Source organism: Physcomitrium patens, chromosome 14 (genome assembly GCF_059467195.1).
Source record: "Physcomitrium patens ecotype Gransden chromosome 14, ASM5946719v1, whole genome shotgun sequence".
NCBI lineage: Eukaryota > Viridiplantae > Streptophyta > Bryopsida > Funariales > Funariaceae > Physcomitrium > Physcomitrium patens.
The window spans coordinates 7553731-7624544 of record NC_143423.1 but is presented as its reverse complement, the minus strand read 5'-3'; the positions used below and the strand labels follow the sequence as shown (position 1 = coordinate 7624544).

The following is a 70814-nucleotide window of genomic DNA, read 5'->3' as shown; positions in this document are numbered from 1 at the left end:
TACTTATTTTTTATTTTTTTATGTGTATATATTATCAAGATTAAAAGATGCATTGATCTTGCTTCTATATTTATTTGTTAACAAAAAGCTTTGTAAAAACTTCCTACAAATCATTTAGCATGTTCAAGCTTGTTTGTTGTATCATACTTCTATAATAATTTTTTAAATATATAAATCTTCTAGAAGTTTGTATAACCATGTGATATATTTAATAGTTTTAATCTATATTTAAGAATCATCTTTGATGATTCTTGAAAGAATATATTATCTACTTATTGCAATTTTAATTATTTCAACTTACTTTAATAATATAGGTATCTATTAGATTATTTATTTTTTATAGATAAGTTCTATTAAAAAAAATTAATTTATTTAGTAAGTTGATGAAGTTGATTAATTTTTTTTAATATTATTTGTTACAAATTATTATATATGCTCTACATAAAAGTAATTAATAGGTCTTTTGGAATATTGATAATATATTATATTCAAGTAAAAATAATATTTAATTATTTATTTGAAAGAAGTATTTTATAATTATCTTTAACTATATATATATATATATATATATATATATATTTTATCAATTTAATTATCTAACACCAATTTTATGACAAAGAGCTAAGAGTTTCTTCTAGGATTGTGGTATATCAAGTATTAAAATTTTCTATCTATATAAGCAAAGGCTTATTTTCTTTTAAAATCTTTATATCAATTTTGATGTCATATAGGTTTAAATAATATAAGTAATTTATTAGGTAGTTATGTAAATAATAGTCTTTAACATACTTCTATTGGTTATTATTTATCTATTCTATTATAATAAGATTTGTAAAAAAATTAAAACTAAATTTACGAAAGAATTAGTTTTTAAGTTTTGTTTGTTTTCTATGCTTTATATGATCTTGTTACCATTTTTTTTTAATAATTTTTTAATAATAAATAAATAATAATAATTGATGCATTTGCAAAAAAATTGGAAGGATTTTATAATGCCCAATAATATTATTATAATGGTATATAAGATACTTTAATTCATTTTAGAGCTATATAAAATCTAGGATAAATATTATAAATACTAATAAAATATGTTGAAATATTAAAAATATTCATGTATTCTTGATAATAGCAAATCTATCTCTCCTTTTGTTAAGATAATATGATAAGATATAACAATCATCCATTTTTTTTAGTTGCATCTAGGCCCAAATTGCATGTTGCATAGATTTTGGCATGATATTTTTTTACACATTTCAGATACAAGCAAAATTTGTTTTTGTTTTTTTGTTTTTTTGTTTTTTTCATCAAAATACTTTGTTTTTTAGTAAGACATATGATATTCTTTGCCTTCAATATTTGATCTACATTTATTTGGGTTAGTTGTGCATTGTATAAGAGACTAGATATGCTGACCAAGCGTTGTTCATTGCAGGCATGGATGTAGGGTGCTTGCCATAAGATTTTGAAGTATATTGATGTTTGTACTTTGTGAAAACTTCATTACTCTCAGAAGGACTATATAGATGTTTGGTTTATCAAAATGCAATCAACAATTATTTGTGTTAAATTCTTGATCTTATAATTTTCAATAACACTTTTTATTTTTTATTTTAAAATTTTATATTGACATTTTTAGTCACATTTAAGTGCTCTAGAGCTTAAAGGCTTGTTAACTTGATAAACAGATTTGATGGAACATAATTGTGATTACAACTAACTTCCAATTCTTTAAATGTAACACAAATAATTTAATTTAATATTACTTCTTTTTATTGTGAAATGTACAATGTTTGTTACTTATAATCAAGCACTAATTGTGTTGTGGTAAGTTAACAAATGAAGCTTGTATCACGTGTAAATGTGCATGGAATTACAGGTTTTGTTTTGATTTATTAACTGTTGCTTAATATCAAGTCAAATACATAAAATTTTGGTTCTTAAGTTCAAGATTTTGAATTTTGCCAAATTATGACAATTATATGGCACTGGCTTCACATTTTTGTCAATGAAACCATTTAAAAGCATGAAATTTGTATTACTTGTCACTGACTTAATCTGTTATTTGAGAGGTCTAAGATCTGTATTCTAGACAGCTTTCATATCCATTTGGAAATTGGACCTTTCAACTTATTATATCATATTATGAGCACACTTTGGCTTTGCATCAACCTTGATCTGCTTGTGCTTGAAATGTGCAAAAATGTGCCATACCAAAATCAGCACGGCATGTGATTTAGGCCTTAAATGCAATTAAAAAATGGAAGATGATTATAACTTATTACATTTGAAGATAAATTTGTAATTATTACAAAAGTGAAAGATAGATTTTCTATTATGAAGAATACAAGGATATTCTTTATATTTTAATATATTTTAGGGATATTTATAATATTTTTTCTAAAATAAATGTATTCTAAATTTAACTCTAAAATGTACATATACATCTAAAATTTATTCTTATTTAATTAAATGATTGTAATTTATTTTAATATAATTTTATATTTTTATTTATTTAATAATTTAATAAAATTTAATAAATAAAATATATCTTTATTTATACTGGCAATAAAAAATAATTCCTAATTAAATTGATACGTTTCAGTTAAAAAACATGCTTTGATAATCTAATTAGTTACAAGATTAATTGGTCTTGATATTATAATTCAATAATTATATTATATTTTAAATTTTAATATAAGATTTTAAAAAATAAAATTAATTACATTAATATTTTATATTTATTTATTTTATATTATATTTTTATTATTATATAATATTCTAATAATAGTCATTAATATTAACATTGATAATTAGGAGGATAAGAGAAGTTAATTAAAAGTATGTAAAAGTAAATTAATTTGATAATATCTTAGTGAGAAGCTTCTTAAAAGCTTCATTGATACAAATTTAATTTAACATGTATTTATAGGTGATTGGTAGGTTACAAACTTAGCCATATATTGTACATATTGACAACTTATTTTACAAATTAGATACAAATTACATATGTTGATTATTTTTGGTACAAGTTGGTTGCATGGTATACTTGTGAAAACTTATCTTGCAATTGAGACATGTATTCTATACATTTGATACATATTAGATGACATATAGAACCTTGCCACATAACTTCTTAATTAGATAGTATATATGGAGGTAAAAATTAGGCCTTCTTTACTATTGTCAACACATTTCTTGCATCCAATTTAACTTTAAGAATCTCTAGTTTTTTTGCTTTTAATAATAGTCATTTCAATTCTTTTTTAAATATATATTTTATTTATTTATTTATTTATTTATTATCTTTCTTTAATATATATTTTATTTTATTTTATTTATTATCTTACTTTAATATATATTTCATTTCATTTTATTTATTATGTTTCTTTAATATAAATCTTATTTTATTTATTTATATTATCCTTTTTTCTTGATAAGATATAAATGGATTAAAAGTTATTGATTGCTTATTTTTAAATTAATATTGTTTACAGAGTTTTTTTTATTTTTTGATTCTTTTCTATTATTTTTTTAAAGTAAAATTAGGTAGTTTTTTTTCCATCATATTATTAAAATAATGGATGTAATAGTATAAATGCAAGATCTAATGAGGAAATTAATGCTTGAAATACATCAATTCAATTTACTACCATATGAAACAACAAGATTAATTAAAAGTAAAGATTTGGAGATGATTGGAGCTATTTCAATATTTGCTTCAAATCATATTACTTTTCTTATATTAAAACATTTTTTAAGTGCTATCACAAGTATTAGAGAATCATAAGTTACCTTATATAAAAAGCTTGATGGTACTAAATCAAAGTTTCAAAGTTTAATTAATAAATAAAACTAGTGATTGAGCTTCAAACTTAAAGTTATTCAATTAAAAATTTATAAGTCAAGTTTATTGAAGAATTTCTTTTAATTTTTTTTATTATGGTTTTATTTTTTTTTAAATAATGTAATTCAATATTAAACATTTTGATTTTTTTTTTGGTTAAATTTCATACTATGTATTTAAAATATAATATGACTTGTGTTATAATCAATAAGATTTTTATTTTGCATCAAAGCAATTATTCAATATTATTATATGCTACACAATTTTAACACCTTGCAAGTGATATTAAGTAGAATGATGCTAAAATTATCAACTAACATATCTATAGATTGCAATACGATGTAAAGAAATTAATATCAAACTTTTTGATTCTTAAATGATAAGTAAAGAAATTTATTTTATTATAATGTGTGACAATTGGCTTTTTAAATTTTCATCTAAAAATTGCAAAAATGTACCTTAATATCTTTATAATTCAATGGCAACACCAACAACTTCTCAACACATATCTTTAGAAGTGAAAGACAAGTAAATTGATGCAATATATTTTAAATCTATTACTAAGTAAAATAAATCTTAATATTATCAAGGAGAATTATGCTTGTATTGTAGAAAATCTAAATACATTGCTAAACATTTTTTAAAGAAGTGATGCAATTATAGAATAAAGAATGTAGTTATTAAAAAAGATATTGTATCAAAAAACAAGTTTGTTTAGCTACAACAAGGACTGTGTGGCTAGAATCTTATGCAACATATACTAAAAGTCTTATTCTCTCTTCAAAACCTTCTTCTTGTTTTATAATAAATGCTTATTGAGGATCTAAAAATTATAAAGCCTTTGCCTTGTTTAATTCAAAAGCATCAACTTATTCTTTAGAAAAAACTTTATTAGAAGATATAAAATATTCTTGGTAAAAAAAACCTAAGCTATGTAGAAGCTATGGATGGTTGTATTTTATCTTTTGGGATGTTACTTATAAAGTTATTCCTATAGATATAACAAAAAATAGTTATAATTTCTAAAAAATATCTAATATTATTAGATTTCTTTTTAATCTAGTTATTTTAGGTTTATTATAGCTAAAAAAATATATAATACTCAAATAGAATGGATTTCTTACAATATTAGTTTTTTTTTCATAATATTATCAAAACCTTTGCTAATTAAGAGGTGAATTGTAAACTTAGTATAATTAAATTTTTATTTGTAAGAGCAAATTTGTTTTGTATGCTACAAAAGAAAGAACTTTATTTTTTTATATATGCCATAATCACTTTTGATAATAAAATGATACTAAGCAGCATTTCAATCCAATATAAAAATTATTCAAATATATTTGAAAAGAAAAATGAAAATATTCTTCAAAAACCATTGATTTTTAATTACTTAATTGATTTTTAAGAAATACTTCAATTGCCATTTGGATCAATCTTTAGTTTATTAAAAAATAGATTGGCTTTATTCAATACACATATTAATAAAAATTGGTCAAGAAATTTTTTAAGCCACTCAAAAGTTCTAGCAAGAGCTCCTATCTTATTTGTAAATAAAAAAGATAGATCACTATAGATATATATTGATTATAATAAAATTAATAACATTATCATCAATAATAGATACCTTATACTTTTGATATTAGAATCTTTTGATCAATTTAATTAAGTCAAGATCTATATCAAAATAGATCAATAAAAAATATAAAATATAATTTTTAATAAATAAATAAATAAATAAATAAATAAAAGATTACATTTTAAATCAAGTATGGATATTTTGAATACAATGTCATGCCTTTTGAACTTATAAATATTCATGCTCTTTTTTAATATTCAAGAAATGATATTTTTTAATAACTTTTAAATAAATATATTTTTATTTAAATAAAAATTTAATCTATTTTTATAAATTTAAAAGAATATAAATATCATATTTATTATATTTTACAAAAATTTAGAGAAGTAAAACTACACATGAAGATAAAAAATGTATGTGTTTCAAAACTTAAGTTGATTTTTTAAAATATATTATTTTAAATAATAGCCATATAATAGATCGCAAAAAAGTTCAAACTATTATTAATTGAAGAATTCAAAGAATAATAAGAAATTTTAATATTTTTTGAGATTTTTCAATGAATATTGAATTTTTATTATTTTTTTTAAAACTCCAACTTTATTTACACATTTGACTTGAAAAGACAAGCTTAAGTAGAATAAAGAAATTGAAGCAAAATTTAAAGATTTAAAGATGGTTTTTATACTAGCACTAATTTTTTATCATTTATATTTTTTATATCATTTTATTTTAAAAAAATAAATATACCAAACTTTACTTTAAGTATAATATTATTATACACAAAAATTAATTAATTTTTTTTTTTTAGCTTTTTATTTAAAATCGTGCAATTATAAATTTATTTCAAGAATGATGTTATTATCTAATTGGCAGTTTTAGTCTAATAATTTTTTATACAAATTACAATAACTTCAAGTATTATATGTGAGCACATGTACTGAATTGTTGTAAAGATCATTTGACCATGTCTTTGTTAAGATTTAAATTCAATGTTACTTATTAGCTAAGAAAATAATAAGGTTTGTTATATATCCTTTTTAGATATTCTTATTTTATACCAAAAGAATGAAATGCAACTTATAATTAATAAAAAAAAAATCTTTTGAAATTAAAGCAATTTTATCTTTTAGCAATAAAATCAACAAAAAAATAATGACTCAATCTTCTCTATTAAGTTTATTCAAGTATATCCTCAAATCTTCTTATATATGATATAAAAAATATTTCTTCTAAATATCATGATACTTCCAAGTTTGAATTTGAATACAATTTTTACTATTTTAAAGGATATTTATATTTTCAAGAAGAAAAAGTGTACTTATGTGTTATTCAAGCTTGTCATAATTTTCTATCAATAGGACATTTAGTATATAAAAGACATTGGAGTTACTCTTGGTAAATATATGATGGCTTCAAAAGTTAAAAAAAATCTAAAAATCAATAAAAGTATACGATTTTATTTTAAGATTAAAAATTCTTCATTATCAATTTGATTGATTTTTTTAGCCATTATTTTTAATAAAGCAATGATATATATATATATATATATATATATATTTTTTTTTACTTTTATAGATTTTATCATAAATCTTCTGATCTTATGCTCTTATAGTTTCATCTTTGTAATAGTAATTTTTTTTCACTAAAATAATATATTTTGTATCATATATAAAAGATATTATAAGCATAAAACAACTAGACTTATTTTAAACAATATCTATTGCTATCATAGATTGTCAATGATATTATATTAGATAAAAGGATTTAATTTATATCTAGGTTTTAGAAAATCTTTTTCAACATATTTAAGATAGAAATAAAATTATTTTTGATCTTCTATCCTTAAACTCATAGATAAACAAAGAAAATGAATTAAGTGTTAAAAAAATTGTTAGAGATATACATACGTACTCTAGTAAATACTTGAATGATTAGATAGAAATAGATAAAAATAGATAAAAGTAAGTTAATTTCATAATATCTTCTAAAAAAGCTTCCTAGAAGCTTTATAGATGTTGGTTTGACTTTACATGTGTTTGTAGTTCATTAGTAGGTTAGAAACTTGCTAAATAAGTTAACTATATGGAACATACATAGAAAACTTGTCTTACAAGTTAATATACATGTCTTGCAAAGTCAACATGTTTTGAAGGTCCTGTAGGACATTGCCATGCAGCTTTTAGTTAAGAGTATATATAGAGGCAAGAGTGAAGCCTTCTTCACTCTTGTCAATGCCTTTCTAGTCTTTAGTCTTGTTTCAAGTCTTTTTAGTATTCTTGTTTTTGGCAATGATCATTCTAATTCAATATTATATCATCTTTGAGTCATACATGAGTGTATTGAGAGTTTCTTTCTTCAAGATTCATATCCTTGACAGTTTGGTAAAAGTGCTAACTTATTCTTTCTATCTTAATTTTGAAGTGAGTGGATTATCTCACTTCTATTGTTGTGTTTTGAAGGTTGCAGACTATCCACTTTTAAACAAAAAATCTTATTTTTTAATACTGATCTTTTTTTTAAAGGAAGTGGATTATCTTTTTTTGTAGAAATTTTCATTTGGTATTAGAGGTTGTAGATTATCTTCCCCTAATTTAACTTTTTGAACTTGTTTGAATTGTCTATGGAAAGAAAGATTATAGATGCTACTCTTAGCAAAAATGAGAATAGATTTGCAACTATTGCAAATCTTTCTGGGCTTGTCAATACTCTAAGAGTAGAAATTTCATGTCTTTTCAATGTAAATTATAGAGGTACTATTCCTACACTGATAGAAGAAGTTTAAAGTCTCCAACAAGAAATTATGCAGTTGAAGGAAGTAAGTAGATTGACTTCATAATCAAATCTAGAGAATTCTACTTTTATTAGTATGATGGGAACAAGGATTAGTATACTTGAAAAGTTTGATGGAATAAGATTAAAATTTTTAGGATTTTTGCAACAAATCAAGTTCTATTTAAGGTTGCATCCCTTTCAATATCCCAATGGATTTACTCAAGTTAGATTCATAGATGCACTTCTATTAGGAAGTATTTTCTTTTGGTTTCTATCTTAAATGGAAAAAGATTTGCGACTCCTTTAAAATTTAAATTCATTCTTAGAAGTATTTATGGCCATATTTGAAGAAAGTGATTGAGAAAGAGTAGCAGAGATTAAGCTCTTATCTTTATGACAAAGATCACAATTAACCACTATATATGTTGTTGAATATCTAAACCTGGCTTGGAATATGGAATAGAATGACAAAGCCCTTATCAACCAATTTCGATATGAGTTGAAGGATAATATCGAAGATTTATTATTCACAATGCTAAAGAAAAAATCTTTGGAATAATTTATTACTCAAACCATTGCATGCAACAATCGATCATTCAAAAGATGACAAGAACAAAGATTTGATTGCACAAGGAGAAATCAAATAATAATGGTAGATTTTATTTTTAGAAACTCAATTATCAAGTCCAAAATCAATACAAATTAATATAATACATTATAAATTCTTCACAAAGTAAGAAAAGATTCAACAACATCAAGAAGGCTTATGCTTATATTATGGAGAAGCTAAACACATTGCTCAACATTGTCCAAAGAAACATTACAACCACAAAATAAGAAGCATGGTTGCCAAAAAAGACAATGTATCAAAAAATAAATTTTTTCAACTACAATAGAGATCATGCGGCTAGAATCTTGTATAACTCTTAATAAAGATCCTATTCTCTTTTCAAATTCCTCACCTTGTTTTATGATAGAAGTTTATTTAGGAACAAAAAATCACAAAGTCTTATCTTTGTTAGATTCAAGAGCCCTAGCTTGTTTTACAGATGAAGATTTTATCAAATAATAAGAGATATTGTTAGTCAAAAAAATTAAACCTATACATATAGAAGTCATAAATGGTTGTTTGCTATCTTCCAGAGATGCTACGCATAAGATTGTTCATTTAGATGTAGCAATTAAAGATCATAATAGAATAGTGTGAGCTCTCAATTATACTCTAAAATTAAATTTTTTTTGTTATTTTCCCATTTGATGATAATTGAACATGTTAGATTAAGATTTATATATGTGGAGTTTAGTTTTATAGAATTTTTAGGATTACGACCCTTGATAGTATAAATTATAGCCTAATTCCTTGAATTAAATTAATTATGACTAAAATGATAAGAGTTAGAAAATTAGAATAGCAACTTAGTTAGTTTAATAATTTAGAGGTTGTTAGTCATTACTATGAGAGGTAACTAAAAGCCTATGAGTGCACCTATAACCATTCAAATGACTTAGGAGTTAGAATTATAATTCTCTAAAAGATTTAGTGAAGTTAGTAATGATAATTTTGAGTTTCGTCCCAAATTCAACAAATTCAAGCGGTATGGTGGTTCTTCTAATTAATAGGAGTCTTTTTAATGTAATGGTGGCACTGGATTTATCCCATGGAGTGAAGAAAATAAGATCAGTACCCTCTCCTTCAAAATACAAATGAAGTAATGAAATTCTCATTATGAAGAATTTTACAAAAAAATTGCTAAGATCCTTGTAAGTAAAAACTTCCATGAAAATTATGATTGAGCATGGATTGAGACATGTGAGTAGTCGATCTTGGCTTAAAAAGATGTTTTGAATACAATGGTGAAGTTAGATTTACCAAAAAATTGCTTTCTTGACTACTAACAAGAGCTATCAGCCTTGGTAATAAGATTGGCTCTTGGATGAATGAAGGCCATAGATCTAGATTAGGGATCTTAAAAATCAAGGGTGGAGATGAAGCCACCCTTCTACGAGCCTCCACACAATTGTACAAGAGAGGCTTGGTTTTCCAAGCCCTCTCTCTCTCCTCTTTTGGATGAAGGGCGAAGCCATGCCAAAATTTGGCCAAAATCCTAATCTTAATTTTGTTTAGAATTAAAATCTCATTGTAAACCTTGTGATTGTGTGTGTATGGATTTTGAATTTTGAAGGATGGTCATTAAGTTTTAAAAGATGCTTCATTGAGGTAGATAGCTCCCTCGGCCTTTCCAAATACCCCAAGGGTTACAAGGGCCTCGGATTTTCCTCAATCGGTCACTCAATTTTTATTTTTTTGATGTGAAATTCTAAATGATTGTAGATTTTATAGTTATCTTTTCAAAAAGATAGTACTCGCTTAATTTGGAATGATAAAGAATTTTTGGTGAATTTTTGAGTGTGAGGGAGTCGATTGCCTTTGTAGTTTGGATCAATCAAGTTTGGAAAGGCATTTCTCAGTGCCTGATAATTGGCTTCATTTAAAATTTTTGAAGCATTAAGCTTTATAAGTTAAGCTCTGAATGGCATAAGTTTTATTGGATTTAAAGACAATTTGAATTTTTAGTGAATTTCTAAGTAAAGAGGGTTGGTCGCCATGGCAGTTTAGATCACTCAACTTCAAGGGAGGAATTTCTACGATTGGATCATTAGATTGCAACAATATTTATTAGATCAGGAGCATCTTTAAGTTAGCATTGCAACAAGCTAAGAATCATTCAAATTAAAGCTGATTACAAATTTTGGCAAATTTTGGAGTAGAAGGGGGTCACTGCCTTCAATCCTTGTATGTTATAAAGGTATCTTTGCTTCCATCTCTCTTATTTTATTTTTACTATTACCTTCATAGTGAATTATAATCTTCACATTTCACCTTTTGGCTAATAATTTTAAACTTTTAACCTTTAATATTTTCACTTTAATTTTTAACTTTAAGTTTTAAACTTAATTTTTAATTTTTATTTTTTAACTTTATTTTTTTAATTTTTAATTTTAACTTATCTCTTTTAATTTTAACTTTTGACTTTATTTTTCTAATTTGACTTTCAACTTTTAACTTTAATTTTAAATTTAAACTTGAGTTTTTATTCTTATTGTTAATTAATAGTAACAACTTATTTTAAAAAAAAATTACAATGTTTGCATAGTAAATTTCATTTAATATTTTAACTTAATATCGGTAACCAATGATTGGAAGGCATTAATTTGAATTGAACTACAAACATCCACATTTAAAGTAATTCAACAATTTCACAATTGAAAGTCCTTCCATTCCACCTCGTGAACCTGTTATGTAGCATCAAATTAATGAGTGGTGAATTTGGAGCTCACAAATAATAATATTTAATTTGATAAGATCTTTGTTAAATCTTATTATTTTAGAATTATCTTCATCAAAAGTTATAATCTTCAAATATATTAGATTTTTTATAATCTTAATTTTTTTGATAGTTTAATTAAAAATACTATTAGTCAAATAAGAATATATAAATCTAGTACATCCAAACTTTTACTGAAAGGTACAAGAACTTTTATGCATGCCACAAAAGAAAGGTTATTCTTTATTTTATATGCCATGCCCATTTTTTATGGCAAATAGACGTTAAGTAATATTCTTGGCTAGTATCAAGATTTTTAGGACGTTTTAGAAAAGAAGAACGCAAATATTCTTCCAAAGCATTGTCTTTATGATTGTTCCATTGATCTTCATGATAGAGCTCAACCACCATTTGGACTAATCTATAGCCTATCACGAAACAAGTTGGCTACACTTAAAGAATACATTAATAAAAACTTGACTAAAAATTTTATATATCATTCTCAAACTCAAGTCAAGACTCTTACTTCATTTGTGAAAAAAAAATATGAATCTCTATAGATATGTATTGATTATCAAAGACTCAATAAGATCACCATCAAGAATAGGTATCTTTTATTTTTAATTTTAAGACTTTTAGATCAATTCAATCAAGCAAAGATCTATACAAAAATAGATCTACAAGAAGCTTATAATCTAGTATGCATTAAAGAAGAAAATGAATGGAAAATTACATTTTGAATTAGATATATGCATTTTGAACATAATATCATGCCTTTTGGACTCACGAGTGCATCAACTATTTTTTAACATTTAATGAATGATGTCTTTTGTGAGTTTCTTGATAATTTTGCCATCTATTATTTGAACAACATCTTAATCTACTCTAAGAATACAGCAGAATGTAGAGTTCATATTTGTCGTGTATTACAAAAACTTAGAGATTCAAGATTATATACCAAGATAGAAAAGTTTACATTCCACACTACTCAAGTTGACTTCTTAGAATACATCATTTCTAACAAAGGACTAATAATGGATCCAACATAGATCCAAACTATCATGGATTGAAAGATTTCAAGAATAATAAGAGATGTGCAATATTTTTTGAGCTTTACCAATCAATATTGGATTTTCATGAAGATTTTTTTTCAAGTTGTAATTCCACCTACATGATTGATTTGTAAAGATAAATTTGAATAGAATAAAGAAGCTAAAGCATTATTTGATGTTTTAAAAATAAATTTTATTTTTGCACCAATCTTATATTATGGTAATTTTTTCAAAGCATTTTTTATGGAAACAAATGCATCATACTTTGTTTTGGATATAGTATTATCACAAATTGGAATAGATGACAAACTCCATATAGTAGCTTTTTATTTCAAAAACATTTCAGCACTTGAGGTTAATTATGAAATCTACAACAATAAATTCTTTGCAATTATAGATTCATTTTGAGAATAGCATCATTATTTAGAAGGCACTTGAAGTGCAATCATTGTGTATATAAATTATAAGAACCTCAAGTATTTCATATCAACACATATTTTAAATTGTTGTTATGCTTGTTGAAGCATATCTTTAATAAGATTTGATTTCAAGTTCGCTTATCAATCCAAAAAACAACAAAGTTTATCAAACATTCTTTTTAGATATTTTTATCTTACACCAAAAGAAAAAAATACATCTTTTGATCAACAAAGCATAATTCTCTTGAAGCCAAAGTATTTTCACCTTCAAGCAATAAAATCAATATTGATTGTTGATTCAACCTTTTTCGAGCAAATTTAATGAAGTATGTTCTCTAATCCTCTTGTCCATGATATGAAGAATAATTCTTTTAAGTCTCATGATACTTCTAAGTTTGACCTCAAAAACAACCTACTCTATTTTGAAGGATGATTATATATTCCAAAAATTCAAAGATGATTACATATTCTTCAAACTTTTCATGACTTTCTAGTAGCTGGACATTTTGGATACAATAAGATTTTAGAGCTAATATTGAGAGATTTTTGGTGGCTTCAAATTTAGAAGGTAGTTAAAGACTTTGTACAATAATGTGAAATTTGTTCAAGATTCAAAACTCCTAGCCATCAACTTTAGGAACTTCTTCAGCCATTCCTTATTCCAAAACAACTATGATCTTTTATTTCTATGGATTTTATCATAGATCTTCTAATCTCAATTTTACATGATTCTATATTTGTAGTAGATCATTTTACTAAAATGATACATTTTGTATCATATACAAAATCTATCACATGTGAATAAATGATATCAAGAAGTAAAATGGCTAATAAGTGAAAGGGTGAAAAAAATATCATATTTTTGAAGATCTTATTTCAAATATATTGTAACAAATTATCTTAGAAAAATAGATAATAGTCAAGGGGTCGAAAAATTAAAGGTGGTAATACTGCCTTTTTACAAAATAGGCTTCTACTCACTTTGTAGGACCACAAATAGAGCAAAATAAGGTAGATTAAAAAAGTGAACAATATAAACACCTTTGGAAAGAACTTAAGAGTAGTTTTCAGCAAAAATTATCTAAAAAAACTAGATATTGATTCCCAAAGAAGATTAGTTATGAACCAAGGTCGAAATCAGACCCCAAGACACAAAATCGAGCTCTGATGACAATTTTGGAGTTCTTTTGAAGATTGGAGAATATAATTTGAGAGTTGACTTGATAATTTTTCTTAAAATGTTAATTTGAAGTGATTTGAGTGTGTATTGACTTTGTAAGAGCTTTGCAAAGTCAGAGTTTGTTTTGGGTGACTCTGGATTTGTAAAATAAAGCGGGTGATAAATTTTGAAAAATTACATAAGTTTGGCAATAGATCTACAAGTGAAATTTTGAGGATTTGTGGATATATATGTGTTCGATATATGTTGTGAGTTTTAGCTTAATCGAAGAGTTAGATCAAGGGTTATTGAGGTTTAAGTGGGTTGGAGTCTTGAGAAGTAGAGTTTTAGGTCTAGTGAGGATTTCTAAGATTTCTTGCAATCTATCAATTGGATTGGAGTAAAAATTATGTATGTGTTTTGTAGACTTATTTTCCTATATATATGAGAAATTTAAAATCAATAAAATACTTGGATAAGAAGATATTGACACTGGAAATTCAACATTGAGATTGAAGGAGGCCAGCCAATACTCGAGCAAATATTAGGATTGATCTTCTTTTTGGTGAGTTTGATCTTCTTCAAAAACTTTGTGCTTATTGTCAACTTAATTTTGAAGAGGTGTGCATAAATTTGAGTTAAAATCAATAGTTCATTCATTAGTTATTGAGGTTTAAATTTGCTATAGGAATTAATTGGAGTATTTAAGATTTGATTAGGATTTAATTAAGATTTAATTAGGATATATTTAGGATTGATTAGGATTTGGTTAGGATTTGATTAGATTTTGGTTAAGATTTGGTTAGATTTTATTCAGGTTTTGATTAAGATTTGATTAGGATTTGTTTAGGATTTGACTAGGATTTGATTATGGTTTATTTAGGATTTGATTAGGATTTTTTAGGATTTGACTATGGTTTATTTAGAATTGATTAGAATTTGATTAGGATTTAGTTAGGATTTGGTTAGGATTTGATTATAATTTTTTTAAAATTTGGTTAGGATTTGATTAAGATATGTTTAAGATTTGATTAGGATTTGATTAGGATTTGATTAGGATTTGTGAGGATTTGATTTAGGATTGATTAGGATTTTATTAGGATTTGACTAGAGTTTGGTTAGAATTTGATTAGGATTTGGTTAAGATTTGACTAAGATTTGGTTAGAGTTTGATTAGAATTTGATTAGGATTTGATAAAGATTTGATTAGAATTTGTTTAAGATTTTACTAGAGTTTGTTAGAATTTGATTAGGATTTAAATAGATTTTGGTTAGGATTTGATTAAATTTTGTTTAAAATTTAGTTAGAGTTTGATTATGATTTGTTACAATTTGACTAGGATTTATTTAAGATTGATTAGGATTTGACTAAGGTTTTTTTAGAATTTGGTTAGGATTTGATTAGGATTTAATTAAGATTTCTATTTTAGTATATTTTGAATTCTTATATTATTTCTTTATGATTTTTTTAAATAGTCTTAAGGAATACTTTGTGTTTCTTATATAACTCTTTTACAATTTTGATTGAATTTGATTGATGTTTGATTATACTTACTAATCTTTAATTGTAATTTTTTAAAGAATCTATTAGGATTATTAGGACTTGTTACAATTTTTGTAGCAATTTCGTAAAATATCTCTAAAAAATTACATTTTAACTTCTTCATCTTCATTGCTTCCTATTGCCTTTGAACCTTATGCATTTGATATCATAGTATCACCAATAGATTGTTGTTTTCTTGTTATTGTATCAGTAATAACTTCACAAAACTCTTGTTTTGCAATTCCTAGAATTTTATCAATTGTGAATTCAACCTTTCCACTTAAAATCTATTCCTCCAATACCTTCTTCAAATCTATAGCAGCTTCTATATCTGATTGTAATTTATAAGCAAGAACCTTTTTTTTTTCCTTCACAATCTCTTTTTTCTTTGTAGAAATATTTTCTATTGTCTCTTCATGCATACGATTCTTCTATTGTCATGTTTTTTTTTCTCCTTGTAATTCTTTTTGATGGCCCTTCAAGATTTCCATCTCTCCTTTGTTTTTTTTCTATTAATGCTTTATGTTGACTCTTTGCAATATGAGCATGAACTGATAATCTATCTACCGGATCATCCCACCTAATAATTTATCAAATATTATTGCCAACATTTTTAAAATCATCTCTAATAAATTTTTCTTTTTTAGCATAATTCATTGCAGTTGACCACAAAGAATTAGATTTTCTTTGATACTCAAGATTTATACTTAAACATTTTCTTGGATTTACCCCCATTCAAAATATTGATGCTTCATTGCTTGAAATTGTATGCACTTTAAAAGCATCTCCCACAAATACCTTCATTCGTCCATTACCAAAATTTGTCTTCAATTTTTTTCCACTATCTTTTAGGTATCATATTATCTTTAAAAAAACAAATGCTTTCTGTAGCGCCTTTGAAAATTCTTCACACTCCCTTCTTGAATGATCTATACTATCATACCACATACTGTCATCGACATATGCATATAAGCCAATAATTACATATATAAATAGATAGAAGTAAATAGAAGTAGATAAAAATAAGTTAATTCTATAATATCTTCTATGGAAGCTTCCTAAAAGCTTCATAGATACTGCTTTGACTTTATAGGTGTCTTTAATTGACTTTTTGGATAAGAAACGTAATCAACAAGTTGGTCATGTACCACACATGTTGTTAGCTTCAAAACCAAGCTAAGTATGTAGCCTTCACGTAGAAAAACTTGCCTTCTAAGTCAAGGCATGTATCCCAAAAAGTCAATAGTAAGTGGACATCCTATAGAACATCACCACATAGGCCCTAGTTACATAGTATATATAGAGATAAGAGTGAAGCTTTCTTCACTCTTGTCAACTTTTTTTTTTCTTGTAGCCTAGTTTCAAGAGTCTCAAGTTTTCTTAACTTTTGGCAATAAGCCTTTTCAGTTTCTTTTAATATACATACTTTCTTATTTCTATTTTTTTATTCTTTCTTTGACATGTATTTCATTGGTTTATGCATCATCTTTTAGTTCATCTCCTTGAAACATGCATCTATGCACTATACCTTCTATTAGTTCCGATTTTTATCTTGTTGATATTCTTAATGTTTGGCCCTTCTTCTCAAGTTTTACAAATTTAATTTATAAATCTCTCATTCCATGTATGATTTCATCTATGCTTCTTTCTTCTTTCTTTGATATAGACATTGAAGGTAGAGTCATAGATGTAGGATGAGTAGAAGGTATTTTTGCCTTCGATGCTTGCAATGATTTTTGAATACCCACCTTGTCTTTTCTTCTTTCTCTTTTTGTAAGTACTCCTATTGCTTCTTCTACTTTTTTCTAACTTGGTGTCAATCCTTCTTCTTCTTCTTTATCTTCAAGCAAAATTTCCAACTTGTCTTATAATTCACCATCAGTTGCTTAAAAAATAACTCCACTTTGCTTAGATCTAATAATTAACTTTTCTTTTTTGATAAAGATGAATATTACCTTTCAAACTCCCTCAATAATTATGTTGCTTAGAGACCCTTCTTAGATCTTTTAATCCACTTAAAACATAGTTTTTTTGTAACTCTGTCACTATCTCGTAAAAAATACTCATCTTTTAATGCTTGAGATAAATTTTTCCATGAACCTCCAAATTATCCTATAATGGACTTCACATGACTTCTTATTTTTGGTGCAATAGCCAGTTCAATTAATTGAACCATCTTCCTTTCATAAACATGCTTCAATTCCATTTCTTTTACATAACACCTTAGATAATTTGTTATATCCTTCCCTTCAAATTGATCGAATTTGTCTACAACCACTTGTAATGTTTTTTTTGCCATATCCTCTTTGCGATCTTTAACCTATTGTTGTTGCATGAATAAAGCAAATGCCTAAAACATGCTTGCAAAGTTGAGATCAAAATACATACCTTGTCCTCTAGTTGAAGCTCCTCTTCCAACTTCACTTGAAGCACCACTTCCAACCCTACTTGAAGCACCATCAAAAACTCTTCCTTCCATCTTCTTGTCTTTTTTCTCTATAATTCAAATAAATCAATAAAAATTTCCAAATACCTTCTACCTCAAGCTTTTCACATCAGGTTTACCAAAATATGTCGTATTATATGGGGTTTGGCTTAAAAATGCACTGGGCTCTTGGTTGTGGAAGATAAAAAGAAAATTGCAACAACAAGTCTTAACAGCTCTAATAGATTTTTAAACAAATTAAAATTAAAGATTAGTAAGCATAATCAAACATCAATCAAATTCAATCAAAATTACAAAGAAATTATGTAAGAAATACAAAGTATTCCTAAAGACCCTTTAAAAAACTTATAAAGAAATAATATAGGAATCCAAAAATATACTAAAATAAATATCTTAATAAAATATTAAAATAGAAACCTTAATTAAATCCTAATCAAATCTTAATCAAATCTTAAGCAAATTTTAATCAAATCCTAACCAAACCCTAAACAAATCCCAACTAATATCTAACCAATCCTAAATAAACCATAGTCAAATTCTAACAATCATAATCAAATCTTAAACAAATCTTAATCAAATCCTAGTCAAATCATAAGCAAATCCTAATCAAATCCTAATCAAATCCTAATCAAATCCTAACCAAATCCTAACTAAATCTTAGTCAAACCTTAATCATATCTTAATCAATCCTAAATAAATCCTAACTAAATCCTAATTAAATCCTAAATAAACCTTAATCAAATCCTAATCAAATCTTAAATACTCCAATTAATTCCTATAGCAAATTTAAACCTCAATAACTAATGAATGAACTATTGATTTTAACTCAAATTTATGCACACCTCTTCAAAATTAAGTTGACAATAAGCACAAAGTTTTTGAAGAAGATCAAACTCACCAAAAAGAAGATCAATCCTAATATTTGCTCGAGTATTGGCTGGCCTCCTTCAATCTCAATGTTGAATTTCCAGTGTCAATATCTTCTTATCCAAGTATTTTATTGATTTTAAATTTCTCATATATATAGGAAAATAAGTCTACAAAACACATACATAATTTTTACTCCAATCCAATTGATAGATTGCAAGAAATCTTAGAAATCCTCACTAGACCTAAAACTCTACTTCTCAAGACTCCAACCCACTTAAACCTCAATAACCCTTGATCTAACTCTTCGATTAAGCTAAAACTCACAACATATATCGAACACATATATATCCACAAATCCTCAAAATTTCACTTGTAGATCTATTGCCAAACTTATGTAATTTTTCAAAATTTATCACCCGCTTTATTTTACAAATCCAGAGTCACCCAAAACAAACTCTGACTTTGCAAAGCTCTTACAAAGTCAATACACACTCAAATCACTTCAAATTAACATTTTAAGAAAAATTATCAAGTCAACTCTCAAATTATATTCTCCAATCTTCAAAAGAACTCCAAAATTGTCATCAGAGCTCGATTTTGTGTCTTGGGGTCTGATTTCGACCTTGGTTCATAACTAATCTTCTTTGGGAATCAATATCTAGTTTTTTTAGATAATTTTTGCTGAAAACTACTCTTAAGTTCTTTCCAAAGGTGTTTATATTGTTCACTTTTTTAATCTACCTTATTTTGCTCTATTTGTGGTCCTACAAAGTGAGTAGAAGCCTATTTTGTAAAAAGGCAGTATTACCACCTTTAATTTTTCGACCCCTTGACTATTATCTATTTTTCTAAGATAATTTGTTACAATATATTTGAAATAAGATCTTCAAAAATATGATATTTTTTTCACCCTTTCACCTATTAGTTTTTTTATATCATGACACCATGATCCTTGTTGTAAAGATAAGAGCTTAATCTCTACTACTCTTTTTCAATCACTTTCTTCAAATGTGGCCATAAACTTTTTTGTGAATGAATTTAATTTATAAAGGAGTCGAAAAACCTTTTCCATTAAAGTTAGAAACCAAAAGAAAGTACTTCCTAATAGAAGTGCACCTATGAATCTAACTTGAGTAAATCCATTGGGATATTGGAAAGGATGCAACCTTAGATAGAACTTGATTTGCTATAAAAATCCTAAAATTTTAATCTTATTCCATCAAAGTTATCAAGCATATTAATCTTTATCCCTATTATACTTATAATAGTAAATATTTCTGAATTTGATCATGAGATCGATCTATTTATTTTATTCAACTGCATAATTTCTTGTTGTAAACTTTAAACTTCTTCTATTCGTGTAGGAATAGTACTTCTATGATTTACATTGAAAATACACGAGATTTTTACTCTTAGAGTATTGACAAGCTCATAAAGATCTACAATAGTTGTAAATCTATTCTTACTTTTGCTAAAAATAGCATCTATAATCTTTCCTTCTATAGACAATTCAAACAAGTTCAAAAAGTAAAATTAAGAAAAGACAATTTACAACTTCTAATATCAAATAAAAATTTCTACAAAGAAAGATAATCCACTTTCTTTAAAAGAAAATAAGTATTAAAAAATAAGATTGTTTATTTAAAAGTGGATAGTCTGTAACTTCAAAATACAACAATAGAAGTGAGATAATCTACTCACCTCAAAATTAAGACAGAAACAATAAGTTAGTACTTTTGTCAAACTGTCAAGGACATGAATCTTGAAGAAAAAAAAAACTCAATACATTCTTGTATCATTGGAAGGAACTAAAAAATCACTTAAAGATGATATAATATTGAATTAAAATGATTTTTACCAAAAACAAGTAAAATACAAAGTCTTGAAAGAAAAATAAGGATTAGAAAGGCATTGACAAGAATGAAGAAGGTTTCACTAGTGCTGCCATATATACTCTTAACTAAAAGCTATGTAGTGATGTCCTATAGAACCACCAAAACGTATTGACTTTGCAAGATATATATCTTAACTTGCAAGAAAAAAAATTATATGTATTCTACATTATTAACTTGTTTGATAAGTTGTCAATACATGGTTAACTTGTTGGCTAAGTTTCTAACCTACCAATTAACTACAAACACATGCAAAGTCCAATTAGCATCTATGAAGCTTTTTAGAAGCTTATTTAAAAGGTACTATAAAATTAACTTATTTTTATCTATTTTTATTTACTTCTATTTAATCATATAGGTATTTACTAAAATATCTATGTATATCTGTGACAAGTATGGGATATTATCGATGGTTGAGAGGACCTAACACCCATCTTTGAAGAGAACAAAGGTCAAAATATTGGGCAAATATAATTTATTGTATCTTGAATTTCATCAATACATGATAATTTCTCCTTGTCAAACTTGTGTCTAGAAGAGAGGTAATATCACGTATATACATATATATTCTAGTAAATACCTATATAATTAGGTAGAAATAGATATAACTAAATAAAAGTTTGTTAATTTCATAATACCTTCTAGAGAAGCTTCCTAAAAGCTTCATAGATGCAACTTTAACTTTATATATGTTTGTAGTTGATTAGTAAGTTAGAAACTTGGTCAATAAGTTAATCACATGTTGATAGCTTGCAAAATAAGTTCACTATGTCGTGCACATATAAAAAACTTGCCTTGCAAGTTAAAATACATGTTTTGCAAAGTCAACACGTTTTGGAGGTCCTATAACACATTGTTATACAATTTCTAGTTAAGAGTATATATGGAGGTAAGAATGAAGCCTTCTTCACTCTTATCAACACCTTTCTAGTTCTTAGTCTTGTTTCATGACTTTCTCATCTTCTCATTTTTGGCAATAGCCATTTTAGTTTAATATTATATCATTTTTGAGTGATTTTTAGTTCTTTTCAATGACACAAGAATGTATTGAAGATTTTTTTTCTTTGAAATTCATGTCCTTGAAAACGATATTTAAGTTATACCAACAACTATTATTAAGATGATTAGACAAATTTTTGCCTTTATCTAAGTTTATTTATAATAAGATAATATATTTTTTTATTTAACAATTACTTGTCTATGCTAATTATGATTATCTTCCATGATTTGATACTTTTGATTTTTTTAAAGTTGATAATCTTATAATTGGAGCTTTTAGAAATTAAATATTTAAATTACATATAGCAATGAATATATTATTAAAGAAATCTTAAGAACAACAAAAAAAAATGCATATGTTTATTATAAAGAGCAATAAGATATGATAATGTTGTTTTTATATAAAGGCTATTTAATTTTGTGATAAGTTAGATTATTGTAGAATTAGATCATTTCATATTTATAAATAAATGAATTCAAATGCATATTAATTATATTTACTAAAATCTATGAAAATCCATTATATTTTTATATATCCCTTTTAAAGCCATATAAAAAAATGGATATACTAAAAAGAAGATAATTGCTACTTCTTCCTATAGAAGTGAACAAAATTAAAGAATTTAAAGTAAAAAAAGACTTAAACTTAATGTAGAACTAAAATAAGTAAAAATATCTTATACATTGGTATAGATATGATATTAGTGAACACATATGGTAGCTATATAAAAATCTTAGAAATATACTAGAGATAGTTGATGCTTTTCATCAATGACATCTGTTAAAATCAAGATCACATATGAAGATGTCTTTTTTTATAAGTAAAAAAAAGATTCTATAATTTTTTTTTGTGACTTTTTTGTATTTTTAATTATAAATAAATAACTAAAAAAATTAATTTAAGAGCTATTATATTCTTAATTATCAAATAAGCTATTAAATTTTTTATAGCCTTGAAGACAATATAATAGAAATAAAGATCTTTAAGAACAACATATTTTTCTTCAACTAGATAGCAAGATACAATGCATTTGGTATTGCAATTATAGAAAAGAATCTTAAAACTTGGTAATATTATTGAAAGTATATATCATTCTTAATAGCATTTTTAATATTTTATTTAAAGTTATTATAAAAGCCTAAACAACAATCAAATAATAAGATGGTCTTCTTGACACAATATGAACTATTATTGATGGTTAAGAGAACCTATCAATTATTTTCAATAAAAACAAAGATTAAAATATGTGGCACCTATAACTTTCTATATCTTAAATTTTTTTAATGTGTAATCATATTTTTTTGTAGAAATTATCTCTATAAGTAGTAATGTTGTCATGAATATTAATATCAATATTAGTAGTCAGAAAGATAGGATGATTTACATAAAAGTAAGTCAATTTGATAATATCTTAATAGAAAGCCTTCTAAAAGCTTTATAGATGTAGATTTGATTTTACAAGTATTTAAAGGTAATTGATAGATTAAAAACTTATCAAAAAGTTGGCCATGTACAATACATATTGATTACTTATTTTACAAGTTGGTCACATGTTGCACATATTGGCTATGTACGGTACAAGTTGGTTATATAGTATACAAGTAGAAAACTTGTCTTATAAGTTAGATGTATATTAGATGATTTATAAAACATTGCCATATATCTCTTTAGTTAGATAATATATGTAGAAGTAAGAATAAGGCATTTTTTACTTTAAATAATTCATTTCTTGTAATTAGTTTAGTTTTAAGAATTTTTAATATTCTTTTCATGTATTGATTCTTGGTTCTACTTATTAAATCTTTAATTTTTCAATTATAAAAATTTGAGAAGTTAAATCTATTAAACTATGGAATAACCATAATAAATAAAAATAGTATTATTTATGATAAAAGAATATAATTATATTATTATTTTTTATTCGTATTAAGATTGTATTTAATGGTGTATTGTAAAATATATTCAAATACTTAATTTGTATATTTTATTTGGTTATTCATTTAAAGATAAAAAATAAATAAAATAAACTCAACATTTCTTCTTACACAATAGAGATTATCTTTTAAAACCTTAATACAAATTAGGATTATTTTTAAACTTTTTTGTATAAGTAATAGTTTTAATATTATATAAAATAAAAAAATTTAATTAGACAAAAAATTAAATCCATAAAAATTTGAAATTTAAAATAAAATACATTAAATTGATTTATTTACTTATTTTAAGATAAATAAATGTTAAAATAAGTCTATAATGTAGACTTTTGGCTATATATATATATATATATATATATATATATATATATATATATATATATATATATGTATGTATACTTTTACATATTATAGATTTTTTTATTTTTTTATTTAAAGATAAGATCCACAAATAGTATTATTAGAAGTAATTAATAAAATTTATAATAATCTAATAATATTTATTATTTTAAAATTCCTAATAAACTTTATAATTTTAAATATATTATGTCAAAAAATTATATAACATTTAGATGGATTTGATACTTTTAAATTAAACTTTCTTCTTGATTTGTTTAAAAAACTTTACAACTATGTAAAGTAAAATCATTCTTTAATCCAAATTAGTAACATAGACTCACTTAATGATTGCTTTAAGTATATAATAAAATTAAAAATTCTAAAGAGTAAAGGTTTAAAATTTTTAAAAATAAAATAAATAATAGAAATAATATTATTATTATGAAACAAGATATATTTTATTTTGGATTTGTAATGATAAATGATAAAAATTGAAATAAAACAAAAAACCTCTTAATTAGAATTTTTCCTATTTCATGACATTTAAAACATGTAAAATTGATTTGGAATTAAATATTTATGACACACTAAAACATATGAAATAAAATATGTAAGAATAAATATTAATTTAACATTTATATTATAAGTAATCTTATTTAGAAAGTTAAGAATTAGAGTTCTATCAAGATTCATATTAGTGTAGAAGAGTGTCTTTGAAGGGCCTTAAGGCACTAATCTTATCTTCTTATCAACACCTAAAGCTAATATAATCCATATACAATTAATGCACCAAAATCAATATTGGTTGTTGTCATATTATGTTCTTTTACTAATAATCATATTCATTTCAGGGTAGTATAGGAACTTTATTCTTAAACATGATTTGTAAAAATATATTAGTTTAAATACTTTATAAGGCCTTCAAAATTTGCTCCAATACTTCAAATTGGCTGTCAAAAGTTAATAATATATTCTTAGACAAATCTCTTAAAACATATTCTTAAAATTACTAAAAAAATATATCACTAAATCATAAATAGTCTATAAATGATTCTTTAAAGATTAAATCAAGAATAAGCTATCTTAACTTATCTTAATAATTTTTAATATTAAAAAATATAAATGTAATCAACTAATTTTCACATCAAGTGCATAAATTACAAACAAGTCATGGCATCTTTTTTAATGCATCTTCTACCTAGTAATTATTATATGTATATTTTTAAAAAAAATATCATGAATATAATAGATAATTTTGGACACTATTTTTTAAAAATTAGGAAGTAAATAAATAAATAAATAAATAAATAAATTCTAAACAAATTAAAGATTGTTTCTACCAAGACTTAATAAAGACTTTGTTTCTAAATTATATTAATCTATAAAGTACTTGTGGTTATAAAATTATTTTAAAGCTGTGGAATTATATAATAGTTTTTAAATTATTCTAAAATATTATGTATTATTAAATTTATCAATTATTATTTACCAAAATAATATGTAAGATTTTTTTATACCTAAATTTTCATATAACTATTAAAAAAATTATAAAAAACTTTAAAAAAAATTTAAAAAAAAAAAAAAAAAAAAAAAAAAAAAAGAGAGATCACTACCAAAAGACTATTTAAAATTTTTACAAGCCATATTTTTTGGAGAGATGGCATTTTTAAAAGATACAAAAAAAATTTTGATTTTTTTAAATTTTTTATAATATCTAGTCATTATTTGAATAGTATTACAATAAATTCTAAATAATAAAAAAAATGTAAAGATGTATATGAAAAGAAGAATATTAATATTTTATCTAAATACTAAATTTATAATTATATAATTTTCTTTCATAAAGAATTTAATTGGTATTTGAATTAGTTTATAGTTTGTTATTAAATGGATTACCAATCATTAAGAAATCTATTGATAAAAGTCTTGTAACTATTTTTTTTAGTATTTAATTTTTTCATGCAAGTATACTTTTAAATTGTAATTTTATTTGTTATGTTAAGTTTCTTAATCAATTAAGTGAAGTTAAGATCTACAATAAAATATATCAATACTAATCATATAATATTATATGTATAATAAAATAAAGTGAATTAAATATTATATTTAACATAAATGAGACCAATTTATACATAATTTTATGATTTTTAGACTTCAAATGCTCCAGTTTCTTATATATATATATATATATATATATATATATCATTGGAATGTGTATCTCCAATGATAGTTTGTAGATAGATTTTAAATAAGTAGTAACCATCATGAATTTTAAAAATCTAAAAACTATATGAAATATTTAACAATTTTTAGAATTTGTAAAATTTTATAGAGCATTTAAAAAAATGATATCATATATTTATTTTTTAAAATGGTCTTACTAATTTAATTGTAATTTAAATCAGCTATAGTTATAATTATATGAAGAACCTCAAATATTTCATTTAACATGTATCTTAAATTATTTTCCAAACTAAGATCAAATACTGACAATAAGATCTTGTGAAATAAGAAAAAAAATGTAAAGATCATCTCTTCTAACTGTTTTGCAAGATAGATAATTCACTACCATTGGATTTATTTTAAGAACAGTCATGTGCATAATTGTCAATGAATCATTTAGCTTATTTTTCGCTTAATAATGTTAAAATAAAAATAACTATCATAAATTTACAAAAAAATAAAAATAAAAATAAATAAATAAATGGCATGATATAATGTATTATGACTATCCCTAATATTGTTAACACATTTCTTGTATTCCAATCTATGCTCAAGACTCTATAGTTTCTTATATATATATATATATATATATATATATATTACTTATCTTATTTCGTTTAGTGATATAAGAATTTATTATCTTTTCAAAGATAAATATAAATTTATATTCTTGAATGAATAAAAGAATATATATATATATATATATATATATACACACACATTTCATTAGTGCATGAGTGTATTAGTTTTTAGCTTTATATTTTTAAATTATATATATATATATATATATATATATATCTTTTTTGGTATTTTTACAGATAGATCAAGAGAGAGAGAAAAATAAATAAATAATCATAATACATCTGATATATATATTGATTATATTTTCTTACCAACATCAATCTAAAATTACAAGATTAGTTAGAAATTTTAGTATACTAAACATTGTTACACCAATATTATCTTTAACAACTACTTTTACTGATAAGGTTTTACATGCAATACCTCCAAAAGATAAACATTAACTATCTACAAGCTTAATATGTATAAGTTTATTTTTTTTGTACTAAATATGTCTTATAATACATTGCAATATTTTTATTAAGCAAAAGAAAAACATTTTAAAATGTAATGATATAGAAGTAAAATAATATTTCTTTTTATTTGAAAAGTAGATTTTACAAAAATTAAAAAATATATACATGAAAAGAAAACTCAAATATACATAAAAATATTACAACACGAGAAAACTCAATCACATTCAGAATAGAATCTACTTTGTATGTATCCATTCAGAGTAATAAACAAATGTTCTAAATTTTTAATGATATTACTGAAACTACAATGTCCTTTAGGATTTTTAAGATACTTAATATGCCAGATTATTTTTTGTGATATTTTGACATTTAGGAAGTCCTACAGCCAAATTTTTAAAATCAAATGGCCCTTGGAAGCAGAATATTCATACTACATGGTAAAATTGACAACTACATCAAATAATTGTTTTGAAAGTAACAATATCAAGCGATTAAACAAAATTCGTGATAAGATAAGCAAATCATAAACATACCTGATTCAAAATCAAACCATATGATGCTTGTGGTTTGATTTTGAACAGTATGGTTAATCTTTCATTATGTAATATATATCATCAGAAGCATCTTATTCAAAACATTTGAACAAAAAATCAAGATATGTGATGCATGCTTAAAGGAAAATAATGTGATTTGAAAAAAATCAAATAAAAAAAAGTAAGCAATTGTACAGAAAATGGATACTAGGCATGAAGAGAATCGCTCAGTTCAAAATATTAAAAAACAGAAGAGAAATAAAAAAGACAAAACAAAACAAATTGACAAAGGGTTTGAAGGGATAAGGAATTCAATCCCCAATATCAGTATTGTTGAAAACATTTGAAAAGTTTTCGGTAAACCAAAGATGAAAACATTGCGAATAGAGTAGATGATCTAAGATTTATTCACAAATGCCAATTAATTGCACTACATACTGTAGAATAAATAAAATTAAGAATATAAGCAAACATAACATCTAAAACTTCTTAGCGCTTTGATTTGGTACTCAAACAGAACAGCACAAAGTTTATTTTATGCCATCAGAATTTTTTATATTTTAAAAATTATAACTATTTATAATGTAATGATAAATTTCTCACTCAGTCACTTGCCAATAAAATCCAAATATTTTAAAATAATAATAATAATCTCAAATCATAATACCTCACAGTATGCTACTCTAAAATACCATAACAATTTGCAGCCTATTGCAGCACAACTTCTAGTTCTGAAATAGGCATCAAAACATACCATTCATGTAGTCTAATAGAATGTATTCCATTACCAAAAGCCAAACAATCCCACTTTCTTATACTAAAATATTTTGACAAGCAATCAAGAGGAGATCAGAAATCAGTCACTTTTTCTTTTTACAATCTGCTTTTTCATTCGGTCAGAGTGTCATAATGGTGACATATTTCTTACTCTTTCTCTCACAGTTTAAAAATATTTCATTTGGTGTCACCCACTTCAAGTAACTTTTAAAGCTGTTGTGAACTTTTTCCATTTTTTATTTTTATTTATAAATAATAGAACAATGAGCAATGAGATGCTTCTTGTACACCTGTCAAGGAAGTTACTTATTTATTTGACGGGCAGAATCCAGGCCTGAGCACGTACGTGCTGTCAGAACACGAAACAACTCGTTTCCACAAGTGTGAAAAGCATACTTGCTCTGGGTGGTCACGACGAGAGAGCGTGACAGAGCAGTGAATGGTGTCCGAATTGTCCACGTGAGCAGCGGTGACGTGGACAAATTAAGGGCCCTCCGCAAGGGTCCTGCGAACGTCGCCAAACGGATCCTTTCCCGCCACATGTCCACATCGTCACGGGCCTTGTGTGCTGCTGCCTTGTCAATGCTTGAGTCATTCCTTGTGCCTCTCTCCGCTGATTCCTAAATTCTATTTCTCGGGGTTTTCATTGCACACTGTTTTTTCTCCATTTGGTGTTGATATTTTATGAAATCCTTCCTTGTAATATTATTTCTTTTAAACATTATATTGATTCAGAAAATTCACAAAAATCCTCTAATTTCAACAATTGTTTTTGAAATACAGAAAAACAAAAAAAATAATAATGCAGTAAATGTACTATCATTTGCTTTATAACAATGTAATAAAACAGTATTCATTACGAGCATTACTACTTTGACATATAGGCGTACAATAATGTCAACCTAAAATTTAGAAGTGAGAGTGAGAGCTTGATTGATATACTTTGGAAGCCAAATACTTGTACCCTATTTCCCAAAAAAAGAAATCCGCCTGAAAAAAGTAACACAACCAAGTCAATAAAAATAAAAATAGTTCAACAATATTAAAATCATACTTCAATTCTCTCTACCCTTCTGCACAATGAAGAAACATATTTCACAAATTCCCAAACTTCATTCCCCTCCAACCTTTTTAACAAAGAAAAAATGTAGCCTTTATTATATTACTTGAGTTAACTGTTTCTTCACTGTCCCATGATAATTTTTGAAGTTTCATTTCTGTGATTGTTTGAATATACAATTAAAATTATACATATTTTACAAAACTATGAGAAGGTCCCTTCAGTAAATGCCAAGGCTACAGAGCATTGAGCAGTTAGAAGAGAACTATTATCAAGAGGATCCTAAATAAATATCTGCACACCCGTTCCTTGAAAATGATTGACACGTACCCAGGTCCTCCCCCAAAATGCTCCGACGTGGACCCTGGTGATCCCCTGGTCACATCGCGCACACACCCCTCATCACTCACTCCCACTCTCGAGTCGCCGTGATGTGTCTCAATGTTAAGCACCAATTGTTGCAAGGGCGTGGATAGGCCCATCATGGCTGCCCGCGAATATAATGGTAAAGTAAAAGTCTCCAGGGCAGTCCTTTTTCTTGTAAAGGGAGGGTTACCTTCTGCTGCCCGCGAAAATAATGGTAAAGTAAAAGTCTCGCGAGCAGTCCTTGTTCTTGTACAGGGAGGGTTATCTTCTGCTGCCCGCGAAAATGCTGGTAAAGTAAAAGTCTCAGGGGCAGCCTTTTCCTTGTAAAGGGACGGTTATCTTCTGCTGCCGCGAAAATAATGGTAAAGTAAAAGTCTCGCGGGCAACCTTTTCCTTGTAAAGGAAGGGTTGTCTGCTGCTGCCCGAGCTTTGCAGTGAAAAGCAAGGGCAGTTCTCATGAAAAAAGGACAGCTCCCCTCCTTGTCTCCGTTCACACTGTGCGTTGTTCTCACTCGAGCGGATGACAGTACTGGATGATATAAAGATGAATGATACTTCGTCATATCCTTTGTATATGACTTATTTGATTGGAACATATTTATTGTATATAAATATATAAAATACACTACACACACAGATATAAATATTATTTTTAAAAAAAATATCTTAAAGTATTATTTTTTTCTTAATATCTTTTGTTAAAAAAACCTCCAATTGAACACCAATTATATTAAATATATTATGTGTATATTAGAAAAAGCCATTATTTTTTATTATTTAAATATATATATATATATATTTTTACATACCTAAAATTAATAGAAGTAACTATAATTTTTTTCTAGATAAGTGTATATATGCATATATATATATATATATATAGAGAGAGAGAGAGAGAGAGAGAGCTTTTCAATTTTTCAAACCACCTCATTAGATATTATACATATTTCTACTAATGACATACTTTAAACTATTAATAAAATAAATAAATAGATATATTTAATTATAAGAACCACCAAAGTTTAATTTTAAAAAATCTATCTTTATAGATTATTTTAAAATATAAAAAATTAACACTTTAACAATATAATTACTACTTGTAATTATATTGTTTTTTATGTTATTTATTAAATCTATAATACTATTATTTTTTTAAAAAAACTTTGATTGATGTTACAATAATAATAGCCTATTACTATTTATATATAATCTTATTTCTAATATAATATAAATTAAATTAATTATTATTAATCTAGTAAATTAAGACATTCTTGTTTCTATTGATAATGAGTATTAACAAAGTTTAATAGCAAAGCAACAAAATTAGAACTCTAAGAAACATAAAAAGATTAAATGAAATAATTGTACTGCCAAATTCTATAAATTTAGATATTTTTTTACAACTATTTTATTTCCTATTTTCAACAAAAACGATTAAATCTTTGTAAGATTTTAATTTTGAGTACAAGCATACTTGTCAGATCATCACTCATGTCTCAATAATCTTTGACAATCATATGATATAAAATATTTAGTTAAAAAAAGAAAAAAAATGATACTTACTATAATCCACCAACAAATAATTGCTTAGCTTTTATAAATTCTATTACATTTTTTTCTCCAACAATATGATATTTCAGAATCAAAATATACTTAATAGAAGGTTTCAAATATGGTACTTTTGCAAAACCAAATAACTAGAATTTAGTACTTGATATTTCCAAGATCACTCAAAATATCAAATCCAAAAAATCATTGTTCAAACTTCATTATCCCTTGATGTTATTACATGATTCAAACTTTATTACCTCCCCAGTATGGAGTCAAAGAGGGAAGAGAGCTAAGATGAGCGATGTAGTTTTTGATGTTTGATCTCACCCACCTTGTGACATGGGTGATTTGGTGAAGTATCAAGTGATATTTTGAAATATCACATGATACTTTGAGCAAATATTATGGGTGAAATATCATCCCAAAAGACCATGTTTTAGACCCCCTAATGTAAATAACTTTTGATTTACAAATAATCTAGCTATCAATTGATGAAGGTACAAAAAACATATATCTATTTTAGCAATTCTTCTATAAAAAACATGCAAGAATTTTGCAATTCTATTACAAAAAAGAAAATGCATCAGATCCTTCTATTTATAAAAATAACCTACATAGCAATTGGAATTCAAGATAAACAAGTTTTTTGTACTTAGATTATTAAGATCATTAAAAACATGCAAGAATACATGTTAAATAGACTAAAAAGAATATTATTTAAGGCAATAAGATGAGTTGTTAAGAGAAATTACTTAACAATTTGGAAACTTTTAAAATGTTATTATTTTATTTATTTGTAGTTATTAGAAAGACTATTGACATTATATTTTTTAAATATCATTTTTTCATAAGATGACCTTTACATAAGAAAATTTTGGGCTATAGTAATAAAAAGTATACAACCATTTTTTTTTTTTTTTTTATTGAGATTAATAAGACATTTTTTTTTCATGTATTTTTAAAAGGTAGTATATCTATCTATCTATCTATCTATCTATCTATATATATATATATATATAGATATAGTATTTTACTGTTTATCTTTTTTTATTACCTTATTAATTTGTAGTTGAATGTGGTTTGATTGTTAAGCAAGAAACTATTATATAACTTTATGGAGGTTTTGATCACCAGCCATTTAGTTTTTAAAATGTGTGTTATTTAATATTCATTAAAAATCAACCATCAGAGATTAAATCTACACGTTCTCAATGCAACATAAATTCTCATATTTTGGTCCCTTATTTATGTTTTTTGTTTAAAAAATAAACAATTTCATGTGTTCTGAACAAAAAAGAATTAGTAACACGTGTGGAATATATATATATATATATATATATACACACACACACATGAATATATTTATAATTTTACATCACGGTAATTTTTAAAAAATCTGTCGTAATAAAACCAATATACAATTCTTTTTTTCTTTTTTTTTTCTCTTCTTTTTTTTGGATTTATTTCACAGTATAGAGAACCTACCAAAATTGTATTTTCTTGTAAGACTACAATAATCAAAATCTGACATGACATAGTTGAATTGTTGTAGCAAATACAAGAAAGAAAATAATAGATTTTCATCATATCTACAGCAATTCAACAACCTCTCAAGAATCTGAGCAATACTTTTGCATGTACAGAATCACATACACCACTGCCTTTGCATCTTCACAAGGACAGTGCCCATAAAACCCCCACTATTTTAAGGAGCTGTGTGAAAACATGAGGGTGTGAAAAAAACAAAGCATGTGCAATGATTTGTAGAATACAAAAGTACTCTGTGGAGTTTGCAATGAAATTGTAATTTTATTCATCTTTCAAAGCACTGGAAATGATGAAATTGTGCATCAACAAAATGCAAACTAAGTGACAAAAAAAAAATAAGGATTCCAAAGTGGGACAAAGGAGTTCATTTGAAAAGGAAAAGGAAGGGAGAAACAGCCACGAGAGCAGAGACAAAAGCAAGCTGGGAATTGAGTGCCGCTGATATGGCTTCATAAAGGATCCTACATTGATGGCGTCTGTAGAGTTCGAATGTTGGGGAACACAAACTCGGGAACTGATGGTTCTGCGATGTTCTACGTATCATCTGGCTCAGGCACTCCAGCTCACGCTGCAAAAGCCCATTTGGCATGTAGGATATCAATTCAGTTTTTCAAGTCAATGTGTCCTCTTTTCTATTTTCTACTTTATTTTTTGTTTATTCTGTGTTATTATCGCTGGGGATGGAATTTGAAATGTCGCGTGTTATGATGATACGGCAACACTCATTGATTGAAAAGATTTAAAATAACCAATTTTCAAGCAAATTATTGTTTCTTAATTTAACTTTTTCTGGTTCTTTAAACCAAAAAAAAAAAAAAAAAAAAAAAAAAAAAAACCAATATTGTGGTCGGTAAACCAGTGATAAGCTTCATAGTTGCATATCTAGTAAAATACTCAATTCTAGTTAAAAAAAAATGTCTATATATATGTGTGTGTGTGTGTGTGTGTGTTTAATTTATTGCCATGAATGAAAATAGAACATGGTGCAAATGAAAGTCTTGTGTAGAATGTTAAAGAGAAGCAACAAAACCAGTCATGATCAGTCATTTGATTCAACTTTTAGTGTTGAAATAACTTCAATAAAGTAACTCACACAACAGCTGCTTCTCAACAATATACATAAATCAATAATTCTGTATACACACATTCATACATACATTATTATTATTATTATTATTATTAGCTGTTTACTGGTTTCTAATGTTCTTGCTCTATTAACTATGTTGGTAAATATTGTAGACCTGATGCTCTTTACATTCTTACTAAAATCTGATTATAAGACCATTGAACTTATTTGTATGTTCATTACAAACAAAAATGCTACAGCCTAGTTTGTTCACATGTATGTATGTCTGCATGCTTTGTGTGAAGTAGTCTCTACATTGAATGAAAAATATGTCTGCGGGATTCCAAACAGAATAAAAAAATAAAAAAATGACTGCAAGTTATTTTAACATAGAATTCAGATATTGGCAACAACCTCATGTCTGAGTCAGCAATTTTATTTTATTTTATTATTGTCTCCATATCTGAGGAAAGAATGAGGCTTATCCACCCACTTCTTAATGTATATCTATTTATAGAATGGGTTTGCATGGTGCACAGGCCCCACTTCTTCCTTGCCATTCCAAAGGAGTGTCTCCCATGCATAACAGTTATCATATTTGAAGTCCATTTAAAAACATACCACTATTTTTTTTAGTATAAAATATAATTTTATTTTACAAATGTCACGAGGTAGTCATTTAAAAAAAAAAAAAAAAAAAAAAAAACTCCTAAAAAGTTAATCTTGCCATATTTTGATAGAATGTTAATAAACTAATTGATTCACAATCCTCTAAACAATGCCACCCAATGGTTGTAAAATCAATTATTCATATAAAAATCACTGATCAATCAAAACACTCTATGTTACATACATATAATTTCATTTTTATTTATTTTTTTGTATTTTTTTTCTGGATTTTTACAAGAAAATCAAGTTAAGTAAATCCTACAACCAAAGCAAGTAGATGTCATCCCTCCATCCCCCTCACACATACACCTACATTATATATGTAATATATATACATATATTTATATCGATATTCATATTTACATAATTTTAAGAAATTGATAAATCGATTCAAGTGATTACTAAATCAACCCACTCATCTCAACCATAATAAAAAAAAAAAAAAAAAAAAAAACGAAAAAAAAAAAAATCCCTGCCAAATCCACATTGGTCGAAAACCAATGAAAAAATGGTTGGATCATGAACCAATGATGTTGGGTGGGTCAATTTAGTAAATGTTCAGATAAATTTAACAATTCCTTATTTTTACTATATTTACATAAATCCAGAAGGAATGAGAATATTCTCCGTGAGAGCAACATTTTTGGAATGTGAAACACCATTGAACTGTACGAGAGTGTCATATAACCACCCCATTCCCACTCCATCACAAACCCTAATCACCGTCTGCGTCTCCGTCCGTCCACATCCGCCCGCGTTCGTCCACGTTCGTCGGACTGACGGACGGCCAGAGGCGTGAGAGCCAAGGAGACGGAGACGGGGACACTGAGCGAGACACGCACAGACGCACGCACTCAAACAGCGGGTTCCTTACAACACCACCACTACCAACCAGCAGCAGCAGTCCTGGTGGCGGCGATGGAGGGCACCGATCGCGCGAGCGCGCTTGTTCAGGCATCATTCCAAAGGAAAGTGCAAGGTCGTCGCCGAACCACAACTGCAATTCGGCAACGGAACCCAACGAAAAAGCCCACCGCTTTTTTCGTTGGTCGCCCAGTTCATTTGCAGTCCCTCAGTGCCGCTGAGCTTTTGTTTGTGTGTGTGAGAGAGAGAAAGTGGCTCTGCGAGAGGGAGGGGTGGGGGAGGGGAAAGTGAAGGGGGTTCTCAATTGATTTGGGGTTCTTTATTGCCACTTTATTTGCTCACCAACCTGCTCTCCCACATACCCGGTTCGTTGATGACAGGGCCTGACACAGTCTCTGCCGCAATTGCCATCGCATTGTGTACTGTGCTGGGAATTGATGGGAGCTGAGGTGATGGATGCTTTCGCAATCCTCCCCGCTGCAGGATCGTCATCAGTTGGGGGAGATCACTGATCTGGCGATGCGAGCTTGAGTTTGTTGCTTGACTTTTTGTGGGGGAGAGCGGGAGGAGTCCTGGTAGGGTGATCAATGTGGAGGTTATGGGTAGTTGCCATAAATAGTGTTGCTGGGGTGTAGTTGGGACGATCAGTGTGTGAGTGGAGAGTGTGATTGTTGTCGTGGCAGCGGATGATTATATCGCTGTTGCCATGCAGCGGAGGTTTCAGTTGTAGTGGACTGCTCTCTGTCTCTCTCTCTCTCTTTGCCTGCCTGCCTCCCTGTGGCTCTGTTGCGGGGGCAGCTGCAGCTTCCTTTCGGGGTTGGGAAATTCGTGTTGAGGGCGAGAGAGGTGTGTGTGACCTGGTGCTCGAATGCAAGCTTGCTGATGGGTGCGTTGGCATGAGGCCTGTCGTTTAGAGGATCGTGCGGCGCTGCTATTACCAGTGTGGTACTTGATGCTTTAATGTACAGAGTGCAAATGTTTGTGTGCTCCTTGTAAAGATTGGAGAGTGGCACTTTGGAACCGAAGCGGTGGAGTGTGAATGAGAGTGGCGGCGTAGAGCCATTCCCTGAATTATCAACATCTTGTTGACAATTTGTTCACACTCCATTTTTGGTGGACTGCTTTGAAGTTACAACCAATCGCAAATATGTTGATGAGCAAGAGGCCCAAGATTGCAGCGCTGGACGGAGACATGAGTGCCATCATCAGCAGCAAAGGGCACATTGGGTATGGCACTACTGTTTCGTCTCCGACGTTCCAGCTAGAGCAGCCGTACACTAACGGTCTCATTGGTGCCGCCTTCCCGGAGAAATGTATGGTCGGGTTTCGCGATGTGAATGCTCAGAGCGAGGATCCTCTGAACTGGGGGAAGGTCGCTGCTGGGCTGGCGGGTAGCCACTTACAGGAGGTGAGGCAAATGGTGACGGCCTTCTTCGAGTGCAGCGTTGTGGTGCTGGAAGGCGCCAGCTTGACCATTGCGCAAGTGGCTGCCATTGCGAGGAGGCCGGAGGTAAAAGTGGTGCTCGACGCTGACACTGCCAAAGAACGGGTGGACGAAAGCTCCGACTGGGTGCTGTCGTGTGCCTTGAAGGGCACTGACACTTACGGCGTCACCACGGGTAATTCGGCCAATCCCTTCCGCTACCTCTTTTTCTACCCCAATGTCTGATGTTCAAGTAATCAACACTAACATGTTAACGAAATTACGGATGTGGTACAGACCCCAATCATGAGAATCCAAATCATGTTGAACCTCAGCTTACCGCATTCCTAATTTTAGATGCGTCACGTTGCTCGCATCGTAATTGTGGCAATTAACTCGGTGGTCGCACTTGGAGACTAAACACTTTTAGTTTCTGGAGGGCAATCTTGAAGATCTCATGCGACACTTTGGTGAACCGCAGGGTCAATGTACACGCCGCTGTGTCGATAGATACGTAGTGCGTTTCGACAACATGAATATTCTCATAACCTGGCAGATTTGTGCCCACGCAATACCGTAGGAGACCAACTGCTAGTCTTCCTTTTCGGCGATGACGTCGATTTATCTTGTTCCTAACTAAACGAACTACTTTTTATTGGTATCACAAACCTTTATTTATAGTCTGTGTGTATGCCACCCTAGTCCAAAAATAGGACGCTCGATGTTCTATCTATACTTTGTCGACTGGTGTAAATCCTGGGATGTTGGATGTTTGACGCAGGGTTTGGAGCGACTTCCCACCGCAGGACAAACCAGGTAGCCGAGCTGCAGTTCGAGCTTATCCGGTTTCTGAACGCCGGAATTGTGGGCAAGGGCGACGGCAACACGCTGCCATCGCCTACCACTCGGGCTGCCATGCTCGTTCGCACCAACACTCTAATGCAGGGTTACTCCGGGATCAGGTGGGAAATTTTGGTGGCGATAAGCAAGCTGCTGAACGCCAATGTGACACCAAAGCTGCCGCTGAGAGGAACGATCACTGCTTCAGGGGACTTGGTACCATTGTCATACATTGCGGGATGTTTGACAGGGCGGCAGAATTCTAGAGCTTACACGGCGGAGGGGAAGGAGGTGACCTCTGAGGAAGCGCTGCGAATCGCTGGGGTGGGAAAGCCATTCCAGTTGGAGCCTAAGGAAGGACTTGCTCTCGTGAACGGGACTGCGGTTGGGTCAGCTCTGGCATCCACTGTTTGCTTCGACGCGAATGTGTTGGTCGTGATGGCTGAGGTTCTGAGCGCGCTCTTCTGCGAGGTGATGCAAGGGAAGCCGGAGTTTGCGGACCCTTTGACGCATAAATTGAAACATCACCCTGGGCAGATGGAGGCCGCGGCGATGATGGAGTGGGTACTGGATGGAAGCTCCTACATGAAAGCCGCCGCAGAAGCACATGCCACAGATCCGTTGAGTAAGCCCAAACAAGACCGCTACGCGTTGCGAACCTCCCCGCAGTGGCTCGGGCCCCACATTGAGACAATCCGAGCTGCGACGCACTCCATTCAGAGGGAAATCAACTCCGTAAACGATAACCCCTTAATTGACGTCTCCAGGGACATGGCGCTACATGGGGGTAATTTCCAAGGCACCCCCATCGGCGTGTCCATGGACAACATGCGCTTGTCGATCGCTGGAATCGGCAAGCTTATGTTCGCACAATTCTCTGAGCTCGTCAATGACTTCTACAACAACGGCTTGCCTTCGAATTTGAGTGGAGGTCCAAACCCCAGTCTGGACTATGGCATGAAAGGAGGCGAGATTGCCATGGCATCCTACACCAGCGAGCTTCAATACCTCGCTAACCCCGTTACCACACACGTCCAGAGCGCCGAGCAGCACAACCAGGACGTGAATTCTCTGGGATTAATCTCTGCCCGCAAAACCGCTGAGGCCATCGAAATCCTGAAGCTTATGACTTCCACCTACTTAGTCGCCCTCTGTCAAGCCATCGACTTGCGCCACCTCGAGGAGACAATGCAAGCAACCGTGAAGACCGTGGTGGCACAAGCTGCGAAGAAGACGCTTTTCCTGGGCACGAATGGTGCTCTTCAAGTGGCCCGTTTCTGTGAGAAGGAACTCTTAAAAGTCGTCGAGCGCCAGCCAGTCTTCACATACGTTGACGACCCGGCGAACACAAAATATCCATTGATGGAGAAGCTTAGACAAGTCCTGGTTGAGTATTCTCTCAAGTATATCACTGAGAAGGACGACGGCTTGTCGATTTTCAACAAGATCCCTGCATTTGAGGAAGAGGTGAAGACTCAATTGCGGCTCGAGGTGGCTGCCGCGCGTGCAAGCTTCGATAATGGCGTATCCCCGATTCCTAACCGAGTGATGGACTGCAGGTCGTATCCTCTCTACCAGTTCGTAAGGTCTGAGCTCGGTACTGCTCTGCTCACTGGACAGAGCTCGCAGTCTCCCGGAACCGATTTCGAGAAGGTTTACGATGCGATTTGCGAGGGAAGGCATGTAGCGCATTTGATGAAGGTCTTGGAAGGCTGGTCATGCGTGCCGGGGTCGTTGTGTGTATAAATTGCCAGAATCTGGGTGACCCAACGAGGGATTTGTGACGGTGAACGTGCACACAAGTCGATGATTCACGACTTGTGTGCTGCAGAGAGTATTTGGATCATGCCATTTTTTCGACCTCGTTTACTACACCGGTGGACAGAAGTTAAGATATTGTTGTGCAGATATGCAGATTAGAAAATTCTGGATATTACCACTAGACGTTCGTGGAGACCTTAGAGAAAGAAAAGCAACCCCATTCTCCAGCCATTCTAGTGGTGGACTATTTACCATCTTTGAGCCGCTTTCTCAACATTGACATATATGTAATTCCAATTTTATAGTTAAAAATCTGATTTCTGATATGTATTGATTGGCCCATTCTTACCCCTCCGTGTTATTTAGTAACAGAGTTAAGCGATCGATTGTAGACATTGGGCTGTTATCAGACCTCGCAACTTTGCTGATCAGAAGCCTGATCCTACAACTGTGAAACTGTCGGCTGTGTAACCTCATTGATTCTTTTCGGGAATATAGTAAGGTCATTTGCAAATGGAGTGAGATGCAATTGTCAAAATACAGTCCCCTTCCTGTGGCTGTATACGTCTGTCTGAGTCCTCTTTTGCTTTTTAGTGTCAGTTTCATTGCACACCACTGTAAATTCATACGACAAGAACGCGGGCTTCCTCTCACACCATACGGAGGCAAACTTGATAGTGGACTTGTCTCTTCAGCACATGTCAGTGTGTCCTCAAGTTGCGATTCAGAAAATCTTCATGCAAAGCAAACAGAAATGGTTGTTATCACCACATACAGCAGCATGTACAAAATTTATGGCTTTGCGGTTAGTGTGGTAGTAGAGGGTTACCGCCATTTGTTACAATGGAGAACATATGCTAGAGCAGTTCGGAAAAATGGAATTTACTCCGGCGCACCGAGGAGCTGCTCCACAGTGCCACACGTTCATGTCGGCGTCGTGCCTGGTGATGGCCTCTAAAGAAATGACAGAAACACAAGCAAGTATCACTAAAGTGTTAGAATTGTGCTGGAAGAATGCTGGAATTATCTGTGAGGAGTTGAGACATCTGTTAACAGGAATTTTAAACCTGTATGCCCATCTAGCAACAGTGAGACGACTGTGTACAAACTGTAAAGCGGTAAGCACGATTTCTCGTGGCAGTAAAGAACAGTGCCACACAGAAATTCAGCTCGCACTTACCAAGAGAAAAAAAGCGAATTGCTCCACACATCTGTGTCCAGGTGGACAAAATACCTCTTAACCGAATAATGTTTTTCTTCTAAAAGTTCATTACCAAAACCAGATATCATGCGGAAACACTGATCAACACCGCCCTACAGAATTTGTCGTAAAAGCCGAGCCATAACCTAATTTCCAGTTGCTAGGCTCTCCAAAATGTGAGCAGATTCAGAAATCTTGCTAGACTATAAGGTGCTGAACTTAAAATTATGATGAAGTTAGAATGCATCTTCATCTTTCAGAACAAGTACAATTGAAGAATAGCTAATCATGGGGTACAAATTACTGTTCAGGAAGTTTGAGGTCTGGGCCAAGACTACATCAATGTTGGGGACATCGTCAACGAGGAAATCGTAAGGGGTGGGCTTGGAAGTGTCTACCAAAGGGTACCACTTTGCCCCTACGCGATCAGGCAACGTGACCATCACTGGAAGATGGCTTGCGTTGAATGCAATATAAAGTTCCCTCTTCTGCTGGTCAACCTGCAATCAAGTCGATCAAATTAGTTGCCTAATCGAGATACACAAAGAATTGGAACATCAAAATTACATAAATAAACATCTAGTCCAAGTAGCCAAACAAGAATAAAGTCGAGCAAGGGCTTCTCAAGACCATAAACAACCACAAAATAGCAGCTTATAATTTTCAGTAATATGCAGTTTCTGAATACCTTAATGCATGAGAGGATTACATGGTTAACATACGAAAGGAGCTGCAGAAAACACAATTTGTACTGAACGACAGCTACAAAATAAATGAATATGAAATTACCAGGGTGAAGGCCACAAATTTGCTGGACTCCGTCCAGTCGGGAGTATTAGGAAATATTCCATGCCACTCAAGCCTATCTCCAGTGAGAAAATCTCCTAATCTTAGGCATTCTGTTCCGCTATAAAAGCAACATCAAAAAATTACTCGACCATCTCTACAAAAAATTGATGTTTAGATAGTTCAGCAAGATATGAAGTCTATTAAGACAAACATCATTTATTCTTACTGATACGCCCAGTCAGATTGTTATGTGATAATACCTTCGAAAGTTCATCATTAGACTTGCGAATCTGTGAAAGCCATTTGGGTCGGCTCTTTTCATGTCCCACCTAAAATAATTGATCTGCAGCAAAACGCAACCACCAAAACAATGAATCCGCGAAGAATAACTCATAAATATTCTAAGTCACACTTCTAAAATCTAATGCATCGAAAACCAACCCAAAAATAGTATATAAATCACAGAACGATATGGTAGATAAGAACTCAAAATGAACAGCAGTATTGTAGATATCAGCAGGTGCACTACGTGGGGTCAAGACACGATACCAAAGAGAAGAGTACTTACAAAATTATCATGACAATATGTATTGTTATTGCCACCTTTTGTATGACCATATTCATCTCCCATGGTAATCATGGGCACTCCCTGCACCATCGTTTGATGACTTAGTTGATTTCAAGGTGCCACAGTACATACGTTGAAAAGGTTTGCTCACTCTTAAAATTGATTTGGTGTTATAGTATAAATCTTAGATTCCGACTTCAGAGAACAAAACAGTGCTAATCGCATTGGAAAATTGTACTGTACTGCCCAACAAGTTAGTGAAGTGCTTGCAGAGAAGTATCCAGGAGAGTATTACTTGTGAAACCATTAGAGCCACAAAGAAATTTCGAAGCTGTCGTTGTCGCAACCTTTGAACAGGAATGCTCACCACCTCCCCTTCCTAGCAAACATGACATTCAAACGCAAATGAAAAGTATGTTATCCACATGCAAAGCATTACATCAGAAGAATCCAAACAAGTAGTTGAAAATACGGAAGCACATCGGTCCAACGACTAATATCCCTTCCACCATTGGCACAAAACAGTCAAGCTAGAAAATACTAAACACATGAAATAAAAACACACGAATGTACCTCTCCACAATTCCAACTATTGTTATGGTTGTCACCGTCGTTATTATCCTCCCCATTTGCTACGTTATGTTTCTGGTTATATGACACAAGATCTGCTAAAGTGAATCCATCGTGAGCTGTTATGAAATTGATGCTGTGCCACGGTTTTCGGCCTCCTTCCTGTATTCATTCAGGGTAGCGACTATTATAGCCTGTTTAAGACGGGCAATATTATGTTGAGCTCATTACATGCTAGACCTGTCAAATTCAACTTGTACATTCAATTCAGTGGTCACTAGTTGCTTTTTCTATTGCAACTTCATACCCGAATATTCTTGCACATGCAAACGGTAGATAGATGGGAAACACATAATTTAGTTAGAGGAGGGTCCGACGTTGTGTGTATTTAATCGACTCCTAACATTCGATATTCAGGCTCAACTGGAATACCATTCAAGTTTAGGGAATGGAAATGGAACCACGCATGTATTTGATGGAATGAAAAATGAATGTTGGTAGTTTTATGAAATAGCTGCGTTGAACAATGACAATCAAGCTATGGACTTGAATACAAACCTGATATAGATGAGGAGACCCACAGAGACACTGAGCAAATATCCCAGCTGTTCCCTCTGTTCCTTTGATAAACAAACGGACCATATCGCGGAACTGCAAAAACGATTTCGTGTTAGTATGGTCATGCAGTCGAAACCAAGGGGTGCCAATTAACTATAAAACAAGCTTGGCATCAACTCATGCATCCATGGGAACGCGCGGGGTGTGTACCTGCCCATTCCACTCAGACCATACTCCCCAGTGCGGAAAGCTTCCTACTTGGTAGAGACCTCCACAGTCCCATGCCTCGGCGATGAGCTGCCATAAGCAAAACAAGCTGAGACATAAAACAACAACAAGAAAAATCCTTTACTAATACCAGGTAAAAACATCAAAACTGATTTCCGATGGAATGAACGAATGCAGAATACTCACTTTCACACCACGAAGAACAGGATCATTACTGATCATGTCAATCAGTGGGGGCTCATTGAGTGGAGTTCCTGTCGTTACGGTGTCGTTGACTAATTCGTCTGATCTTCCGAAGACGTTGACCTTGTCCCACAAACTGAAAGCCCACTACACTTTTCAGGGAAAACATTTAAACACGAAGATGAACATCCGTTCGATACAAGTTACAGACTCGGTGAACATTGACAAAGAAGTAGCTTCTCTTAGCTGTTAACTTTCAGGTACTAAAAGCACCTCACAACGGAAAATAAGAGCTCGTTGACAATCGTAAACATGAGAACATGCAACATTGATGAAGACCGCACAAAACTTGAAGTCAAACCCTACCCGTGCACATACAGTAACAGTTCGAAGATCAAATCCACAATAACTTTTCGTAACATAAAATCTAGTAGATTTTCATTGCTGAATAATGCAGATACTTAACTTGGATCATAGCAGACGCCCAACAAAAAATATCAAAGGAGAAACTCACCTACTAGCGCGTGTCATAATGGAGGCTAAGTCAAAACGGAATCCATCCACATGCATTTCAGTGACCCAGTACCTGTCTTAGCACTTCATCGGTTAGACCTCAGTCAAACCTCGGATGTGATGTTGCGAAACAGAAAAGACAGAAAAGAACACTCCGAAAATTGCAATTATACTTGGCAGGCAACCAGGAGTATATGTTTTCATTAACAATTTACCGTCCGTGTACTGTACAAAAATTCAGATAAGTTTATACTATAATTATCATAATAAAACCTTTGACTTTCTCATGAATTTCTTGTGCAGAAAGTGATTGGGTACAGAATAAGCACCTTAGGCAGTCAATTATAAAACGCCTCACGACGGGATGGTTACAATTGAAAGTGTTTCCACAGCCAGAGTAGTTATAGAACTCCCCCTAACCAGCCAAACGTGATACAACGGCTTCAGCCTCAAGCTGGCATCAGCTTGAAAATGACATAAAAACTAGAGATTCAAAGTGGTACTCTTAATAAAAGCACTGAAGATGAGTGGAGTCACGTGTGACGACAACAAACTATATGTACCATCAGAGAAGAGCCTAAACAAAATTACTTCTGAATAGAAATGGAATGAAAGTCCGGCAGACCATGCAGAAGAAAAAAAACGTGCTTAACTACAAGCTAACATACAAAAATTCCATGAGAAAACTAAGCTTTCCTTCGTGACCTGGACTGTCCATGTATACTATGAGATGGGATAACCGTGCACCTTCGGGGCAATCATATAGTAAACATGGTTATCAAAACCTCTAAATGAGATGGTCGGGCCCATTTCATTGCCTTCGGCGGTGTGGTTGAACACAACATCCATCAGTACCTGATTTGACATTGACAGATGAAGAAGAAGCTGAATATCAAAACCGACCAAAAGAATACTGAGTGGTAACAAACTCGTATTGGTAACGGATTAAAATATTACCCAAACTTATGAACAGTTTGACTCAAGTGATACTATCGATATACAGATGAAGCAAGTAGGTCTTACTTCCATGCCAAGTTTGTGCGCCTCTCTTACTAGTGACTTGAATTCCTTAATAGCTTCTTTGCCACAGTTTTTGTTCCCAGCTGATGCATACCGTATCATCGGTGAAAAGAAATTTATTGTTGAGTAGCCCCAAAAGTTCATCCTGTCAGTAGTACGATCATGCTCGTAAATCAGGATGGTCTTGATACAAAGTACGAATCTAAGGTAACCAAATGCTCAAAGTTTTAGCACTTTTAGCACTTATCGGTATATAATGCATTCTGAATGCAAAGAATACGTTGCCACAGCCATTGACTACAATCATAAGCCTTAAAGTAAACAAACTCGGCTTCACAGTCATACTTATAGTCGCTCATCATGGGATTGTAGGCATGATATTCCAATTCGTTGAATTCGTGGCTCGGCATGAGCTCAATTGCATTGATGCCTAGGGCCTGCAAATCGCAAGATTTTGTCAAGTGTGAAATTTATAGATCGTCAATGTACTGGATCCATACCCAAGAAAACTCAACCCTTCAAATTTAAAGCAGGACATTCAGGACCTCGAAGAGAGGGAATACAAACGTATGAAGGAAGTGATGAACATGATTTCTCGATATAAAATCCAAGCTTGAAATCATACACATGAGGTCGCAACCTACTTGGCTTATGTGAGCTTATAATGCGCCTAGCTCTTCTGCATGACCAAAAGTCGCTCCGGGTTTACTTACTATCATTATGGAGGAATAATTCAGATGAATTTATAACAAAAAAGTGAGAAAATTACCTTGAGATAAGCCAGCTTCTCGATCATACCAATGTAAGTTCCTGGATGTTCCACTTCGCTAGAAGCATGTTTAGTGAAACCACGAACATGCATTTCATATATTACCAAATCCTTTTGGGGTATACGAGGAGGAAAATCACCATCCCAATCAAACTGTAAGCATCAATGCGATAGTGTTTAGCTCAGACATACAAGTCTACGCATGAGGAAAGTAGAGAGGCAGAAGTAAAAGCATAAAGTTGTGACAGATTCATATTTCATTCCGTACAAGCTTATCAAGTTAAAAATTGATATCTTCCAGAATCAATGTGCTTACGACCACCTAGAAAGGATGAAAAAAATCGATAAAAATTCGCATAAAAGCAAAGACAAACATAACCACAAGGACAATAGTCAATGGTATCAAGAGTCCATGAAACAAAAACCTTAAAGGAGAGGCTATTGGAAATCCCTGTCTTTGCTAGCAAATTACATAGAATATTTTCGTCCTTGCTTTCGACTATAATAATTCTGCAAAAAGTTGATACGATTGCATGTTCGCTTCTAATAAGGCTACTTCAAATTCAAACGTGTAGATGAGTACGAGCAATACCTCGTCATGAAGATCTGGGATCATACCAGCCATTTGAGGCCAACAATCGCCACCTTCTCCCAAAGTTCCATAACGTTCCCGACTGATCACTGCCTACAAAACCACATCCGGATCAGCATTTTGTGCTCTTTGATTTCGAGGGCAAATTTGAATCAATACTATAAATAAAGGGTGATTGACGAGCTTCACCTTCGCATAAGGATCCACAAGAATCCGTCTGGCGTCATAGCAAGCACCCTCCTCTAAAATGTAACGACCATCGACTCGGTACCCATACAACAAGTTGGACTGCAAATCTGGCAGGAATATATGCCATACATCTCCAGTACGATTAAAGACTGGATGCAGTGGCACTTCCTTGGTCACAACACCCTGTCAAGCCAGCGTGTTCATCAGTGCAAATCGATCAAATAAAACAGTAAACAGGAATTCGCGTTGAATACGCCATAATTCTCTGTAGAACAGAGAGAAGAAGAGAAAAGGGGAAACATTGTTATTGAAAGCCCTAAAATATTTAGAACAGCTGCATAACATGCAGAGTTTGCCCATGAACAACTCTAAAATCTACTTCACTGACTTGAAGCATAAGAATGCCAATTTCTTCATCCTTCAAGATTTCAATCTATTGCATGTGCTAGAGGAGCGTGAGTTGAGTATTCGCTATTTGAGATACTCGAAACTCATGCCGATTTCTATTGTACTTTTCGCACTTCCAAAGAGTGATGGGAAAATCATTTCCTGAACAAGGTTTAATCGGAAAAAAGTAAAATGCCATCAACAAAATAAAAAAATAAAATAAAATAACATAACATAAAATGCGGATCACACAAGCGTCAAATTGTGCATCAGAGGAAGGAAGAGAGGGAGGGAGGGAGGGAGGGAAAGAGAGAGTGCACTTGCTGCAAGTCGGATTCTGTAAACAAGCACAGCGCCACAGCAGTAGCACCACTTGAATGCACCGCAAAATTGACGCCCTCCTCGCAAGCAGTGGCACCAAATGGCAAGGGCCTGCCCCTGAGAGGAGGCCCGCAGAGACGATGCCCGGCCTCTTCCTTTGACTCTGTCTCCGTATTGGCACTGTCAGAGCTCACGCCAGCCACTCTGCAAATTGTGAGCGGCCTCGCGGACAAATGTGTCGATTTCCAGCCCAGAGTATTCTTCTCCTTCCCATTGCCACTCCCGTCATCTGCCTTAATTGCCTTCACCACATGGTCCACACGCACTGCAACTTTCGTGCCTACTCCGGCGCCTCTCGAGCAGACCTGGGAGGTGAAAACCGCACCGGCACTTGAGCTTCGATGCCCTCCTACGCCCATGGCCATGGCCATCGCCATAGCTCAGAGTGATGAATTCCCCAACCAAATAATCCAACCTCAAATCCAACCTCCAATGCTTCTCTTCGTCATTCCCAAGTACACATTACGCTCCACGCTCCAATCATCCTGCTCAGAATCCAATCAACCACCAAGCGATCTCAACGACAATTCGCAATCCACAATTTCATACTCTCATGCTCAACCATTCATCCCTCCTTCCTAAGTCCTCAATCCAAATACCGGCAACCGTGCACCGATCCTCCACCATGACAACGCACCCCAACCATCCAAACAAATCACGGCTCCAAATTGCCATCCCGCTCCATCATTCACAGGTGGCCGCAGGTGGAAGCCGGAACCGCCTAGAAACGGGAGGGACAGGGGGGAGAGAGAGATGGTAGTAGTAGAAGAGAGCGGGCTAAGGGAATGCATAAGGCAGCAAATGGCGACGATGGTGGAAGAGGAAGAGGACGACGAAGAGGAGGGAGCTGTAGCGATGGGGATGGTGATGAAGCGATTGTGAACCATTCTCTCTCCCACCCTACACGTACGCTACGTCACTCTACGAGAAGTAGGAGGAGGGCCCCCCTAGGTTGCACGCTCGGTTGCCAAGCTCCGTTTGCTTCTCCCTCAGTTTCTCATGAACTTCGGTCGCAACGCAAACGGAATGTGCTATGCTCGACACCGTGCTGGATACCGTGCTTGTACGGTATTCCGCATGTACCCATATGACATGTATACTGTGAAGTTACGGACCCTAGAGTCGTATTCCTCTGAGTTGATGGTGGTTCGTTACCTACACAATATCCTGTGTCCTAATTTATTTCATTTTGTTTCAATGCTTCACCAGTTATTCATATTTTAATTACTAGATTCGTGTGAATTCTTTTCTGCAAAGTACTATTTTGTTGATTTCTTATAATGTTATTATTATTTATTTTGTTCTACCCTTATACTTTTGTAAGCACAATTCAAAACACATGCAAGAATCCAAATTGTGTAAGTTTTATACTATTTATATCAAAAGTATACAATGTTATTCAACATAGTATTCTTTGAGTTATTTTTAGACTTAATAAATTAGACTTGGTAGAAATCTAACATAATGTAGAATATGTATGCTAATGCATATATTTTTAATAACTATTTTTTCTTTAAATCAAGATAATACCATTGTTGCAAACTTTTCATTACCAATGTTACTAGAAGTGTTAATTTGTGTACAAATAATGGTTTAAAATATGGAAAGCTGGATTAAAATAAAATTTGAATAGAAAAGTATACAAAGATGTCACAAAATCAAAATTTAGTTGGATCTTAGATTTATTATTGCCCTATATATTTTTAGAATTAATTGATAAAATTCTAATAACATTAATGTGTTATTAGTTTTTATAAAACCAAATGCCATCTTAGACTTAAATGAAAACATATTGTTGTAGATATTCATTTAAATCCTTTTGAAACCTTCAATATTATTGTGGAATTTTTTAGATTTTTGTGCAGCATTCTTTTTAATATTTTATTCATTTTCTATAGAAAATTCTTATAATAATAAACACAGTACGTATTTAGAAGTTTTAACAAAAAAATCTCATCAATTATATATATATATATATATATATATATACATGTGTGTGTGTGTATGTGTGTTTTGCAATGTATACTTATAAAGTAAGTATTCAAAACATTAAACCATACATTGCTAAAAGATCAAATAATAAGTCTTTAAAAACTTAAATAGTATTCATTTATTTATTTTGAATAGAAGTTAAAATAAAAACAATGAATTAATTGTGTTCAACTTAGTCAATCTCTTATTATGTCTTTCTTAATATTTATTTCATTACTTGGAAACCTCCTTGTAATTTGATAAGACAATTTTAACATTTCACATTTTTTTGATAAGATACAACATCTTACTCTTGATTGTCTTTATGTCTATCTATTTATTTGTATATTAAATACCGAGTGGTTATTTACTTTATATAATAAAAATTCAATATTGTATTCTATTTCTAATTTATAATAATTATATATATGTATTTTATTATTATTATTATTTATTTTAATTGTAAATTTAATATAAAGTTGATGTATATTTTGATAATATATTTGAGATTTTCTTCATATTACTGTACATATATATATATTTTTTGTTCTTAACATCACCTCAAATAAAATTAAAATTTTCCATGTGTATAATTTAATTTTGTTATGTTTATGCTTCCTATCTATACCTAATTGACAGTAAACTACACAAAGTACAATCAGTTACACAATACAATGTAATCTACTTGCATTAAAGAAAAAATCGTCTCCAACAAAGAATAACACATATCCAAAAACAACACGAAACAACAAATTTTTAGAAAACAAAATTTCAATTTCTTATTCGTCATGTGATACCTTTACTATCAATAATAATTTATGTTAGAAAATAAGAACAATTGAGTGTTAATACCAAAAATATAGTGATTTTAAATCCATATACAATGATAATTTTGAAAAAAATAAAATAAAAAAATCACAATATATTTGATCGAATCTCACCTCTTTCGTATAAATGAACACATTTATAAGAGAGTCAAAGGGAAAGAAAAAAACACACACAATCTTCATGTATTTTCTACCTCATTATATTAACAAGTAATCAAGATATTGCTACAATCTTTGCAAGTATTACATCTTGCCCAAAATTAGGAGCATAACAATCTCACAACTTGTGCATCCTGCCAACCCAACATGTGATAATTTTATTTTTTATTTTTCAGGGGGGTTATTAGTTTGATCCCCTTACCCATCTCATGCACTAAACCACTTCATATTTTAGGTTGAAAGGAGTTCTGAGCCCGTGGGAGAGAAATTAGGGTTTTCCAGCATTGCACAGGAATTTCGCAAGCGGTGTCGAGGAGGGAGGAGGGGTTGGCGTTGTTGCTACTGTGAGTGGCATTTGATTGCCTGCCTGGACAGACAGAAACCCTAGATTGCAGGGCTTGCTAGTAGTAACCTCAAGGACTGTTTGGAGGAACGGCGAGACTAGGAAGGGATGAGCCTCTAGTTTGTTAGATGCTAAGTGAGGCAATTGCGATGCAAGGCTCAGTGGCGACGAGAGCGGCTCTTCTTCGTAACTCTTTCCATTGCCTCCGATCTCTCAACTGTGGAGAGTTTCGATCCAGAAGTCTGGCTCCCAGCTCCAGCGAGCTTCTCCGCAGTTCAGTCGAGATTTTCAGGAGTCAAGTTGCAGAATTCGCTCCATGTCTTAAACCCTAAACCCTGAATCTTAGCCTTGCAATTGTGCAGCATTATGTTCAGCTTGTTTATCTATTGTATACTTGGGGGTTAGACCGCAGTTGCACCTGAATCGCATCTAGGCCTCTTCTGCTCTCGTGACCAAGGAGGGTTTAGCTTTGTGTATCGCCTGCGTTTTCTTATTCAAACTCATCTCGCGAGCGATTTATATCTTTTCTTCAAACTTTTACACGGACGCTTTGACAGGATGATTAACTCGGTATGGTTGATCTCTCAGATTCTACTGCAGTACCAGCAGGAAAACCAATTCAGGTGCAACTGCGGATTTTAAAGAAAGATGAGCATGGACTACGGGACAAACTTATTCCAGCTTCGTCCTGGCGCGTTCTCACTCGGCTACTTGATGCAGGCAACTTCGCCACAACTTTGATTGGGAAGGGTTTAGGAGAGAACTGCATACTGTGCACGAAGTAGACTCCGAAAATAAACGTGTAATTCAGTTATCTTAGTTGTTATAATCTTCTCTAGAGGAGTTAAGTCGGGGTGTAGTACTAAGCAGCAGAATTCTGAGAGGCCGGTCGAAAAGAGTTCTGTCTCTCTGCTTGCATAACCCTACTTCATCTAATGTATGTGTATCAAATGCTGTCCAATTTTGTGATTGTCTTCACATAACGTTAACATAATACTTAGTTCTTTACTGCATTGAGTAGAACCATTGTCATTGTGACACCTCCCCTACCTGCATCTGAAGCTCCATCTAAAGCGCTATTGGCTAGTCAATTTTCTGCAATTCCAGTTCCCTGGTTTCCGGGGAGTTCAAATGTTACATGGGCTAATTTGGGCTTAAAAGAAAAGGCTATAAATACTGGCTGTGATTTGTTTGTGTACATGTTTATTCGTTTTTTTTAAACGTATCACAGTCTTGCAGGGTACAGGAGCTACCTTGTTGGCGGCAGTGTACGTGATATGTTGGTAAAGCAGGTCCCCAAAGATTTTGATATCCTCACCACAGCAGAACCAAAGCAGGTTTGTTGTTCTACTGTTTGCTGTAACTATTCGTTCGTTGCTTCGTATCTTATCTACAACACTGTATAACTGGGTGAAGGAGTAGACTAAGTGTTCTTTTGGAGGATGAGGCGCACAATTTTCCTTGTGAATGATTGAGCATATGACGTTTTTCTCAGCATGTTTATTCTGTTGCTATTTTCTTAATCACTTCTGTACATTTCCGTTCAGTCTTCGAGAAAGGATTAATTCATTTGTTCTTATGGTTTCGGTTTTCTTGAAAGGGTAATCATTACTTCTCCTGTGTTCGTTTAGCTCGTAGTATGTTTTTGAATCACCTGGATGATCTATGCCGCATTATATTCTCTCAAGCCTCACACAAACTCCCGGTTGTCAGGTCAAGGCGGCTTTTTCTGGTCGGTGCATTATTGTTGGGAGACGATTTCCTGTATGCCATGTTACCTCGTTGAACACAGTTGTTGAGGTATGTGGTAACTTAAAAAAAGTTTTGAAGTGTTGATATGAGGCACCTCTACGGAGGTGCATCTCTTGTGATCTTTGCATGTTTTCCAAATGGTATATATGGGAGGCAGGTTTTCTAGCAGCAGTTCGAGGTTTTGTGAAGGGGGTAATGTGTATATGGAGCCACCAACTATTATCGGATATTCCAGATTCAACTCTACTTAATGTTATAACTTGGTTTTTCCTCAGTAGATCAGTAGGGCATCTTTATGACTTGCTTTATTTGAATAATTTCAGGTTTCAAGCTTCAGCACAAATTCGGGAAATATCAAGAGGATTACGTATGAACCTGTTGTCGGAACTGAGGGATGGAGTGAGGACGATTTCTCCCGATGGGACAATTCCCTGCGAAGAGATTTCACTGTCAATGGGTACAGCCTTGCTCACTTTGCAGCTCCATCCCTTTATATCTAGGTTACCAACGTGCTGCATATTTATTCAGAGGAAATATGAAGTGGTAAACCTTGTTATGTAAACAATGGACAATGCAGGATCATGTATGACCCATTTAAATGTATCATATATGACTACGTTGGTGGCTTACGAGATCTGAGGAGATGCAAGGTGTGATCATTGCCTGTCTTTGAATCAGATTCATTGATTTAATTTTTTCTCTCAGACGAAGTGAGTTTGAGCTTTCATTTGTTTGGATGGTATTAGTATCCTCGTCAATTGCTTGGAAGAACGGAACAGTGTATAATCGGAACCTAGATTTTATATGTTGACACTTCTATTCATTGTGACATGGAAAATTTGATTCTCATCTGGGTTTACTTATCCTTGTGTAGATTCGGACTGTTATCCCTGCACTCGAGTCTTTTGAAGAGGATTCAGGTTGGTGACGCCTTTCGATTCTGCAGAAATGTAAATTATATTGCTTATCAACATATAATTAAGAGGATTTGACATTTGATCTAGCAATTCATAGTTCCACAAGACAAGGATAAAGTATTTCTTCACTCCTCATTTGTACTAGTAGCCGTAGGGACTATTATTCTTCAATTTAATGAGGTCTGCAATAGGTTTTAGTATCGAACAGACTGATCGAATCTACTGGCTTCTCCATGTTGCAGCAAGAATTTTAAGGGCAATTCGTATTGCGGCCCGTCTAGAATTTTCCTTTGCAACCAGCACTGCAAATGCAATCAGACAATTAAAATCGTCCATATTGACATTGAACAAGGTACTTAATGTTTTGCATGTTTAAGTATATTCATCATCATCTTCGAAGCAAAGAGCTCAGCAGTGTTTGTGTAGGTTAATGGACACCACTTGAGTAACCGTGCTTTCTATATGAATGCTTTTGCTTGTTTATTCATGTTGAATCAATATTTTCTTGCTCCACAGGTATCTGATTTCTGACCAATGTAAGTATCATTGCCAACTGGGTTTTTTGGATGTGTTCAGACAAGATTGCAGTTGGAAGTGAACACAATGATGGCATATGGTTCTTCAGAGCGTTCTGTCAGACTGTTGTGGAGATATGGTGTCCTTGAGTACTTGCTTCCCTTTCAGGCAAGGCAACATTTTGGTCTTCTTGTTTTGTTCTTTTTAACCATTTGATTCCAACATTTGAGCATGATAATTACCCAACCAAGTATTGTACAGGCTCGATATTTCTCAAATACAAATCTTAAGCGCCAGGCACGTCGGTCAGATATTCTTTTGGTGAGTACTTTTCTCATCTTTTGGTGACGCAATATTTTTGTAACAAATAGTCGTCTTTGCAACGGATTTGAAGGCAGCAGCCTTAAGTGACTGAGTCGTGGGTGCGGCGCAAGTCGGCCAGGTCCTGCATTCATAGTTTTGGTTTTTTTTCCAAGCTTCAAGCTCCAGATCATCTGATGTTGAACTGAATGGTTGTCTAGATAATTTTTAAAGCACAATCCGTCTGTTTAGTAATCTACCTCGTTTTCTTTCGTTCTGCATTTGTAGCTATTCAGGTATACCCTTATTTACTGCACCTCACGGATGTTTGGTTTGCAGAAGCTGCTTGCGAATTTGGACAAAGTTACGGCTCCAAATCGTCCTTGTCATGGTGGACTTTGGTATGTATTGTTCCTATCATATTTTAATGTTTTGTGTTTCATCTTCTCAACGTCTCTCTAGTTCTTATATACATTTACTGTTGCATGTCCTCAATACGTAATTGTTTGGATGGGGACAGGGTTGCCATTCTTGCATTTCATCTTGCTTTGGTCGAAAGACCTTGGAGTCTTACTGTGGGGCCTACTGTTGCATTGGCTTTGTCATTCGGCACTGGCTTGGAGAAGGCCATAACTCAAGTACAAAAATTGTGTGACGCTGTTGACAAGAACGGTAAACATCTGTGGAATGATCAATTCAGGTGAGTATATTATATAGTTTAATCCTATTTCTCGCTCTTTATTTACAATTCGGTAAGGTTTGAGCTAGCGTGAATACCTAGAATTAGTTGAAATATTATGCGCTGAATTTGCTAACCCTTGAGTAAATGTTCGGTGCCGTGAAATGTGAACGCAGGTCATGTGTAAAGGAGATGGATGAAGTAGTCATTTTAAACGATTGTCAAAGTTTTGTGGATTTGTGCCTCAACAATGTGGCTCAACTTCACAGCGCTGCAGCGACATGCAAGGTGATGCAGGAATTGAACATTTCAAGTCCTCCTTCAGATTGGGTATGCGTCCATATAATTTCCTCTCTTTACGTTGTTGCTGCATGCTTCGTATTTATTCTTTGAAATGTAAAGTCACATCTTTAACTTTTATTAGTTATGTTCAACCGTCTTTCCGTATAATAGTACTTGACGCTGGTGATGAGCATGCTTCTTATAATGCTTCTGGTAATGTGAACAGGGCGTTGTCTCCAAACCCTATTTTTACAAGGCAAACCACCTATTCAATAGAGCTCTAACTTCTAATTCAGATGATTTTCCAGATATTGTTCATGATACATACAAAGGTGTACTTATGAACAGCTCCTTTTCCACAAATGGAGGTATAGAGGATTTAGGTAATGTTTTTTCTCATGTTGTATTGAGCACCTTATTTCCTTCAGTTTCGAGTTCTCTGTAACAAATATCCTTTTTGTATGTACTGTTTGCTGATGATCTTGGGAATGTGGTGATTTATTCGCCAATACACGAGCACACGGCTGTGGATTTGAGCAATGGGCATGGATGAAGATGTTTAAGAATGCACTTTTTGCAGTTTGTTCATGAGCACAAATCGTTTTTGAATATTGAATTGGTGTCTTGCCACTTCAGGCAAATTAGCTCTAATACTACTGAAGTGTTTGTTGTAACTGTATGTAATTTAAGTCGTATTTAATATTAAATAATGACAATATTTGAGATTATTTAGGTGGTTATATTATACAACGGCTGTGGAAAAAAGTTCTTAATAAGAGATTCTCCGTTTACTTCTTATACATACTTTTTTATCTTAAAAATCTAATGCACGACACGGTTTTTATGATTAAATTCATTTTTAGTTATCACAGCTACATTATGCTGTCAATATATCTGATGAAAGGCATAGTAGACATTGAATATATTGTATACATTGACTCGTGAATCCAATACGAACAATTATTGTGGGAATTGTATTAAATATTGTTTAAACTGTCATGTATGATTTAATGCTATTACAAGGACATAACACATAGAAAGTTATCAGCAAAATGAAACCTGTCTAACCACGACACTTTAGGGTACGCACCTTTCTGAAAAAATATAATTTGGTAACTGATTCGATTATTCAATAATTTTTGCAATCAAAGTTGTGGTGATTACATTAAAACCATATAAATAAATAGTATTGATCATCATTTGAAACCTAAAACCCTAAACCCTGAACTTGAGTAAATTAGGTTGAATCTCCGAAATATAATTATTATGAGTCATCAAAAAATTAGAAAATTCAAGTTGATTAAATTTTAATTTTATGTATAAAACACAATGTGTAAATTGATACCTAATAAGTAGTGCTAAGACTTTTAGAGTGAAGTACCAAGTCAACTTTACGACCCCAAAATCTGACAAAATCTTGCATACATACAAACACCCGCACACACACGAATTAATTAAAAATATATATAAAAAAATATAGAACTATCACAGATACAACATACATAAAAGTAAAGAAAAAAGAAAAGGTGAATGAGAAGAAGGGGAATGAGAAAAAGGCGAAAGATATCCGAAATGCAAAAGGCATCCCTGAGGAGGAGGAGAAGCATCCATGGAAGTTTTCCTCCCTGCACACGAGGAGAGGACACGTGGTAGAAGGACGTCAATGCAGAAGTCGCGTCATCCGCCCTCCCATCCCGCCCGCGCGCTTCCTTTTTTATTTAAAGTTCAGGCCCTGTCACATCATCTTCGTTACAATTGTCTCGCTCCTTTTGCTCTTTAGCTCCCCATTTCCTTTTCCCATTTGATCTTGTGCTTCGTTGCTGGAAGCTCTTGTGCTCTTTGGTGCTCTCTTTTGCAACAGGAACTGGAATTGGAAGGTGCGCCGGGTGTTGTTTGTTGTTTTTTGTTGTATGTATGTGATCTGTTATTTGAGGAGATGGAACGAGGAATCGGAATTTGAATTGAGGTTATTTTGTTTGTGTGTTTGTGTGTCTGCTTGTTTGTTTGTTTATTTGATTGAGTGTTTGTTATTTTGTCTTATGTCGTTTGGTGTGTTGTACTGGCAGGCATGGCAAATATAATTCAGGAGGCGAAGGAAGCTGTGATTCCGGGTGAATCGAAGACGTCTGCATCTGGGAAGCGGATTTTGATCGTGGCTACATCTCACGATAAGCTTGGCGACAGTGGCCAACCTACTGGATGCTGGTAACTCAATCACACATTTCACAATGGGATGTGGTTAGGGGAGTAGTTGCTGATGTGATGACATTTGTGCTGGTATCTCTTACTGAAGAAGAGCAGCGGTAAAATCTCGTTCAATGTTTCAGGGAAGGAAGGAATCATGTTGGCTGTTCAGATTGGTAATTGTATGTCTTTTGTCTCTTGCTGCTAATCTTATCATTACTATGTGGAAGTATAGAGAGGCCTTCCCTTCGCAACGGTTTTGATATTTATCTGCTAATTTTCCCGCGCATGCTACGAAGCAAATGGTGTACTTGGTCTAGGCCTATGCTGTAGTGACTGTGGATTAAAATTTCGGTCGACTTTCCAATTATAGGGCTGAGGAATTAGCGGCTCCATACTACATTTTCAAAGATGCGGGTGCTCAAGTGGATGTGGCGAGCATTAAGGGTGGAAAAATTCCAATCGGTTAGCTCCTACTTCTTGTTCGATTGTTTTGTATTTCTTTGTCGACCTTGTTAATTATGAGTTTACAAATCAGGTTTAGTTTCAACTTATTTGAAGATTTTCTCCAGTAATCATGTCCGTTATCTCAAACTAAAACATTTGGAAATTTTACGTATTCTGTGTGCTGATGAGATTTTTCTAATTTTAGTTGAGTTGTTTTTGACAGATATTGGGAGTCTAGCAGAGAATTTCGTGACCCCCCATGTGAATCGCTACTTGGCGGATGGTAAGACTTAAATTGTCTCCCCTCACGTCCACTCTCTTACGGTTCTAGTGATTCAAAGTGCATGATGTTTTCTACCGCTGAGTTTGATTTAGATTCCAATGCTAGCTACACAGTTTAATATTCTTCCCAATGTCCTAATTGCTGCAGAGTCTCTGAAAGAGTCCGTTGAGCTCGCTTTCAGTGAAGGAAAGTTTTTCCAATTACGACGCCATTTACATTCCAGGTAACCACAATTTACACCGAGTTTTACATGTGTTCTACGTTACAGCTCTTACTATTTTATTTGGGAAGATCTCATGTGGTTTGGTGAATATAATTGGCAACATAGCAATGCCTGCTTCCTATTCATGTAGATGTTCTGGGGAGTAGACATTCCAAGCACTGAATTCATCAACCTCTGGTTATTGCAGGAGGTCATGGTATTATGTTTGATGGGCCAAATGACAAGCATTTTATTGCTGTGGTTGAGAAGTTCTGGACAGAAGGAAAGATTGTGGCCTCTGTATGTCATGGCCCTGCTGGACTTGTGGCCATTCGGGCCCCAGATGGCATTCCCATTGTGAAGGGTAAAAAGGTAGGAATATATTTGCGGGTTATATTACCTAAGAAACAAATGATTCTTTTCCAATGTGAAGGGGTATCAATCATGTGCTATGTACGTGTGTCCAGGTCTGTGGGTTTTCAAATGCTGAGGAAGCAGCAGTTGGAAAGACGAACAAGGTCCCCTTCCTTCTTGAAGACAAGCTCAAAGAATTAGGTGGCTTATATGAAGCTGGACCTGATTGGGTATGTCATAATTCCACATGTTTCACAAACTTAACCCTTTTACATAATGTCAATTCTAAGCATGCCATGCATTTATGCCTGGTAGAGAGTTCATATGGTACAGATTGTGAACTGTCTTGTGGCCTAAAGACTGATCTTAGTTCTTATCCTTTTATTTTTTTTGGGCTTCTCAAAAGATGATGTGTTTGTGATTGTTGAATGCAGCAACCAAAAGCTGTTGCCGACGGACAGTTAATTACAGGACAGAATCCAGCAAGCTCTGCTCCTGTGGCAGAGCTGGTTCTGGAGGTTTTGGTCTCAAAGTTTTAGGGCGTGATGGGCACGGATTCAGAATAGAGAGTTAAATCATACCTAGGAAAATACTCTTTGCCAACTCTATGTGAATAACCAATTTTGTGTACACCTAGTCAACATCATGTTGATCTGAGCACATAACAGTATGTGAAACACATTCTGTAAAATGTTAGCCTTGTATCGGACAAGTAGGTTTTGTTCATAGGATATAAGATTGTTCTTTTCACCTCTTGTTGTGCCTCATGTCTGATAGTTTCAATGCTTCTAAAGGTCAGCTAGGCAAGGCTATTTACAATAAAATAAATTGGTTCTTATTTATTGAAGTAGTTGCCTTGTGGTTGAATACATTGAAACTACTTATCATGTTTATTGTTTGTTGAATATAAGATATTTTTTCAAGAATACATCTTTTCTGTGTCTTATATACAGCTAATACAAACTCATGCAACATTTTTACATAGTATACTAATCTATGTATTGAAATAATGTACGTTATTTGCTCCTAGCTTATAGCAACGAACTTATGTATTCCACATGTTCCCTGGAATAATTTCTTGTTAGTTGCAATTTTAACTTGATCTAATGCCAACAGAGATACATCTGAGAATCTTATCCTCAAAAGATAGTTATTAATATAATTCTTACTTTTTGATACACCAAGGATAACTCAATGCGAAAGTCTAGTAATCATGGATAACCACTTGACAGTTAAATTAATTCAATGGAAGTGAATTTCACCTTCCAGAAAGGATTTATAAAAATACAAATGAGTGCTAAACAAATCAAACGAGGCTGATTGCGTAAACTACTTCTTCTTCTCATGATAACTGATATACTCTTGATCTTCCAGCCGAAGGACCCATTTAAAAGCTCTTCATGTGGGTAAAACCTTGGACTGTGCCCTTTTACACGCATGTAAAAGTCTATACTTGCCTGTGCTAATCCAAGTCTAAACTGACTAAATAGCATGGGAAAATCCAAACAATAACCTCAAACAAATGTGCACATTAGTCGTTGTGGATCCCAGTCAGGCAACTCAATCATTCAAATGAAAGTAATATTGACATCAAAACGTCATTCTGTGTATATCACATGGTGATGCTTCCAGAGGGGATCAACAACAACAGTGCTGCCACCACAAGCAGCAGCAGCTCGGTTGGAGGAGCATCACCGGCGCTGGAAGTTCAAGTATTTTATGGCAAAAACAAAGACTCCACCGAAGAGTATCGCCCACAGGAAGAGAATCGGCCCCACAAACTTCAGATAGTCGTGGTTGAAGCCAAATTGCTGATCCAAGTAAACGTTTACGGTGGTGGGTTGGGAACCCGTAACGTTCAGCCGATCGGTAACATCTCCATATTGAGAGGCTAGAAGAGCATACACAGAATAGGCCACAGGGCAGAACCAGTAATACCATATCCACCACCCAGGGATGTACTGTCAACACAGCACACACCAGAGTTAGTTTGTGTTTTGTTCCAGATAACTCATGAAAATAGGGGGAGAAATTGTGTACAATCTAGAAAGGGGTGAAAATGAAGTCAGGAACTTGGTTGAGAAGAGGGGTGCTCACAGGACGAGGAATTAAGAAGCCTGAGTAGAGGTTGAAAACCGTGTAGAAGAATGTGCTAAGGACGGTCGCTAGGATCAAGTTTGGAGTAATCGCCACCATCATCATCCCGTAGTATGTGAAGGTCACCAAACCGATGCACTGGGTATAGAAGTACCAGAAGAATTTAGCCGGTGTCCAGATAAAGGCCAGCATTGAATACGTGATAGATGAATACATCGCTGCTTGGACCAAGACGTAGGGAATCTCAACCAGAACCTGATGGAGAACACCATCCAGGGATAAGTGTGAGCTTAGATCACGATCCATCCATTTGAGGGAAGTATCTCATAAAACGATTAAAAGCTGAGAAGTACAGACGTGTAAGAAGTTGACGAAGTTGTAGTAGTATAGATTGAAGGTCAAAGACAGTAGAGTATTGGTCACGAACCTGTGCCAGTGCATACGATGTGGCAGAGTACATTCCGGCAGCTTTTTCACGGTAATGGACAGTTCGCTCTATGCTCACCATGGGTTGCACTGTCTGTGCATTGTTGAAGCACAGAAACAGTGTGGCTCCATACAATGCTCCAATCGTAGTTGTCAATTCTTCCAACGTGTCGCTGTGGGGCAGATTGAGAGTCAACAAGTTAGAAAGAGAATCCCCGAAAACAATCAATTTACACACTTCAAGAGACAGTTGGTCCTAATTTTTTACTTTAAAAGAGAGGGGAATTGTAGGGTGTGGCATCCTCTGTCTTCGAAGAGAGGATTCGTGGTCACTCGAGGAAAAAATAAGGGTTTTGACGCTCACTATTTCTGCCCAACGCCCCAGAAAATGCTTCCGCAAATGAGTGCAGTGAAAAACGTGAAGCCGTAGCGAACAAGGTTGTAGTTGGGGCTCCTCCAGTATGATATGTTCTGCTTCCACAGCGTGCATCCCACCTGACCCCGGAACGAGCGTGGATACTCAGTCGGGAAGTATAGGTCTTTAGATCCCGGAGCTGGCACCTTCAATTCCTCTACTAGCTGCTTGTTGCGTCTGTTCCGGCGAAGATTGCCACCGTTAGTCACATTCAATTGAGATACAAGCCATAATTATCTTTAGAAGACGGCATAATTAACCATTATTGTTTCCACCACATGAAATCACAAGGCATTGTTATTGATTATATTCGCATTGTCTTCCAACAAATGTATGAAGATGGTAATGGAGAGCAATATTTACTTACTGATACAGAGATGATTTAAGGTAGAGGTCTGCGAAATCGACCCCTAGTTGGATTTCCGTGTCAACGTTGGACACCTCCAGCATCCATGTTGCAGGATTGTATCCATCTTTAATTCTGGTTATTCCAGGAATTGCCTGCATGTGAATACAACGATTAAGCCAACTTTGCCACCCAAACTAGGCTCTATTTCAACACTGGCATGTCATTCTCGGTAACCAATACACGAGGCAGGAGACGGGGTTGGCAGCATGTCCAGACGGATGTCTTGTAAAATTTCCATTTCCAAACTAAGGCATTGATGACAAGATAGTGATAGACGAATCACAAGATGTAAGAGATTCTAGAACCTGAAAATATTCGACCAGCTTGGAAGACTGGTGTCCCAATGGTCCAGCGTAAATGACACGGCCTCCTCTTTTCAAAAGCAGCAGCTGCCAAACGTTCCGAGACATAATCAATAAACTATTTGTCGCAAGAATTGTTTACTTCTCTTGAGTTCTAACTGTCTCAGGAGGAGAGAAGCGATGTGCACTTCCTATGGTGATCTTTATGGAAAGTGAAGATAAACCTGTTGCTGGCAATTTAAAATTATATACCTCATCAAAAGCTTCGAAGATATCGATGCTGGGCTGATGGATGGTGCAGACGACTGTTCGACCTGTATCGACGGTGTTCCGAACAGTTCGCATGACAATGGCGGCTGCACGGGCGTCGAGCCCACTTGTGGGCTCATCCATGAATATGATGGAGGGATTCGCAACCAATTCCACAGCAATGGTCAACCTCTTTCTTTGTTCTGTCGACAACCCTGTGATGCCTGGCAATCCGACTAAAGCATTCTCTAGCGGCGTCAACTCTACCAAGTCCAGGACCTCATCCACAAACGCCTGCACAAAAAAATACCATTAATATATATCTATACCTGAAAGTATTCAACACAAGGCAGTTTGCAACGAGACTGATGGAAATATCAAATCTTCACGTGAGAGCTCTAGCAGTTGGATTGGTATGTTTCAGTCACCATTTTACTGGCATCATCAACTTCTGTGTTGAGACGAAGCCATGCAGAGTAAATGAGAGCCTCACGGACAGTCGTTTGAGGAGAGTGGATATCATTTTGCTCGCAATACCCTGAGATGCGGGCAAATGTTTTCTGCTTCTTTGGGTAGCCCGAGATACGAATGTCACCCTCGATGTAGCCGCCTGTTTTCCGTCCCGCTAACACGTCCATTAACGTAGTTTTCCTGCAGTATTATTAACATAAATAGTTGCAAACTGGGAGATAGATAAGCTGCTTAGGGAATTCAACAACTTACGACTGAGATAAAGAGGTTAGTTTCACACACCCAGCTCCACTAACTCCCACAAGAGCCGTAAGCACACCCGGTCGAAAGGCTCCCGTTATACCCGAAAGCAGCTTAAGCTTTGATTCTGTAACTTCGGCCGACTTCATCTCCTACATAACAGGGAATACAGACCAGACATGAGATTCCTGTTGAAAATGTGCTGCGAGGCTCACATCTGTGCAAGACGTGAAGAGCTGAACAGGTTCGGGGGATAACGCACCGCCGGCATGTCAACATAGTAACAGACGTCGTCAAATGATATGCTCAACGGTTGAAACGGCAGTATCATTCCGCGGCGAACCACCTTATCTTCATCTTCAGCTGCCTTGTTTTCAATCTCAGCATGATTTTTCGAAGAGCGCCTGCTTCTGCTGAGTGTCGTCGGTGCCTCTTCAGCCCTAATCATCGCAGCTGAAATAGACTTCAAGTCTATTGACTTCCTGGACCGAGATCGTGATCGGGACGCTGACTTTGGCAGGCCTATTCCTGTGGTTGTTGCTTCTTTCTCAGCGAGCTCTTGCTCAGACATAATGGTTTGCTTCTTTCCAATCGCTGCACGATGTGTAGCACAGCATTACATTAACACAAGATTCTGAGCGCCTATTCGAGGTCAGTTCTATTATTGTTGAGTGCGTAATAAGGTAGTTAAGTGCAAAACAGCAGCAAAAGACACTGAGTGCTGGGGGTTGAGTGTTTAAGATCACTAACCAGGCATGTAGCCAAGGGTAAGAGTGAACCCAAGATTGAATAAGACGTAGAAGCCAAAAAGACCTCCGACTCCAATCCAGTACCAGTAAGAATATGGGAACAGACCACGACTTTGCAGAACCGCAACTCCCAATTCGGTGGTGGCGTCCCCAGGGCTAGGCTGCAAGATTGAACAATCAAGTATAAAGGGTTAACATAGAGTTTCAGATCAGAATCTTCTCATTTTCAACTACAAACAATGCACACTCGAGTTTCAATGGCACGTGGGATTGAAGGGAGCTTACTTTCCGCCATCGAGGGGCGAGAAGTTCATTCACACTGATGGCTTGCTCGGCGTACGCCATATTAGTCGCCCAATAGGCCCATCGCCACCACACTGGGATGCTCGGGCGAGGAATAATAAAACCTCCGAGCATGAAAAGCAATAGGATCATAATCCAACCCAATGTGAAGGCCAATGTGTCGGTCCGGCACAACCCAGCGACGAAGCGGAACATGCCGCCAGCTTGCTGTTGAATCAAGAACAGAACGAGATATTGTTTGAAGAAGCGACCGGCGTCCGGTGCGTATCCCGTGACGAAATACGTCATGCTCGTGTAGATTCCGACCTCCACCAGAGACGAGGGGATACTCAAAATCATGGCGGAGATAGAGTAAGCCCATGCGGGGCTTAAGAGCATGTCACGCTGTTTGATGAGAACCGGGAGCCGCCCGATGGTGCCCGCGAGTTCGTTGAATCCTGTGAAGAAGAAGATGACAATTGCGAAGAAAAGGACGTTCAAGTAAAGGATCCCATCGTTCAGTGTGTCTTGATTGAGACGAGTGCGGAAGAAGGTGGTCATGGAAATGAATGCACCCACCGTTATCTGCACAGAATACACTTTGGATCATCATTTACCTACGTAATTGTCCACAGACTTTGCAATCTGGTTGCGGACTGTGATCATGCATACCTGAACCGCTTTCACGATGTTCACAATAGCATTTCGTTTCGCGAGGACGCGCTCGCGCTGGAAGCAAGCCTTGAGCAGCTCAAACTTCCCAATGGAGTACTTCTCTTTGGCTAATGCTGCAGGGTGACTTTTCTCTCTAGGGTAAGGTACAGAGAGATCTTCCTTCATCTTGACACCGACGTGGAAAGAGTGGAACGCATCCGCAAATTCCTTGACGGAAACGTATCGGTATGGTTTCTGCTTGTGGGCCCAATACTGCTCTTGATCTTTTCTCGAGGTTACTTCTTGCAAGAAATCAGCGATGCCCTTGCGCTCTGGCGATTTGAACCCACACGATTCGAAAAACTCCTCCACGTTTCCTATGGGACCATGGTACACGACCTGCCCTTCCGATATCAGAAGAACATCGTCGAAGAGGTTGAAAGTCTCTGGAGCTGGCTGCAACAGCGAGATAAAGACAGTGCCCGACATGGAGTGTGTAAACCGGCTCAGGCTCTTCACGATGGAGAATGTGGTGGAGCTGTCCAAGCCTGTGGAGATCTCGTCCATGAACAGGACCTTCGTGGGGCCGACAATCATTTCCCCTGCAATACGGAGCAGAGCAAATGTATCGTCAATCTTAGGACGATTACATCCTCGAAGTCGGACAAGTGCTTCTGTCCGTGATATGAATTGTGTGATCGAAGATTCAGATTCTACCTGTTGTGACTCGTTTTTTCTCGCCTCCGGATATGCCCCTCCGCATTTGGTCTCCGACCATGGTATCCGCGCATACGTCAAGCCCTAGCATCTGCATTCATACATCGCGCGCGTACACTAATTAGCAATTCTCTTCCACACACGACCTTGGTAAGAAGAGCAACACGGCGTTGTGTTTGGAACAAGTGGAGAGCCCTACGTTTAGAACATACTCCACCGCAAGGCTACCATTGCTGCTCGGCAATGCCGCTGCTTTCATGAAGGTGTCCACGTCCGGTTCAGGGCGAATGCCGGCCTCTTTCTCCCTCTTCACGACCTCTTCCAGTATATCTGCACCAATCTCGCATCCTTTCAGCAAATTTTCCACACACACATTCGAGAAACGCATTGGGAAAGGGAATTCCACTGCAGTACTATGGAAGGAATCTCGCAACGTCCTTATCCTCCCCAATTTTTTTGTGCAAACGAGGAGGTGACTGGATCACTCACGGTACTGTGTTCCAACGCCTTGAACTCGCGCTGAGAAATCCAAAGTCTCACGAACCGTGAGCTGGCCGTTGTGAAGGTCATTTTGGCTGACATACATGGCAGTTTTCTGAGGCACGAACTCCTTGTGGGTGTGACCATTGAAGGTCACGGATCCCTTCACCTGCAAAACGTGAACAGTTTACTGATTTTGTTAAACATTGGTTTCAAGCTCCTATATCAGTCCACTGCTATTGGATTAATACAACTAATTGACGTGAGTTCCGTAGTTGGATATCAACTCGCTGGAAGATCAGTGCTTACCTTCAGGCTGCTGTCAAGCTTTCCCGCAAGGGCGAGCATAAGCGTCGTCTTCCCCGAGCTGGGTGGGCCTAGGAGCAGGGTCATCCTACAGCGACATCAATTCAGTCAACGATGGCACCTTTTGACTCCTACAAACGCGAAGCAAAGTGTAATCATTGTGCATTCGACCTACGGAGTTTCGTGCAGTGGTTTACCTGCCGGGTTTGATGACGCCGCTGACGTTGTCCAAAATCGTGATTACTTTCTTCTTCGAGGTTGCAAGATGAAGGACGTCCAGAATCCCCTATTTCCAACGGAGTTTAATCTAAGCAATTTCATATTAATCCAGAACCAAATCTTTCTCGTCACGGTCCGGTTTAGCTAAGGGATTTGTTCGACAAACGTGTAACGTAACATTGAAATTTGCAAGAACTTTATGTAAGATTACTGACCTCGACAATGTTCAGCAACGTATTCCAAAGAGTTGGCAATCCTCGGTTACCCACATAACAGTTCGCTTTGATAGACAAATTCTCGTATCGAACCTCAATCGTCGGTAGATCAATTCCAACCCTACAAGAAACAAATCAAATTCCCGCCGCACTCAAAAACTTTTTCGCACTTGGTAGTTACAAATTGACGCAAATCCTCGGGCAATGTGGGAATTTGCGAGATTATTTACATGTCCAAGCGTTTTCGAAGCTTGACGATGAGCTGCTCGTCTTCGGCATCCGCATTCCGCTGCGCTTTCTGCAGCAGATGCCGGAAATCTTCTTTAGAGAGATCCTTGACGTCGACCTGTCGCACGCTGCCGCTGTGCTTCTGGAAAACCGACGTCCGGAGCCGGTCGTAAGTGGGGAGCTTCTCCAGAGCGGCCCAGCGAAGCGCCTCTTCGTCATAGGCATGATTCGATTGCCTTAATGCAGACTCCAGAGGGTTAGCGCCGAAGGCCGTGGGATAGTTCGAAAGGCTCTCGCGTGTGCTCCGCGACATGGAGCCCGACATCCGCCTGCTGCGGTTCACCAGCGGCGTGGGGACGTCCTTCACCTCGTCCACCTCTTTGCCTCTATTCTCCGAATTCGCCATAACTTATTATTTGCTTCAAGTTCTTCAGCGCCCAGTTCTCTATTCTAACAATCTATCCACACCAGTTCGAACACTGGCCAGTTTGAAGCAAAAATCACCAATTTCGACAGACTTCTGTACAATCCCGACACAATGAAGCCAGCGCTGAACAGAGGATTCAATGCAGAAAGAAAATTACCAGAATGGCGGGGAAATGAGCTCCGCAAGCAAGATTTATACCCTGGAGCCACCCTCATTCCTTCACTAATTCCGGAGACATGATTCAACTAGTAGAAGTTTAGCTCCATGCAGTAATGCAGTCGTTTTTGGAGAGTGCCAAATACTCAACTCAACTTCCATGGTCGCCAAGTCTTCTCCAGAGAAACGAAGCAACTGCAATCAGCTTCTACATGCGACGGACAATCTCATGAGCAGCCGTCTACTGATACTCTTGCTACTATCAAATGGCTTTCGTGAGTATGACATCCAGCTGAAACAAAGCCAAAATTAGAAGTATGGCAGTCACCTTCGCAATTCTGTGCCGCACTGGCCGCGCCCTTTAAAACAACAGTCAGGTCCAAAACTGGAAGAACGCTGCAAAAGTACTCCAACCTCAGCCGCATCTTTAAGGCACGTAGGCATCTCTTTACCGAAGCTAAAAAAGACACTGACTTTTTTCCCATTGCACTTTCCACAGAAACAGTGAGGATGTATCAAACTACAAGCTCATGAGCGTTGTACCCAATTACTGAATGCTCTTCACTCCCGGTGCCCAGCTCGTTCGCCGAAGGCTTCTCTCTCTCTCACATCTTCCACGTCCCTAGTCTAGTTTTCCTGATCCGGCAACGCCTTTGACAACACTACAGACAAAATTATATACATGAATATATTCATATATATATATATATATATATATATAAACGAAAAGGAATGAGATGAAACTAAAGCAAAAAACTAAAGGAGTAGGGGCTGCCTTGTGCCCCAATCCATGGTTTCTGCGTCGGTTACATTCTGAACGGGAAGCTTCGCAGCCAACTCTCTACCATAATTAGAATAATGGCTAACTGTGGGCTCGATGGAAAAAGGATTTGTGAAGGCCGAGACTGCAGACCTCACGTATTGGTGGACCCACGTTCAGTGCTCCATTTTGACTGGCTTGTGTGAAAGTGGGAGTCTAGGGAATCGATCCCTCGACCTGACCGACGGTAGTCAGCCGTCACTTGAGTAATGGGTTTGTATAATAAAATGGATGCTTACTGAAGTTCTGTCATTTTACGTCAACGACTACCCATATAAATCACAAAAAAATTAAATAAAAAATAAAAAATAGATGTTTCATGTCAACATTAATCTAGTCGAAATAAACACATGCATGTGTATGTGTGTGTACATATATATATATATATATATATATAAATATGTATCACATGTATACCATTAAAATCATTAAGTATAGTAAATGTATTTTTGTAATTCATCAAATAAACCATGACTATCAAATTAAATAAGTTAATCAAATACACTTAGTGGAATGTAATGTGCATTGTTAATTACTAAGAGTATAATCCTATATACTCCATGCAAAGTTTGCTCATGGCAACATTATTCATGTCCTTACAATTAACACCCAGTTATCCAAACCATGGCTAGCATCGTAGTTTACATTTTTTAGTTTTTTGAATTTTGTATTTTAACATCTAAATAGATTATAAAAAAATCATTGAATTTAAATAAAGCACAAAATATAGACACGTGAATCTTCAGAATGATGCAAGATTGAAGCCAAATAGCCCATTAGAAAATCTTTACGCACATTTGAAATAAATGTTTTAATACTCTAATGGCATAAATAGATAGTTGGCCTCGTAAATAGTTAAATGATCAAATTCTCAATTGTTTACAATTGTGAAGGAAATGGGACATTTAATCTATTGTTAGAAATAGGGTACTATTCATGTAGGTCTATCTGGTGGCATGCACTCATTAAATCAAGTCATGCCACGACACCAAAAAGGATCTAAAGAAACATCCAAGTGACTTTTTTAAAAGGAAGTTATTTTAGAACTGGTTCATTTATGAAATAATCTTTATGCTTTATATTCTGGACAGTTTTATGATGCTACAAGAATGATTTAATCTTCCGAATCATTGAAAAGTTATTACATCCTTGATAACTAATTAAAATTCAACATGTATAAAACATTTATGAATAAGTCAAATATACACAGTTTAAATATAAATACAATAAAATAAGCCCGACAAGATCTTCCAGGGAATATTAAGAAGTCTTTCAAAATATATGTATTTAATTTTTTAAACGGTTATTAGAATAAATGCTTATGATAATAGAAATGAAAATATTGAAAATAATAATAATGAAAATGAATAAGGAAACAAGAGGTTGCCAAATCCCAATGAGATCAATAAATTTAAAAGTAACTAACAAACAAACAAACATACAGACAAAAAAACAGACATAAAAAATAGGAAAATAAATGAAAGAATTTTGTTCATTGGGTATCATTCAGGGAAGTTACAACTTTCAAGTTGGTTAGAATATAGTGCTGAAAATTTTAATGGCCTTAAACATTTTTAAACTTTTAACCAGCAGGGTACAAAGGATTTAGAGTTTGTTGCATTCATGCAACCATGTGTAAGGGACTGAAATAGGCAGCCCTTACACTAAACGAAAGAGCTGAGAGTCGTTCAATGCCCAAGGGCGACTTGCAGTGAAGTGACGAAAGGAGAGGATGGGTGGGTCATCTTCTTCGACCTCGAAGGAGTGGGGATGCGAGTGGGGTCGATGGGACTGGAACGCTCCGGGTCCCGGGTGCCCTGTAGGACACCCGTGACGCTACTAGTAGGTAGAATAAGTGCGAGCAGTCCGTCTAGTCTTAAACGGACATGAGGAGG

The 70814-nt window shown here is 33.7% G+C and overlaps 7 protein-coding genes and 4 long non-coding RNA genes across 14 annotated transcripts in view; 4 read left to right on the top strand and 7 right to left on the bottom strand.

Annotated features, from left to right (window-relative positions):
• The window catches only part of LOC149987830 (uncharacterized), a 1839-nt gene extending 1777 nt beyond the window's left edge, over positions 1–62 (bottom strand). Inside the window, exon 1 of the long non-coding RNA XR_016506306.1 lies at positions 1–62. This exon is cut by the window's left edge and continues 839 nt beyond it. This is a non-coding gene — a long non-coding RNA (uncharacterized LOC149987830).
• A 28897-nt stretch (positions 63–28959) lies between these two features.
• On the bottom strand, positions 28960–30800 carry LOC141046219 (uncharacterized). The gene is made up of 2 exons (XR_012218976.2): positions 29912–30800; positions 28960–29735 (listed from the first exon to the last, which is right to left on the bottom strand). It is a non-coding gene; the product is annotated as an uncharacterized LOC141046219 (long non-coding RNA).
• A 5722-nt stretch (positions 30801–36522) lies between these two features.
• Positions 36523–40219, top strand: LOC112291346 (phenylalanine ammonia-lyase 2). Its single transcript, XM_024538605.3, has 2 exons — positions 36523–37488; positions 38074–40219. The coding sequence occupies exons 1-2, from the start codon at positions 37017–37019 to the stop codon at positions 39876–39878; spliced, it is 2277 nt and encodes a 758-aa protein (XP_024394373.1). The 5' UTR covers positions 36523–37016; the 3' UTR covers positions 39879–40219.
• On the bottom strand, positions 40014–41215 carry LOC149987829 (uncharacterized). The gene is made up of 3 exons (XM_090255778.1): positions 41074–41215; positions 40790–40847; positions 40014–40626 (listed from the first exon to the last, which is right to left on the bottom strand). The coding sequence occupies exons 1-3, from the start codon at positions 41102–41104 to the stop codon at positions 40239–40241; spliced, it is 477 nt and encodes a 158-aa protein (XP_090111904.1). The 5' UTR covers positions 41105–41215; the 3' UTR covers positions 40014–40238.
• Positions 41131–48683, bottom strand: LOC112291345 (isoamylase 1, chloroplastic). Of its 2 annotated transcripts, none has more exons than XR_002972405.3 (18): positions 47781–48683; positions 47074–47256; positions 46885–46977; positions 46293–46445; positions 45869–45960; positions 45527–45668; positions 45251–45358; positions 44833–44918; positions 44505–44576; positions 43994–44126; positions 43790–43876; positions 43580–43672; positions 43025–43183; positions 42747–42830; positions 42452–42532; positions 42144–42226; positions 41884–41993; positions 41131–41594 (listed from the first exon to the last, which is right to left on the bottom strand). XR_002972405.3 is itself a non-coding variant. In XM_073538614.2 (18 exons), the coding sequence occupies exons 1-18, from the start codon at positions 48216–48218 to the stop codon at positions 41331–41333; spliced, it is 2469 nt and encodes an 822-aa protein (XP_073394715.1). In that variant the 5' UTR covers positions 48219–48271; the 3' UTR covers positions 41131–41330. The 2 variants fall into 2 exon arrangements, 1 of the variants encoding a protein (XP_073394715.1); XM_073538614.2 differs by having other exon boundaries at positions 41884–42001; positions 47781–48271.
• Positions 48684–51067: 2384 nt separating this feature from the next.
• Positions 51068–56106, top strand: LOC112291347 (uncharacterized). Its single transcript, XM_024538607.3, has 14 exons — positions 51068–51459; positions 51730–51861; positions 52381–52478; positions 52855–52941; positions 53217–53350; positions 53471–53543; positions 53768–53813; positions 54053–54162; positions 54387–54494; positions 54588–54647; positions 54966–55027; positions 55147–55326; positions 55482–55635; positions 55814–56106. The coding sequence occupies exons 1-14, from the start codon at positions 51270–51272 to the stop codon at positions 56030–56032; spliced, it is 1653 nt and encodes a 550-aa protein (XP_024394375.1). The 5' UTR covers positions 51068–51269; the 3' UTR covers positions 56033–56106.
• On the bottom strand, positions 53282–53663 carry LOC141046163 (uncharacterized). Its single transcript, XR_016506305.1, has 2 exons — positions 53524–53663; positions 53282–53324 (listed from the first exon to the last, which is right to left on the bottom strand). It is a non-coding gene; the product is annotated as an uncharacterized LOC141046163 (long non-coding RNA).
• LOC149987828 (uncharacterized) lies at positions 55254–55543 on the bottom strand. Its single transcript, XR_016506304.1, has 2 exons — positions 55404–55543; positions 55254–55306 (listed from the first exon to the last, which is right to left on the bottom strand). It is a non-coding gene; the product is annotated as an uncharacterized LOC149987828 (long non-coding RNA).
• A 1241-nt stretch (positions 56107–57347) lies between the features above and the next one.
• LOC112291209 (glutathione-independent glyoxalase hsp3101) lies at positions 57348–59485 on the top strand. Its single transcript, XM_090255519.1, has 8 exons — positions 57348–57464; positions 57654–57792; positions 58145–58236; positions 58442–58501; positions 58594–58613; positions 58661–58724; positions 58912–59075; positions 59171–59485. The coding sequence occupies exons 2-8, from the start codon at positions 57656–57658 to the stop codon at positions 59465–59467; spliced, it is 834 nt and encodes a 277-aa protein (XP_090111645.1). The 5' UTR covers positions 57348–57464; positions 57654–57655; the 3' UTR covers positions 59468–59485.
• Positions 59486–60268: 783 nt separating this feature from the next.
• LOC112291207 (ABC transporter G family member 29) lies at positions 60269–68528 on the bottom strand. Of its 2 annotated transcripts, none has more exons than XM_024538327.3 (21): positions 68428–68528; positions 67519–68307; positions 67289–67409; positions 67052–67140; positions 66858–66942; positions 66558–66717; positions 66268–66398; positions 66069–66159; positions 65370–65953; positions 64701–65282; positions 64417–64576; positions 63929–64260; positions 63709–63818; positions 63384–63606; positions 62959–63249; positions 62710–62793; positions 62363–62496; positions 61945–62172; positions 61582–61753; positions 61155–61409; positions 60269–61018 (listed from the first exon to the last, which is right to left on the bottom strand). In XM_024538327.3, the coding sequence occupies exons 2-21, from the start codon at positions 67920–67922 to the stop codon at positions 60749–60751; spliced, it is 4506 nt and encodes a 1501-aa protein (XP_024394095.1). In that variant the 5' UTR covers positions 67923–68307; positions 68428–68528; the 3' UTR covers positions 60269–60748. The 2 variants fall into 2 exon arrangements, with proteins under 2 accessions (XP_024394095.1, XP_024394096.1); XM_024538328.3 differs by lacking the exon at positions 68428–68528 and having other exon boundaries at positions 67519–67902; positions 68101–68242.
• Positions 68529–70801: 2273 nt separating this feature from the next.
• LOC112291208 (uncharacterized) overlaps positions 70802–70814 on the top strand; it is a 2301-nt gene continuing 2288 nt past the window's right edge. For both annotated transcript variants that reach the window (XM_024538329.3, XM_090255777.1), the window contains exon 1: positions 70802–70814. This exon is cut by the window's right edge and continues 216 nt beyond it. The gene's annotated coding sequence lies outside the window, so the exon portion shown is untranslated.

Coding starts and splice junctions, on each gene's coding strand:
- LOC112291207 (XM_024538327.3), bottom strand. CDS start 67,922: ATGGCGAATTCGGAGAATAGAGGCAAAGAGGTGGACGAGGTGAAGGAC. Junction 66,399..66,557: donor AGGCGTTGGAACACAGTACC/GTGAGTGATCCA, acceptor AGATTGGTGCAG/ATATACTGGAAGAGGTCGTG. Junction 65,954..66,068: donor GAAAAAACGAGTCACAACAG/GTAGAATCTGAA, acceptor TCCGTATTGCAG/GGGAAATGATTGTCGGCCCC.
- LOC112291346 (XM_024538605.3), top strand. CDS start 37,017: ATGTTGATGAGCAAGAGGCCCAAGATTGCAGCGCTGGACGGAGACATG. Junction 37,489..38,073: donor CACTTACGGCGTCACCACGG/GTAATTCGGCCA, acceptor TGTTTGACGCAG/GGTTTGGAGCGACTTCCCAC.
- LOC149987829 (XM_090255778.1), bottom strand. CDS start 41,104: ATGTGTGGAGCAATTCGCTTTTTTTCTCTTG. Junction 40,848..41,073: donor AATTCGCTTTTTTTCTCTTG/GTAAGTGCGAGC, acceptor TCATTTCTTTAG/AGGCCATCACCAGGCACGAC. Junction 40,627..40,789: donor CACTGTGGAGCAGCTCCTCG/GTGCGCCGGAGT, acceptor CTTTGCATGAAG/ATTTTCTGAATCGCAACTTG.
- LOC112291209 (XM_090255519.1), top strand. CDS start 57,656: ATGGCAAATATAATTCAGGAGGCGAAGGAAGCTGTGATTCCGGGTGAA. Junction 58,614..58,660: donor ATTCCAATGCTAGCTACACA/GTTTAATATTCT, acceptor AGTCTCTGAAAG/AGTCCGTTGAGCTCGCTTTC. Junction 59,076..59,170: donor CCATTGTGAAGGGTAAAAAG/GTAGGAATATAT, acceptor ACGTGTGTCCAG/GTCTGTGGGTTTTCAAATGC.
- LOC112291347 (XM_024538607.3), top strand. CDS start 51,270: ATGCTAAGTGAGGCAATTGCGATGCAAGGCTCAGTGGCGACGAGAGCG. Junction 52,479..52,854: donor CCACAGCAGAACCAAAGCAG/GTTTGTTGTTCT, acceptor CCCGGTTGTCAG/GTCAAGGCGGCTTTTTCTGG. Junction 54,648..54,965: donor GTCGGTCAGATATTCTTTTG/GTGAGTACTTTT, acceptor TTTGGTTTGCAG/AAGCTGCTTGCGAATTTGGA.
- LOC112291345 (XM_073538614.2), bottom strand. CDS start 48,218: ATGGCGATGGCCATGGCCATGGGCGTAGGAGGGCATCGAAGCTCAAGT. Junction 45,961..46,292: donor AGAAGCTGGCTTATCTCAAG/GTAATTTTCTCA, acceptor TGCGATTTGCAG/GCCCTAGGCATCAATGCAAT. Junction 44,127..44,504: donor ATTATGACACGCGCTAGTAG/GTGAGTTTCTCC, acceptor GTGGGCTTTCAG/TTTGTGGGACAAGGTCAACG.